The sequence below is a fragment of the Meriones unguiculatus genome, chromosome X (genome assembly GCF_030254825.1).
Source record: "Meriones unguiculatus strain TT.TT164.6M chromosome X, Bangor_MerUng_6.1, whole genome shotgun sequence".
NCBI lineage: Eukaryota > Metazoa > Chordata > Mammalia > Rodentia > Muridae > Meriones > Meriones unguiculatus.
The window spans coordinates 57,609,546-57,681,634 of NC_083369.1; the positions used below are offsets into that span (position 1 = coordinate 57,609,546).

Here is a 72,089-nt window from a genome sequence, read left to right on the forward strand (position 1 = left end):
CTGGTTTAACAGGGACAAAATCTAAATCCTAATATTTGATGGTTAAGAAATTCAAGTTAATAGTCAGTCGTCTCATAGATGATCAGGTCTTCTAACATGTCCAAAAATTTATTTATATTCCTACAGATGCACACATGGCCTCATTGCTATATAAATTAAACAGCTGAGGATGGTCCTAGAGTCATCATACAGGAGTTGGTAAAAATACTAAGAGAGGAAGGAGCCTTCCCAACAGGCTCATCTACAGCGCAAAAAACTGTGCTTCAGACCTTGGCTGCTGCTCTGAGGCTGTTGTCATTCCTACACACACAAAAGAAGTCTGCAGTGCCCCATCCTGCTGGGGTATAGCCAAAAGTCAATTCCACCAGGTGACTGTTTCAAATGCAGCCAAAGGGGACACTGGTCCCACAGCTCCCTCAAGAAGCCACACACTGCCTGCTGGCAGACTGGCCTCAGGAAGTCAAAATGCTCCCATGCAGGCTTGTCCTCTGTGCCCAGCCATGTAGGCTCAACCAGCACAAGAGCCATAGACACTTCTAGCCTTCCAGCTCCTTGGCCTTGTGGGGGACAAATGGCTCCTTGATTCAGCAGCCTCCACCACCCTTGCCCAGGCAATTGCAGGTCTGTTTTGGCCAAATGCTGGTGTCCCAAGGACATATTGCTAACTTCTGTCTTGGGAAACTTCAGATGCCTTCTCAGTTCTCTTCATATACAGGAGACCAGGTCTTAAGTCTGAGTCCTAGAGTTGCTATTGTCAGGTGTAGATACAATATGCCCTGTTGCCAGATTCAAGAAACAGGCCTCAGATGTAACCTTTCACCATCCCTTTAGCTAAAGGACAATAAATGTTCATAACAGTCTCGCCTATGTCTCATGGTAAATAACTAGATACAAAGGCCTAAGAAGAATGTTGTTTGAGGGTCTAAAAAAGTGTTTTAAGGTTGGTAAATAAAAGTTATAAAGGTTGCAAGGTCTAAGGTGATTTAAGGTATCCTAAATAGGTAAAAATGCTTAGTATTCCTTCTGTCGCTGTGATACAGTTATAATGACTATCCAGAGCTTTGACCTTTATTAATAGAGTTCTGATTTCTTAATCTAAATCTAATGCAAAACATTTCACTATACGACCCACTATCATGTTTCCAATCTCAAGATTTTAACTCTCATAATGTATATTCATATTAAAGGTTAAGATCAAGTGAGCTTCCCTTCTACTTCAGGAGAGGCTTCTGCCTTTTCAGAGCTCACCTTAAAAAATGCTTTTGCTGTTAACAAAAATGTATATGTCTACTGCCTTTTTATAATGTATATTTCAGTGCAAATTACAATTGTGATGCTAAAATGTCTAAAAGTTTTATCTCCTTCACAAAACTTAAAACTAATTCTTGTAAGCTGCTAGAAATTGACCTGAATCCACCTCTCTGGTCAATTGGGATCAAGATAAGTTCTTCACCTATTGCCTATCTCAGAAGGTGGGATTCTGCCCCTTTTCCTGGTTTTAGGATTTCCTTTTCTTGGCTACTTGATTGCTACATTCCTACATCCAACACCAGCTGATTGGTGACTCTTCCCTTCTGGTTGGTATCAATTCCTGGCTACCGACTGCTACATTTGTACACCCAACACCAGCCATTTGGTGGATCTTCACTTCTGGTTGCTTCCTACCACTCTCACCAACCTACATCCAAACCCTTCATCTAGGACCTCCTTCTTCCTTGGGTAAGATTTTCCCTCTACTGGCACGGTTTCTCTCCCTTCCCCTCTTGCTTGTCTATGAAAATCCTAGCTAAGTAAACCATGTCTGCTACAGTCAACTGTGCCCTTGGTCTCTGGCCAACACTGATGAGCTGTTGGAACAGATTGTACCAATTTACTTTACTGAGTCAAACCTTGCTCTTGGGACACCTTGACAAGTCACTGACTCCTATCTGCCCATTCGTCCATTCCTCCAGATTCTCCTCTGGGATGTATGTCTTCTGGAGAATTTCAGATTTCTACACCTAGTGCCTGCTTTAAGGGCCTCTAATCTTACACACCTCTGTAACCAAACTTGGCCTCAGTTTCCTTAGAAGACAGCTCAAAGCAAAGCCTTTTTCATTACTACTAGTGATTGGGTAAATGGAAGTTCCCTCAGGTAATGGAGGTTCCCATGCCCAAGTCTCTTTGATCCAAACCTTCCACATCTGTTTGCTCTCCCAAAAGTTTTAACTGTACACCTAAAGAAATTTTCTCTATAACCTACTTAACTTTGTCTTCTGCCTATAAATATATTCCAGTATTGTGCCAGACCCAGGTGTTTCCTATATCCACAACAGTGCCAAAGCAGCTACCACAAAGTGTTCCAGTCTGACCTCACTGACTTTGTCAAGCTGTACTTGCACTTTCCCTCCCAGGCATGGGTGTTCTCGCAGACCCTGGACAGCATCAAAACAGCCTGTTCTTCCTGAACTTGGCCAGCATTTCAGCCTTTTGACCTCCCTACAGTGCCCCCAGTGTCAGAAGGAAGTAGCCAGAAGAGAATCTTAGCCCATTATTCACTTGTTATTAACCAAAAGATGAAATGGTGTGCTTCAGGCCCAGGACAAGTAGCTGCAGATTCTCCCAGCATTCTTCAGTCCCTACCTGCTTCCTTTCGTGGCTCACAACTCTCTAGTGGCAACCCTCTACCTTGATCTTTCCAGAGAAGGGGCTTCCCCTCCTCCTCTTGACCATGTAATCTGGACATTTTGTTGCTATTTTTTTTCTCTCTCTCTCTTAACCCCTTGCGTGGAAATCTAGAGCTGCTTCCAATGAACCTAAATTTATATACTTTAACTTGCCTTACATGAGAAGCAGCCCAAGCTCCTCATTTTTCAATTATAGAAAAAGGGAGGAATGTTAGTATTTAGGCAAGCTTCTTCTGGGTTGCCTAGCAACCTATTATGTCATCATTAGTAGCCTGCCAGGTAGTCACATATGGCAGGCATGGTTAAGTTTCTCCTAAAAAGGTTCAATCCACCATTTTTTTTTCTCTCTCTTGCCCTCTTACCCTCTTGCCCTCTCCCTTTTCTCTGTTGGGGCACCCTCCTCCCTTCTCCCTATTCTCTCCCTCTTTCTCTCTTTCTCTTCATCTCCATCCAATAAACCTCTTTCATATAAAATCTGCTGTGTGCATCATCATTTTATTGGTCCTAACAGTGGGGACATTCTCCAGGCTGAAGTGATTGGAGCGTTTCCTGGAATCCAGATAAGACTGGAACACAGACCTTCACTTGGGCTGTCCTGTCATTTTGGGCTCTAGAACATTCAACAGCTAGTGTTCAGTGTGGGGATTCTTAAGCACCCTCAAATATCCCCAGCCATTATAGGAGATGGCATGATAAGGACTGAGCACATAATTTTGTCAATTTAAAATTGGGGGCTGGAGAGATGGCTCAGAGGTCAAGAGAACTGCTTGCTCTTCCAGAGGTCTTGAGTTCAATTCCCAGCAACCATATGGTGGCTCACAACCGTCTATAATGAAATCTTGTGCCTTTTTCTGGCATGCAGGTGTACATGCAGGCAGAACATTTTATATATAATAAAATAAATCTAAAAAAGGAAAATTAATAAATAAAATGACAATGGAAGGCTCGATTTTTAAAAGAGCCATTAAAGTGTATTAAAACATAAAGAATTTTTTTTAAACATAAAGTTTTTTTCTGTGTCATTTCTATTTGACATGGCCTTTTCTTTAATTTTAAAATAGATTTCTTGTTTTTGAGAATAGTTTTAGATTAACAGAAAAATTGAAAAGGAAGTACAGAGAGTTCCCACATGTAGCATACAATGTTTCTATCATTATTAATACCTTACTATTTTAACCAATTTATTGAAATATCCTTTGTTTTTGGAATATTCTTTTTTGGTTGTATGATCCTTTCTATAATGCTGTGTCACTTTCAGTTGTGTCATGTTAGATTTTTCTTTGCATTTGATGATCTTCATGGTTGTACTGATTTGATGTTTTGTAGACTGTCGCAGTATAGAAAATTTTTGTTTTTGTTTTTTTTTTCCCTTGGTGAGACTGGATTTGTGGGCTTTGAGAAATAGGTTACAGAGGTAAAGTGTTGTTTCAACATAACTTATCAAGCCTACATGCTATTATTATGATTTATGAATCATTTTGAGGTAGGGTTTCAATGTGTATCTCTGGCGGGCCTAGAACTTACTAAGTCTTAGGTCCAAAGGAAACTCTATTTCCCCAAATTCTGTTGGTTAGATAAAAGCCAGCATTCCTCAGGAACTTGTGAAGCTAGTTCCCCTCCACCAAAAGAAGCCATTACCCTTATCTCTGGTAGAAGAGGACAAATGGCCATCTGTTGTGCTTATTAACATACCAAAGCACATGCTGGCCTCCAGGCTCCCTCAATATCAAAAGTACTTGTTTGTTACACATTTCAGAGTCCATGCTGGCATTCTATCTCTTCTCAGCTCTCCTGGATACCTACACTGCCCTAAACTTCTCTAGCTCATGGCTTTCCCTACCCCCAGCTACTCATTCTCTATGTAAGGGTGCTAATTTTGGCTACGCTCTTTTTTTTTTTTTAAATCTGCTTTCCCTTTGTCTCCCTCTTGGGTCTCCTTCTCTCCCCTCTTTCTCCATCCTATAAGTGCTTCTCTCCTTCCCTCTCTATGCTTCCCCCTTTCTCTATCTCTCTACTCTGCCCCTGCTTCTTTCATGGTTAGGTCCAGTCTGTTAGCCATATTCAGTCTATTTACTTTCTCTCCTGCTCTGAACTTTTCCAGACAACTGGCTGTTCTCTCTTTCATATCTACAATAAAAATCTTCACCTTAATCATACCATAAAGTCATCATGTCATCAGTTTATACATAGACCAGACTTGCCTGAAACTCACAGCAATTCACTTTTTTCTTCCTTCCAAGTTCTGGGATTAAAGTTATGTATTACTATGCCTGTCAATTTATGACTGTTGATGTTGATTTGACATGTATTTTTATAAATGTCATTCAGCCTAAAGGAAAGTAACATTAAATTGTTAGTATAAATTTTACAATTCATGTATATGTTGTACAATGATAGTTTAAAATACCAATATAAGGGAAGAATCACCAGTACAATGTAGTTTGTATTTTAGAGTTTATACAGCCATATGTAGTTACTTCTTATCAGAACAGTGGAGATGAGGCAGAAAACCATCTCAGTTGTGTTATTCTTCTTCTTGACACACACACACACTTATACTTTCTACAAACACCCCATGCACATTGTATAAGCATACCTCTTTTGTATATCTCATAAGGAAGAATTGAATTGAAGTGGTTTAAAGTAGGGTATAATTAGGTCTTGGGGTCATTTGTTTTTATTTATTAAAGATTTGAAATTATTTATTAAATTGTGTGTGTATGTTGTGCACACAGGAGTCTGGGATGGCCAGAAGGTGTCATATGCCCCTGAAGCTGGACTTATAGGCAGTTTTATTCTAAGATATAAACTTATAGTCTTAAAATAAAATTCAGATGGTTAGTATAAATTGATGTATTTTTTATGTAGTGCTGGATTCAATTCCCTTAATTTTTTATTAAGAACATTTGTACATGAAGCAAGTATGGTTGTAATCCAATCACTAAGGCAGGAGGATGGAGAATTTTCAGCCAGCCTGGGTTTCATAGTAAGACACTATTTCAAACAAAACCAACTAAACACAAAACAACCAAAAAGAGCTCTTGTATCTTTATTCATTCATAAGATTGGTGCTTCTCTTGCAGAACTTTCATATTTGTATTGAGTCAATATATGTTTCATTATAAATGAAAGATTCTTCTCTCTCTACTTTCAAAAATAATTGTTCACAACTTATATTATTTCAGCCTTAAATGTTTGGTATTCACCAGTGAGGATAGACTTAGAATTTTCTTGGGACTTTTTTTGGGGTGAGGGCAGTGAGACAGAATCTCTGTAGGAGTTGTCCTAGAACTCACTACATTAACCAGGCTGGCCTCAAACTCTCGGAGATCTGTCTGCTTCTGCTTCTGCTTCCTGAGTTCTGGCATTGAAAGTGTGTACCACCATGCCCCAGCTTGGAAGATTTTTATATAATTTTCTTTTAAATATACAAGTAGGGATATGCAGGATCTGGCTTGTACCAGTGAGTGAGAATTAATAGTCACTATCTCTTGCTAAATTCTTACTCAGTCATGACATATTGATAGTTAGAAATTGTCTGTGGTTTGTACCATGGAGATCAGACACTATGACTCAGGGGTTTTATGTTTTTATTTAGACCTGATAGATAACACCACTCTTCAGATTTTCTTTTTGCTTTCTAAAGTAAGCTCAACAGTTTATGTCTTTTATGAATTTTATAATTTTATTAAGCTTTTCTTTTTGTTTTGTTTTGAAGCAGTCTTATATCATCCCGGTTGGCCTCAAACTCACCGTGTAACTAAGGGTGATCTGGAATTACGCTTAACCTTTCTGTTCTACCTCTAGATTGTGGGAATTAAAAGTTTGTGGCACAATTCTCAGCCTATCTTTTCTAGTTTATTGCTATAAAACAATTTATTATATTTCCACACTATCCTTTAAATGCCACATGTTAGAGGATCAATGATTTACCCTCTTCTTTCACTGGTTTTATACATATTTTTTAATTTGTATGCTGATAAGATTCATAGTTGCTAGGTATAAACACTCTAATAATAGGCTATACTTCTAGCCCTATTTATCTATTTGTACAAAATCTCCTTTTTGATAGTATACATTAATTAACAAAAGTTTTCATTATGACATTTCCATATATGCATAAATGTATTTGGGCATATTCACCTGATTATTACTCTTTTTTTAATCCTTATTCTCTCACTCCCTTTGTGCCTTTTTCTCTTCTACATCACTAATATTCCTGCTTTTATTTTCATCTTTTTCTGTTTGGCTGAAAGACAGAATTTCTCGATTTAGCCACGGCTGGCTTCAAATTCCTGATGCCTATTTGTCTCCTGAGTGCTGAGATTAATGTGGCTACACATCTGCATCTATATTCAACAGCATGCTTGCTTTTAAAAATACTACTTATTTTAATAAATACTTTAATAAATATTTTAATAAATACTTTATTAAAATAGCTTGATTAAAATACTATTACTGTAACACATGGTTCATTCATTGACTATACATAGTTAATTTTGTATATCCACAGATATCTGTGATTAGAACCAATATCAATTTTAAGAAAATTACATCAACTCAAGAAGAAATCTCATACCTTGTAGTCATGACTTTCCACCCACCATATTCTCCAACCATAGCCAACCACTAATCTACATTCTATCTTGGTAGGATTGCCTATTGTCTCTATTTCATATAAACAGAACATTTTATGGCCTTTTGTGAATAGCTTCTTTCAGTTACCACAATATTTTCAAGGTACATCCATATTGTACTTCATTTTTATGGCAGGTAATATCCACCATCTGGATACATCACATTTTGTTTGTCCATTCATCAGTTAACATTTGACTTGTTTTCATGTTACAGATGTTATTAATATTAATGTTATAAACTTTCATGTAAAGTGTTTAGGTGAATATAGTTTATTTTGAATACACACAAATATAGAAGTAGAATTACTGGACATTTGATAAGTCAGTATTTAACATTGGAGGGATCACCATTTTGCATTCTCATCAGCAGTATTAATGTTTCCACTTCTCTTAACTGGCATCAACACTCATTATTTAGACTGATCATTGCAAATACATGGGAATACATTTGATTTCTGAGTATTGATATTGTACACTACCAACTCACCGAACATTCTTGGTGGTTTTTAATATTCTTTATGGTTTTCTATATAAAAACATGCCATCGGTAGTGAATGTTTGTGCCCCTGGAAAATTTATATTTTGGAACTTAATACCATTTGTTAAAAGTAAAAGCAATGTTTTAGGGGTTTATTATATTGTGAGAACAGGTTATTATTTATTATTAAATTGTTAATTATTTTAATTCTATTAGTTGAATCAAAAAGGCTTACACATGCTAAGCATATGTACTGGTAGCCCCTAGAGAAGAGCAATATAAAGGCATAATCCTGCTGTAAATGTCTGAAGGATCTTGTTTGTCCCTCATGTAAGGGTATAGCTAGAAGGCATTATGAACCACAGATTGAGTTGCCACCAGATATCATATCTGCCAGCGTATTCACCTTGATCTCTCTAGCTTCAAGAGCTATGAGAAAAGAAGTTGTTTATAAGGTACCCACTATCTAGTATTTTAATATAACAGCCTGAACAAACATGGGTTTTGTTTCGCTATGTTTTTTTTTTTTTTTTAATCAAAATAGGTACTATATATTTGTATATCCTTTCCATGGCTAATTTCAGGGTTGTTCAAAGAGAAACATCCCTCCCTGGGGCACTGGGGCAGGAAAAAAAAAGCATTGCTAATGTGGATGACCAGCCTTTGCTGTAACTGTCACCCTTTTAAGTTTATCATCCTTCCTAGAAATAAGGTAAAATGTTGTGTCCTAGGATGGTCTGCCTCCCTGACAGTTGTGAGATGCTACCACAGTGCCTGACTACTTTGAGGGGAAGCATGTTAGTTTACAACCCTCTTTTTAGCAGCTGACTCGGCTGCGTTCATGGCAGCTTTGCTGCTTTGAAACACTTCACAGATATTTTAAGAAAGCTATACTGTAACTGCAGCTGCTTGCTCAACTCAAGTTCCACAACTCTTTCAGATAGCTAGCACAAGATTTTTGGCCATCATAAATCACAGGAACTCATATAACCTTTTTTCACTTGGCTAAGATGGGGAACATTTCACCTAGCAACTCAGCAGAATGCCTATAATAGTTGTAAACACAGTCTTTGTCTGAAGGACTGTACTATAAGCAGTTTGAACAAACCTTTATTTTTTTCATGAAAGGCTGTGCAAACACACTTGCTGGCATGACCCTGGAACCACTATTTCTGGCCATAGAAGCAGACTGTTGCTCATTTTTTAAGCTAGCTAGGAGACAACCTCCCAAGTTACAGCATTGTACTCAAGAAAAGGCTTCTGTCAGTTGTTTGATCCTTGTTAGTGTACAACACAGTGCAGGTAACATGAAAAGGACAATATGGAAGCAGCAGTAGAGCTGTGATAGCTGGAGAAAGTAGTGTTGGAAGAGTTGGAAGAGGCTGAAGAGCTGAAGAGTTTCATTGAGTGATCAGAAGTGGGGTATTGGCCAACATGAGAAAGCCTCTGAAGAATTGAAGATAAGATGTTGTGGGATTCCAATGCTGGCAGAGTTCTAGGGTGCTATCAAGTCTTAAAAACCAAGGATCCTGAGAGTGGCCATTGTCATGGTAAATTCTACCAGAGTGGACGCAGGACTAGCCACAGGATTATCATCATGGATTGCTGCAGCCATGAATCATCTGAAGGAATGGGCGGGCATGGGAGCGTTAGCAGGCCTTCTGGTGTTGGTCTCCTTGGTTTGCCTGTGGTGTATATGCAAGATTAGAGTCTTACAACAGCGTAATGCAGCCATGATCATTCAGGCCTTTACAGCCATTGAAGCAGGACAGTCTCCCCGAGCATGGTTGCCTACCATAAAAAGCTAAAATGTTACGCTCAGGATGCGAGGCTAACTGCACTCAGGGTCAGCCGCTTTTGACCCAGAGAAGAGCATGTCTGATTGCATGCGGGTTGATGCCCCAGGCCCCGCCTCTGAGAAAAAGGTATCTGACGGGTCTGATGCTCTTTGGGTGGATGACACCTAAATGAACATCGGTACAAAGTCCCAATTTATTTCTACTATCAGAGATCAGACCTCTACTCTTGCCTGATGCGTGTAAAACAAAAAGGGGGAACTGTAGAGAGCTGCGTAATGCTGTGCCTTAAAGATGGAGCTGGTTTCCGCCTTCCACCTTCCCGATGGTGAGTGTTCTCTGTCACGAACAACTCCACATTTGGCTAAGGCTGAGGATCTGGCTTGCTTCCATGTATGTGGACCTATCTGCATTGCCCAGGTGGCATGCTGGGGTTGGCTACCCAGAGGCTATTTAAGCTGTGGGCTGGCTTTCCCCAGGGTCAGATGATTGTTCAAGGTTCCTGAATAAACTGCATTGAAAAAAAAAAAAAAAAAACCTCAGGTTTTCAACATAAAAAAAAAAAAAAAAAAAAAAAAAAAAAAAAAAAAAAAACCAAGGATCCTGAAACCCTAAGTCTAAGAGATGTAACACTAGTCTCTATAGGAGTGAAAGCTCCAAGCACACAAGACTGTCCAGGAGCTGTGTGTCTAGAAGGTTCTGTAGCTAATTTTGTTTGGTAAATGTGTTACTTCAATATGTAACTATTTAGAAAATCTTTTTTTTTGCCTTCTTTTTTCTTTTTTTTAAATTTTATTTTTTTCTTATCAGTTACATTTTATTAACTCTGTATCCCAGCCATATCCCGCTCCCTCATTCCCTCCCAATCCCACCCTCCCTCCCTCATTTCCACCGTGCCCCTTTCCAAGTCCACTGATAGGGGGGACCTCCTCCCCATTCATCTGATCCTGTTTTATCAGGTATCTTCAGGACTGGCTGCAAAGCCCTCCTCTGTGGCCTAACAGGACTGCTCTTCCCTTGGGGGGCGGAGAGGTCAAAGAGCCAGTCATTGAGTTCCTGTTAGAAATAGTCCTTGTTCCCCTCACTATGGGAAACCAATTGGTTACTGAGCTACCACAGGCTACATCTGAGCAGAGGTTCTAGGTTATATACATACATGGTCCTTGGTTGAATGTCAGTCTCAGAAAAGAGAAAATTTACCTGTGCCCAGATAAATTTGGTCCTTGTGGAGCTCCTATCCTTTCCCCATCAGACTAACTCCCCTTCTTTCATATGACTCCCTGTACTTTGCCGAAGGTTTGGTCATGAGTCTTTGTATCTGCTTTGAAAACACTGCTAGTTAGAGTCTTTCAGATGCACTCAGTAGACTCCTGTCATACGTTCAATGCACATCCCATCTGTCTTTCTAAACGAGGATTGATCATCTTACCCCCTGTCCGCTCTCTTGATTATCTTTTTAGGTGTATAGATTTCATTATGTTTATCATATCTTATAGGACTATATAAGTGAGTATATCCCATGTTTGTCTTTCTCCTTCTGGGATATTTCACTCAGAATGATCTTTTCTAGATCCCTATTTAGGAAATCTAACTAAAGATAACATAGCTTTATGGAAAATAGAAAATGTTTACTATCTCTAAATTGTTTTTGTTTTGTTTTGCTTTTTTTTTTTTTTTTGAATGGTTAGCTAGAAGTCCTAGGCAATAAAAAAAAAAAAAAAACTTTATGACTAGGAGAATTGGTTGCTGCCACTCATTACCAGTACTGGAATCCAAGGCCTGCAATGCAGCTACCAAAGTTGCTAGTATTTAAAACCTTCCCATTAAGCCTTCAACCTGAGTACTTAGAACAAAAACCCCTTGCTTCCAAAGCCTGGGGCAATAGGTCATTAGCTCTAAGGGCTTGGAAGAATAAGCTCACTAGGACTGACAATTCAACCTGTGATATTTAAGCTTTTACAGGCCCAGGACTGCCAACATTAGATGAGCTTCTTCTCCCCTACTCACTGTTTCTATCCTGGCAAAGTAAAAGAACTGTAGACAACTAAGTGATAACAGAACTGAGAGTCACTGTAGTGTTTAATAGTGTTAAGGTTGGAATATTTTTTCTTTAGTATTTTTGTTACTAATTTTTTGAATGGCATAATCTCCAACAATCTTTCTTCACTCATATTTGATTCAGAATAAGCCTTTTTTTTTTCTTTAAAGAGAGGTATTATTCTATATTGGCAATATTTATAATATACACATTTCAGTTTTTATTAAATTTGCCATATGTTCCCTGTCATAGGCAGTTTCTGTCATTTGGGTTTTTTTTTTCATGCCTTCCCATTTACTTACAAATTTTATAACTTTTTGGAAGCTGGGTATTTTTTTTTTTTCTGTCAGAGTTTTGCTCTGTAGCCCAGGCTGATCACAAACACTCAATTTTCCTGCCTCAGGTACCAGAGTACTGAGATAAGAAGTATGTGATACCATCCTCAGACAGTAAACAAGACATTTTAATTGTTTCATAGCAACTATATTTCTTCTTCCACATGTGTGTCTTAAATTGCTATTTCTATGTGACTAACTAAATTATTTTAGTCAAATTGCAAAGCCACATATACAACCACCCCAGAAAACAAAGCATTGGCTAAACTCATAGTTACCCTGATATAAGAGCAGTTTTGCCAAGCTCTATTTGTCTCTTTCATTGACCACATTTGAGTATTAAGCTTCATTAATTGCCTGGTAATTGTTCTATTGTTTCCTATAATACTCTGGAGCATAAATTTTTCAGATTTGTGCTGATTCCAGGAGGTATCCACATAACCTTGTCTTTCTCAGTTTGTCTGGTAGAACTATAGTTTAGTTGGTATCTCTAGTGACTGTTGGGATTCTCCTAATTGTTTCTCAACATAAGCAGTGTTTTCAAGAGCTATTGTGACACCAGAAGTATGCGTCACACCAACTGATTGTCCAACACAATCTAGATGGGTGTTGAAATCACACTGTGTCCTGCTTTAAATTAAGGATCATGTGGGCATTGTGTAACAATAGGAACCCTCATAAAAAAGATGGTGGTGATGCACACCTTTAATCCCAGCATTCAGGAAGCAAAACTCTATATACAGCCAGCCTAGTCTATATAGTGAGTTCCAGGACTCCAGAGCTGTGCATAGAGACCCTATCTCAAACAAAGGAACACACATGCACACATAAATAAACAAAAGATCAAACAGGCAGAGAACTCCAGACTAATCAACTGTCATCAACTGGTCTTCCTGTTCACCAGTCCAGACCTGCCATCTGTTCATCTGCCAGGCCCTTCATCTGGGCTCTCCTGGTTCTTCCTCTTTGCTTTTGCAACCAGAGTGAACTCTGAAGCATTGCTGCTAAGCCTGTGACACCCACAATCGTCTGCTTCTCCAGCTTTCTCCCCGCATCTCATTTGTGTTCCTTATCAATACAGACTATACATTTCTAACAGCCTACTTCAGAAAACCCTGAAAACGTCTGGTTCTTTTAACTTCCTGTACTGAGTCTGTAACAAAAACCAGGTGTCACAGTGTTGCTTTTAAACAAGGGAAGACCCTACAATTAAAATTCGTATCTCAGAAAGATGCACCTCAGCCTTCATGTGCCAACTATAGATGAAGTTCTTAAGCTGTTCCTATTTATTCTTTGGTTACTACAAATTGGAACACTCCCCGGATTTCTATTTCAAGATAATTTTTTTGTGAATAACTCAGAACTCATTAGAACGAGAGAGAGAGAGAGAGAGAGACAGACAGACACACACACACACACACAGAGAGAGAGAGAGAGAGAGAGAGAGAGAGAGAGAGAATAATGAGAAAGGACATTTAGGATGGAAGAGTAAAGGAAAGGAAGCCTTGGAGGGACAGAAATAACAAACATGATAGACATTTGATAAAAGCTACATGGAAACCTACTATTTTTTTTATATATTTGACATAGAGATGATTAATTGGAGTCATACTACACAGGGGATAATGCTCCTTTCAGAAGCCACAGGTGCCAAAATAAAAAGTCCAGTGCCAGGTGTGGTATACCTCCCCCCTAGCTGTTGGTCAGGGATATCCTCAAGACTCTCCTACAATATAGGCTATTGTTCTTGCTCTTGGTTGTCATCAGAACTTGATGATAAGACCTACTGCTGCAGACCAAATACATTTAATCAAATTGATACTGACAGAAAACTTCTTCTTTGTTGGTTAGCTTTCATATGATGGAAGCTGCTGTGGAGAGTAGGGTCATCAACAGTCTTTATTTTAATTTTTTCAAATTTATTTATTTTATGTATTTGAATGCTCTATCGTCGTGTATACCTACATGCTAGAAGAGGTCATCAGATTCAATATATATTTGGTTATAAGCCACAATATGGTTGTTGGGAATTGAACTCAGGACCTCTGAAAGAACAGCCAAGTGCTCTTAACCACTCAGCCCGCTCTCCAGCCCGGTCATCAACAGTCTTACTCAGCTGTCAATCTGGTGAGCCATGATCATTAAAGTACGTTATCTACAATTAACTGTTTGTTAAAAAAAAGAATTAAATTCAACAATAACCAAATAAAAGACATTTACATGTTGGGTAGACAATGTGTAGCACAGAAGTGCGGTGTTAAATATACTACATACCTTATAGTGATTTTACATGTAATGGACAAATCTACAACTGTGCAATATTCTCTTTTTTTCTAACATTGTGCATTTGATTTCTATGTATATTATGAACTATACACTATGATATTATTTTATCATATGTAGTTAGTTCTATAAGTCAGAATTCTTGAGATATAACTTGTGTGCCATATAATCCATCCATGTAAATTACATAACTATATAGTCCTGGTATATTCATATAAAGGAGTCCAAGGATTTTTTCCCTAAAATAAGCACCCTTGCTGAACATGGTAGTGCATACCTTTGATCCCAGCACTTTAGAGGCAGAGTAAGGTATAGAATAATTTAATACAGCAAAATGGCTCCTGTATAAAAAAGGCTCGCATCCAAAGACCTTCTAGGTCTATATGATCTGGCTGGAATACAGACAGCCCTTAGTACAACCTTTAATTTAAACCAATGAAGGTAAAATTAGTTTGCAGAAGGAAGCACCCATGTTTGAATTGAGGGACAGACAAAATGACAAATCAGAGAAAGATTTGACAGAATAGAATATGCCTAACTCTCAAGAGAACAGAGAGGAAAGAGAGGCAACTTAAGAGAGAAATGCAGAGGAAGGGGGTGCCAGTTTTACTGGGACAGAGACAGGTTGTACACACAGGTGAAGACGGAACAATCCAGAGAATGAGAAGGAGCCAGGAGATTAGAATAAATTGCTAGAGATGGAGGCCAAGCAGAGCAATTCAGTCAGAAGCCAAGAGAAGCCAGTTTGAATAAGTTAGCTCGGAGAGGAGTTTGAGCCAGAACAGCTGAGTTGAACCAGCCATCCAGAGTTCAGAAAAAAAAAAAAAAAAAAAAAAAGGTGATCTTATTAAGCAGTAAGTCTCAGAGGCTGAAAAAATTCTAGGCCTAGATTAGATTGTATGGAGGCTAGAAGCTTCCAGAACTAGGCCTAGATTAGCAGACAGAGTCAATAAGCCTCAGAAACAATTACTATAAAAAGATACTTTTACAGTAAGGTGGATTTTCATGAGTTCTAGGCAAGGCAGAGCTACATAGTAAAAATCTGTCTCAAATAGCCAAAAATAAAATTAAAATATTTGACATCCTCATAACTATTTTGCAGGATGTTAGAAAGCAGCAAACAGGTAACAGAAGAAGCATTACTCTAACACTCCCTTATTTGCATAAAATCTAGACTTCCAAAGAGAAAGAATAGTAATAATAATAATAATAATAATAAGAAGAAGAAGAAGAAGAAGAACCGCTGCTTTTCTGAGTTCTATCAAATAAATTCACATCATAGTAAAAGAACATAAATTCTGTCAATACACCTGTACAGAATTTCATCATACTCTATTGTCTCTTATTATGATGCCAAAGGTCAGTTACAAGTGATTGTCTAACAAGTGGGCCAAGCAAATTTATCTTATGCCACCAAACCTTCCCTAAACTCATTGAAGTCCCTTGAAAATAATTTACTGATAACCTGACAGTCCCTATTTCTCTTCTCTTATTTCTCTTATAAATAAGGTTTTGAAAATAGCATATACATTTCTAAGTAATTTTGAGCTAGTGTGCAGTCACGTTGTTACAATTTCCTCCTATGCTATTTTTTTCACTATTTTGTACATTAGTAATTCTGTATGTCTCTTCTCCTAGTTAAAATAGCTTTGTCAATATATGTTAATAAACTTGAAAGGACAGAGAGTAATTTTCTTTTATTCCTACAATATACATAGACAGCTAAAACTATTATCTAATTGTAGGACATTTTTATCATCCCTAAATGAAAACCCATCCCCATTACCAATCATCTTCCATTTCTACCCTTAGATCTATGTAATCACTAATATTGTCTATCTCTCTAGATTTGTGGTATCACTATTTATTATGAACTGAATAACATCTGATATTTGTGGTTGTCTGCTTTCACTAAGCATGATGTTTTTAAAGTTTACTTACATAGGAGCATGGATCAACACTTCCCTTTTTGTAAAATGTATTGTCTACTTAGGAGTTGATGGACATCTCCCTATTTTTTTACTATTAAGAATGATATTGCTGTGAACATTTGTATGTATTTTTTATATGTTTATACCTTTTCAATTCTTTTGTGCAAATATATAAGAGTAGAACTATTTGGCCAAATGATAACTCTATTGTTAACATTATGGCAAGCTGTCAATACATTTCCCAAGTGAATACAGCATTTTACATTTCCTCCAGCAAGATGTAAGGGATGTAGTTCTCTCAATCTTTGTCAAAGTTTATTTTCATTCTCTTTGACTTCAGTCATGTTGTGTGTGTGTGTGTGTGAGAGAGAGAGAGAGAAAGAGAGAGATGGTGCTATATTTGTGGTTCTGGTTTTAATTTCCCTAATTGCTAATAGTTTTGAACTTCTTTTTATATGCCTATGTGTTTCAGTAGTTGGGCAAAAGCATTATAAACAAAACAGACAAATCCATACCCATAATAATTATCTATGCCAGTAAGAACAAAGTGCTGACATTTTTATGCTGGAAGAAGGAAGAGGTCCATTATAATGATGGAATTATGATGACTGGATTAAGTAAGTAGTAATTAAGAACAATTCTGGACTTGTTAGCAAGTGTACACATATCAGAGGGCAGGAAATAAACTCAACCAAAATTTAAGGGACTTTCTACCTCAATAAAATATCCGTGAGTCCAGAAAGACATTTTTCCTTCAAATAAGTTTGGATCTTCACAAGATATAGCTTCCGATGGAAGGGATTTGACTCTCAGCACGCTTTTTGATGAACACAGGTATCTTTACATCCTTTGCCCATTGGGAAAAAATCTATCCATATATCCATACATATGAGACATACAGAGATATTATTTGAAAGATAAGTTGTATCTAGTCCTTTGCACCATAAAAAAAAAAACAAACAAAAAACAATACTTAGTAGGTTAAAGGAAAACACTCCAATAAAAACAATTTAGAGGAGAAATTATTTTGGCTCACAGTTTGATAGTTCATTTCATCATGGCTTGAGGTGCCTTGTCACATTGTGTTCACAGTCAGGATACAGAGAAAGATGAAACCTAGTGCTCAGCTCACCTTCTCCATTTTATACAGTATAGTATCCTGGCCTATGGGATGGTGGTACTCATGTTCAGGGTGTCTTTTCTATCCTAAATTTTCTTAATCCAGAGAATCATCCTCAGACTTTCCCAGAGGGTATCTGATCTTAATTCCTCACAGGCATGCTTAGTGGCTTGTGTCCTAGGTTATTCTAGATTCTGGTCAGCTAACAATTGATATTACCCAACACCTCAGCTTATTTGGGTCTTAGAGCAACACATTCCTTACTTGGATGTGTTACTCAATGCTGCTGTTACTACTATGTTACTTAGAGAATTGTTAGTTAGAGAAGTCTGGAAAAGGAGAAGGCTCTTTAACAACCCCAGGTTGCTGGACAGAATGCTTTGCTACTTGGGCCATATGATCCAGTAAACCTGCCATTACTTCAGGTGTCATTGGCAGATAAGGGGGCTATTTAAAGCCTTTGCAGGTTCCATAGGTGAATGACAGAGGAGGTCCTTGTGATCTTGGAACAAGGCCCTGCTGCTATCTGCAGACAACTATTCCCCCTTTGAGAAGCAGCTTTTGGCCTCAGTTCTACTATTTTCCTGCCCCAGTTTCTGAGTGCTGATATTACACGTGTAATCACACTCAGATTTTTTTCACTCTGCTATTTCATTTTCATGAGGTGGAATGTATCTTGTTTTTGTCATATATGTTTTATTTCTCATGGTAAATAAACCTTGCCTGAATTAAGATCATAAATATTTATACCTATGTCAAAGGCATTGGGGAGGGTGTTGTTTGGTTTTTCAAGACAGGGTTTTTCTGTATAGCCCTGGCTGTCCTGGAACTCTCTCTGTAGACAGGCTGGCCTTGAACTCAGAGATCCATCTGCTTCACTCTCCTGAGTACTGGGATTAAAGGTGTGTGCCATTGTCAGGCCTATGTCCAAGTTTTAGCTGTTACATTTGTATTTATCCTCCATGCAGAGTTCTCTTTGGTGGGTGGCGTGACATCACTGGATGAAGTCTTTCATTGACTTTCTGAAGTCTATAGGAGAGGTGTCTCTGTTTCGATAAAACCCGATTCTTCATGTTCCCAACACTATTTGAAACCTTGATTAATGACTGTCTTTTGCTCTGTACTATAAAAGCTCATATAACCATGTCAACATTGGAATATGTCGTTCAGGCAAACTGAATCTGTGTTCTGAGGATATGGTCATTCATATTTGGCTCAGAATAAAATTTCTTGTTTCTTTTGAAGTGAGAACTGTTTGTCCGCCTCTGTGTGTGTTTAAATGAGCCGTTTTAGAACCTAAACATGCCCTGAGATATCACCTTACACCCATCAGAATGGCCAAGATGAAAAACTCAAGCGATAACACATGCTGGAGAGGTTGTGGAGAAAGGGGAACCCTCCTCCACTGCTGGTGGGAATGTAAACTGGTACAACCACTCTGGAAAGCTATCTGGCGCTTTCTAAGACAAATAGGAATAGTGCTTCCTCCAGACCCAGCTATACCACTGCTAGGTATATACCCAAAGTTTGTTCAAGTACACAAAAAGGACACTTGCTCAACCATGTTTATAGCAGCTCTATTTGTAATATTCAGAACCTGGAAACAACCCAGATGTCCATCAACGGTGGAATGGGTACAGAAATTGTGGTATTTTTATACAATGGAATACTACTCAGCAATCAAAAAGGAAGAAATCATGAAATTTGCAGGCATATGGTGGGATCTAGAAAAGATCATTCTGAGTGAAATATCCCAGAAGGAGAAAGACAAACATGGGATATACTCACTTATATAGTCCTATAAGATATGATAAACATAATGAAATCTATACACCTAAAAACGATAATCAATTGAGCGGACATGGGGTGAGATGATCAATCCTCGTTTAGAAAGACAGATGGGATGTGCATTGAACGTATGACAGGAGTCTACTGAGCGCATCTGAAAGACTCTAACTAGCAGTGTTTTCAAAGCAAAGACTCATGACCAAACCTTTGGCAGAGTACAGGGAATCATAAGAAAGAAGGGGAGTTAGTCTGATGGGGAAAGGATAGGAGCTCCACAAGGACCAAATATATCTGGGCACAGGGTCTTTTCTGAGACTGACATTCAACCAAGGACCATGTATGGATATAACCTAGAACCTCCACTCAGATGTAGCCTGTGGTAGCTCGGTAACCAATTGGTTTCCCAAAGTGAGGGGAACAAGGACTATTTCTAACAGGAACTCAATGACTGGCTCTTTGGTCTCCCCACCCCCGAAGGGAGGAGCAGTCCTGTTAGGCCACAGAGGAGGGCTTTGCAGCCAGTCCTGAAGATACCTGATAAAACAGGATCAGCTGAATGGGGAGGAGGTCCCCCCTATCAGTGGATTTGGAAAGGGGCACGGTGGAGATGAGGGAGGGAGGGAGGGAGGGAGGGACTGGGAGGGAATGAGGGATTGGGACACGGCTGGGATACAGAGTTAATAAAATGTAACTGATAAAAAAAAATTAAAAAAATAAAGTAAAAAAAAAAAAGAACCTAAACATGTAATTCCAAGGACAAACTACTTGCACTGTGGAAGTCACCTAAATTAGTATCAAATATCAACATGGGCCTTTTGTGCCCAACTATATATATTGTCTGATTGGGTAGATACTGATGAGTTCTTTCCAGGGCTTGGAGTTCCACTTAATTTGGTTGATATTTTATTGGTTTATTCTGAGTTTGTTTTGTGTCAGAATACTCAGTTAAGACATTCGTTTATTTTTGTTTTCATAGCATTTGTATGTTAGCATTCAGACATTTTTCTCTGGCCATTTTTAAAAATATATTTAAGATTTTGTTTCTTCTGAGTCCCTTCTGCATATTATAATCTTCCTTATTTAGTTTAGAAACGCTATAAGCACCTAATAATAAGGGCATTAAAGAGGCACTTGTGCTCTCTAGCCTAAAAGAATGGGCATCTCACAGGAAATGATAATTATAGCAGTCCAATTTTCAAGTCTTTGGAAAAAAAATGAGGAGCCCTAAACAAAAATAATATTGCTTTGTGTTTCCCAAAATGAGGAACATTAAATATTCTCAGTTTTTCCATTTTAAACTAAAAATCCTAGAGAGAAGAATATGGAACTCATTGTAAGCAGAATTCAAAAGCAGCTAAGAAAAATGGTGAACTGCTAATTTATATAAGCCTACATCTGCATGTAGGCATATAGATTGTTTATACAATACAAAATGCTTGTAAGTGAGTGCTCACACAAATGGAAACCACTAAATCAGTCTGATTTCCTTTAGTTTATAATATAAGAGGCTAGGCTTGGCCACCAGATCATAAACCAACTAAAGAGATGAATAATGGTGAGGGATAAAGAGAGGAGATTTGATCATTGTGACCCTATTAAAAGGAATTGATAGAGAGATCCAGTAACCGAAAGTGTGTCTGCAGGGTCCTAACCTCAGCTTTCAAGTTAGAAAAAAGAAATGGCCCAAGATACAGGAGATTTCCATAATTAAGTAATCTTAGTGAATGTAAAGTCTCCTTGGTTACTGTCTGAGTTTCTGTTTTTGGAGATGATTACTTCATTGTTCTTGAAATGCAAAATGACTGCAGGTTTTGTACAACTGTTAACAGGTTTAGTTAACTGACTGTTTCTAGCTTTGAAGGGTAAAAGAAGTTAGACATTTCCTAAATGATCAACATACATACACCAAGGAGTAAGCAGGTAATACCAAAGAAAGGAAACCAGCACAAGATGAAAGTGGAGGTGCCAGATGTTTACCCTACCTTTGTTTGTCTTTCAGGCTGGAAGGAGAAATTGATGGGTTTTGCTTTTTTGTAGCCAGATTGACTCTAAGTACATATGATAAGATTTAAATCTTAAACAAAAGGTTAATTTAAATTAATTAGTGAGAGAAAACAGACATGTCTCTAAGGACTGTTAAACATATTTTGTCTGTTTCACATATAGTTTTTTTTCTACTAAAATATAGTTACTTTGTTAAGAAAAACCTGTTCTAAACTTTACAAAAATAAGACAAAAATGAGCCATCTAATATACAAAATAATTACACAAAATTATAGATATTAAGCACGTTTTTCAGTTTGATAAAGACTATTAAAGCAAAACACACACACACACACACACACACACACACACACACACACTAAAGGAGATGCTTTTAGACGAGAAAGGGTTTTGCCTGGTAACCTAAGATTTTGTGCTAAAATAGAAGAGAAAACAGGAGCATAAGGATGTAGTGATAGAATCTGCCTCTCACAGAAACTGACAGCCACAGATACTGTCTGTGAGTTCTAAATGCTGCAACATTATCCTGGAAAGTGAGTTCATACCAAAAGGGTGCTACTTTCAGTTCCCCACACCTTCTCTTTCCAGCCTAGAAATTAGGGAGCCTGCCTGCAGGCTTTTGTTGTGAACCTCCCCACTTTGAGAGAGTTAGAAGAACAGATTTCTGTATCTGCGACTTGGGCCCTGAGTCTTCTTAGAGGCTCCTCCTCTGTGCTGTCTGTCTCATGAATATTCAGAAGAGCTCCACTCATTGTAGCTAACTGTCGAAAGAATATAGACACACATAGGGATTTATCAAATGTATCCATTCTAATCAACACACTAAGGCAATATTACTTGACAGTTAAAAAGGAATGAAAGACCGTATATGTCAATAGCACAGACAAACCTTTACATTTTCATGAGTAAAATAAGCTAGTTACAAAAAAAACTCCACATGCCTCATGATTCCATTGACAACAATATTTAAGTCCATAGAGACAGAGGGCAGATTAGTGGTTGTCATTAATTGGAGGTGAGGGTTATCAGGATTGGAGGAAAGGAATGCATAATGAGTGTGAATGGATGGTTTCTTTTTGGGGTGTTGATAATGTCCTAAAATAAACTGTTGGGGGAACAACTTGGTGAATGTGCTACATACTGGTGAATTACATACTTCTTTTTACAGCGCTGGTTAAATCTCCTAAGCAAGTGTTATGTCACTAACTGAGCTATATCTTCACCCTTAACTGTTCAGTTTTAGTAGGTAAGCTTCAAGGAATATGGATAAAACTTATATTTTTAAATGTATACTTAATCATTATTTAAGAATAAAATACTGCCTCTCCAAAGTGGAAGAGTTGTGCTGTTTCAAAGTAAAAACCACAGCTCTCATCTATAAGTTTTAAGAGATACTTTATTTTGGAGTCAGTATGAGTGATCAAGGCCCAAGAATACAGATTTAGGTTACTAGACATTCCATGTTCCAATAAGGAAGCAGTTTTGTGAAGTTTTATAGACTAACAGAACAAAGACAGTCATAGATCAAGGTAAGCATAAAATACATTGGTAGTTACGTCAGAGAGGCTGTTACAGTAGGATGGGAGAGGCTTTTCTATCTTCCCTTATATGCTCTCTGACGACATTCTTAGCATTTGTGTTGTTGAAAGTAGCCTGATAAGTTAATATATTTCAAAATATTTGTGTTATTTTTGTAGAGACAGGGTTTCTCTGTGTAGCCTTGTCAAAATACTTTTTATCTATTAGCCACATACGTTATTTCTGATGGAATGGCTGTTTAGGGGTACTGGTGTCTAAAGCTAGCCCAAAATAAGGTAATTATGCTCTAGGCTTCCAACGTTCCAACCTCTCCACATCACTGCAGCTCTTGTCAGCCAATCATTTTCTGTAGCCACAGCTTCTTTTCAGAAAGTCTCATTTATAGCTATAACCAGTCTTGCCTTTGGAAATGGGGCTTTTTTTCAGGTCTCATTACTGGCCTCAGTGTTTGGAATAATTCAAACTCGGCTCTGACAATAGTATGGTTAGGCTGGCAAGGGAAATCAATATTGCTGATCTTGTTTAGAGACTATTCCCGTTTCCATGGCCACTTTAAGCTTGGGTCTATTGTGTAAAAAGGCTTACAGTGAAGGGTAGAAAAGGGGGGCACATGCTATCTATGGGAAAAACACATTTCTTTCTACCAACTATTGAGTTTCTTCTAATGTGGATTCATTAACTGAATAAACAGACATAGGTTATCTAGATGGGAAGGGAACTTGTATGTACATTTCAATTTAAAGACCATTCAAATGGGTAAAACCTGGCAGAACCTTAGTCAGGGGAGAGAGCCCTGTGCCTGTTTCTTTGCTGCAATTGGTATGCCTTCTGTGAGCTGTTGCCTTAGCGCAGAGGGAATGAACCTTGTCTCTCACATGCTGCCTCTCCAGAACAGCGTTTACTGACAAATAATGCTTTCTCCTCAAGGATGGGGAAGTTGTTTAGCAGAGGGCTCTCTGCTGAAATGTGAACTTTACAATTTTTCTAAGATTGTGGGCATGTCCTTACATGAAAAATAGAGATAATCTTTAAAAATCATAGCACAATGCTGGGTCAGCTATTTTGTGAACTTAGCAAAACAATTAACTAAATTTTATTATAACTTTTAGTAATATTTAACCAAAAAGGTAACAAGGCATTACATGATATTCTATGAAGTAAAACACATTACTGCAGGTTAAATGTCCCTTGTCATAAATGCTTGGGCAGAAAAAAGGGTTTCAGGCTGTGGAAGGGTTTGTTTGCCTTGTATTTGGAACACTTGCCTAGGCCTTACCTGTTGAGCAACCATAATCTGAAACCAAGATACCTAAAAATCCACAGTGGAAGGTTTTATGCATAATCTTTTAGAGGTCAAATGGGAGTCAGACAGGGCCCTCTGGGGAAAATTGGGAATCAGAAGAGCCTTAGCATCACAAGGACACCATTACAGATAGGGCTATTTGCAGGGAGGAAATGTATATAGGGCATAATGGGACAGCAAGGTCAATACGGTAGTATCCAAAGGTTCACAACTCATCTTAGCTGCCTGGAGTTGCTCCTGGGAAATTTGTGGCAACTATTCTCAGCCCTCCGCTCAGTTGGCAAGGTTAAGGGTCCTGTTTCTCCACACCCCCATACTTAGCATAACATCTAATCTATTGGGAAATTCTGTGAGACAGCTATCATCCCCATTTTGTAGATGACAAGATTGACCCTTACAGCAAAGGATGTGTAAAATAAATGCCAAGTTTAGTTCTTTAGCACCAAGTTTCAGAAGTAATATGAATTTTGCGTACTTTACATTCATACAACGGGAGTTTTAAATGTCTTCATTGTGATTCTAAACTTGTTTAATAGTTCACTCGATTATTGAGTCTTTCTGTTTTTTAAAAAAATATTATTATGACAATCATAATCTATACCCTTTAATATAAAAGAGCAATAGGATATTAGAGGACCCAGGAAAAGAGGCCACAGCTTGAACTGATCTGGTTACAACCAAAAAAGAGGGAGGTCAGAAGCCACCAGGGGAATGGCAGGAAGTCTCCAGCCACCTGGTGACTGAGCACATGTAGGACCTATTCACATTTGCCTTGTAGTGATAAATATTGTTAGAGTTTTAATGCATACTTTCATAGTTTCCTTTGTGCTTAGAAGCACTCTGCAAGTATATCTACATTTTATACAAACAGGCTGATACTGTATATGTAGATCTGCAATTGTTTTATTGTTGTTTTACAATGTACATGCACATGGGTGAAAATCTTGTACTAGAAGACAGAGGTTTGGATGGGTCTGAAGACTGCTATTAAGGACAGTTAACACTAAAGCAGAGTTTTGGCTGAAGGTTAAAGCACAAGGCCTGGCAAGTATCTACCAGGGAAAGGGAGGCCAACAGTGTTCTTTCTCATCTGAGATGTCAGAATTGAAGGCCAAAGGCATTAAACGTATGGGATGTCATGTAGGCTCCTTTGGCCCCTGCCTCCCCCCCTGACTCCCCTGACTCCCAGTTGTTGGCCCCTGGGGACTAATGCATCCTGTGCCTCTTTTGGCACCCAGTGAAAACCACCAATTTTCTGCCTCTTCATCAGTTCTTCCTGAGCTCCAGTCACATCTGCATACTCCCTCACCATCTCCTCACAGCTAACACGCCTGTCCTGTAAGTTCTCCTGGGAGTCCTTGGGATAATCATCTGTCTCCCTGTCTGTTTTTCGTTTTGCTTTCCGGGGCACATAATCTTCAGCAGGGCGCTTTTCTGCAGCCCGTGTCTCGCTGGCTGGCTTTGCCTGGGAATCAGGCTTGTCCTCCCCTTGGCGCTTGCCCTCCCCTTCAGACTTTTCCTGCTTTTCTACTTTCCCCTCATCTTGTGGTTTGCCCTGCTCCTCCGGTGTTGTCTTTTCCTCTAGCTTCCCCTCACAGCGTGCTGGCTCTTCTTTCTTGTCTGGCTTTTTTTCATCATCTGTCTTTTCTTCCTCTTCAGGCTTTACTTCATCTTCTGGCTTTCCCTCTTTTTCCAGTTTCCCTTCCATCTCGCCGCGGAGTTCTTCCATGTCAAGATTTCTCTTCTTTTCCTGTTCTGAGGGTAAAGGTGGGGAAACAGGAGGCAAAGAAAAGACATTAGAGACAGATATCAGCAGAACACATGCTTTGCCATCTGTCCCTTTCTAGGAGTCCCCGTGTCAGTCCCAACCCTCCAAGTTTGCCCTTTGCCTGTACCCCTCCTCAACCCTGAGACAGCCATGACATACCAGGTCCTGCCACCTACTAGATCTTCTTTCGGGGTAACAAGCTCTGTCCCTGTTACATGGGATAGGTGGTGGGAGGGAGCAGGCAGTGGGGCTCCAACTCCTGCCCGTGCCCCTGCCGGTGTGGCTACCATTCACTGACCTGCAGAGATTTTGGAGCAGGTCCACCCTCCTTTCTGATGTCACAATGCCTTCGTAACAGAGATCTACAGAGAGGATACAGGGGCAGGGGCTGCTTGGTCAGCGGATGCACAGAGACTGGGTACCTATCCGGCAGCCCATATTCATCACACAACCTTTTCCTCTGCCACCCCCAGCCACTCTCACCACCCCCACCCCCACCCCCACCCCCACCCCCGCCATATACCCCAGCAGCCATTTCTTTCTAGGCCTTGGGCTCCGTTTTACTTTGCGCTTCCCACTTGGAGGCAGCCTGCCCCACCCCCACTCCCCTTTTGGTCTGGGTCAGTTTGTCTTCATAGCTCGGAGTGTGAATGGATCACTTCAGCATACATCTACGTCTCACCATCACACTGCGGGGGGAGGTCACCCCTGCCTGCTATAAAACCGATGGGAAGTGGGGTGAGGGAAGGGAGACTGCCGCGGGGTCCTCTTTCCTCCCTCTTCTAGCCCTGCCTTCTGGGTCCCCTCCTTCCCAATCTCCCAGATCCGTTCCCCACTCCCCTCCTCCTGCTGCTGCTGGTTCCAGCTGCCACCTCCACCACCCCTGCCTGGCTCATTTCAGTACCGACCTAAGGAAACCCGGGTCAGGCCTGCACCTTCTCCGGCTTGCAGAATCCCACTCGCAGCTAGTCTGCTGCTTAGGACAGCTTAGGCAGCTGGTTCTGCGCGGGTGCCAGGACCAAACCGCAGGGCGGGCAAGCAGACGTGGGAGCTGGTGCCCACGTCTGCGCCTGGCCAGTCATGTGAACACCGCGTCACCCAAGCTCGCCCCCTCCCCCCAAGCCTGACCTGTCTTACCCTCCAGCTCCCTGGGGGACTGAGATGAGGACTGTAGGAGGTGTGTGTTGCAAAGCCAGGCGGTGCCTGAGAAGAGTGGGAGGTTGCAGGATATTTTACTTGGTGCATCTTTGATATACATACAGCTCTCATATATGCAGGTCACAGTGGGGCACTCTATCAGAAACGGTATTTGACTTTGTGTGTGCAGCTCCTGAACCACAATAGCATGCTTTCAAATAAAGTCTGGGTGCAGTAGCACACACCTGTAATCCAAACACTGAGAAAGTTGAAACAGGAGTCTAAGGGAAGCCTTGGCTACCCCGTGAGTTCAAGGGCAAGACAGCTACCAGCAAGACTCTAAACCAACCCATCCACCCAGCCTTGCCTGAATATAGTGGCAGGAGGAGGTGCCTGCTCAGAAGTTGAGCTGCTATCTTGAATGTTCCCTAGGGTTCTGTTTAGGCCTCTTCTGGTTTACATGTTCTCAATTTCTTTGTGATTTCATTCATTTGCTTCAAAATACTGATGATTTCCAAATATGAATATCTAGGCTATTTTCCCCCAAATAGCAGACCCGTGTTTTGCTTTCCTTTCAGTAATTATAGGAGAGTGTTCTCCCATAGCCCTTGAAACATACTTAAAACCTTATATTATTATTTCACTAACATGATAGTTGCTTGATGAAATTTCGTGCTGTTCCATTCCATCTATTTTCCAACATATTCTCACAATATACGTTCTCTACTTACTAGTTAGTCAGGTGCCATCTCAGTTATCATATCCATTGCTGTGGTACCACAGTCCTAGTGTTCAAGTAACCATTGACTTACTTAATAGTGATCTCAAAGTATGAAGTTTGTAATGCATGCAATTCACTTATGTTAAATAAAAGCCATTAAGTGCTTATTTGAGAGAAAAGCTAAGAGTTTGTAACTAACTAAAAAAAAATCATATGTAGAGATTTCTAAGAACATTTGGGGATGGATATGTACCTAGTATGTGCAAGATTTTGAGTTCTGTCTTTAACACTGAAAATAAAAAAGAATTTATCTTTTATTCAAGAAATTGTGAGTAAATAAAGTAAAATTTATGACAGTTTTAGTGTTGCATCTCAAACTAACAAACCCAATGGCCACAGAGCATGGCAAGATGCTTAATAAATTATAGGAAATGACATTATATTATAGTGCTTGGAACTATCCAGTTTCAGACACCTGTTGTGGGTCTTGAATCTGATCTTCTATGTATAAGTGGGAGCTAATGTGCTGTGGAGTATTCACCAGAAAAGACTGCTTAGACATGGGTTTAAGGCAAGTCTTTATTAGCCAGCCAGGCTACTACACTGGGTTGGGGGATCCCAGCATAGCCCCAAGCTTTTCTCAGTGTGAGCTTTTAAACACACACACACACAAAAATATGTCCAGGTTATATACTTTAGTTAGCAAGAAATTACTCAGAAGCAGAACTACAGAAGCCAAAAAGCAAGGTTAGTACATTTAGAGACTTTCCCATAACTATATGGACTTTGGTGGACTAGGCCTTTGTTATAGTTTTGGCTGGTGGTGTTGTCTACATACTGAGTTTTGTGGCTTAAATGATACTCCCACCATGGAGTCAGTTTGCTAAGGTCTTAAGGCCTACAAAGGACTGGGGCCCTAATACAAATGTAGTGGACTTTCAGAGAATCAAAGGCAAAGAGAACAAAATTAAAGTAGTCAAAACTAAAAATTACACTTTCAAAGAAACAAGTCTAATTTGTTTTGGCTTCTCAACAGCAAAAAGTAGAAATATAAAGACAATGCAATATTGTTAGTGTCTTGAAAGAAAATTCAAACTTGGACATTGGCAGCCAGCAAAAATAAAAAAATACACTTCAAAACAAAGCTGTCATAGAAATAAAACTAAGAATGGTTTACAAGCAGCAAGTATCAAATAATAGAAAAAAATTCAGGTAACAATTTATGTTAGATGGAAGAGTAGAGATGGCAGAATGGACAGAAAAAAATGTGAGGATAAATATCTGTGGTGGTTTAAAACATTGTTTTTGTCAACTTGACAAATGCTAAGATCATCTGGAAAATGGGTCTCCAGTCATGCCTGTAAGGGTTTCTTTTGTTTGGGTTAACCGAGATGGAAGACCTCCCCACTCACTTCTGTGGATGAGTAAAGAGAAATTATCAGCATGCACACATTCATTCCTTTCTGTCCCTGATTAAGAATAAAATGCGATCAACTCCCTCACGTTCCTGGTGCTATTACTTCCCTGCTGTGATAGACTGCAACCTGGAGCTGTGAGCCAAAGGAAGACCCTTTTCCCTTAACTGGCTTTTGTCAGTTTATTTCATCAAAGCAACAGAAAAAGAAACTAAGACAATTTTATAAAATAGTAACACTATTGTCTTTTTAAATTTATCCTGTTGAGTGGACTAGTAAAAGTATGTAAAATGCCTGCAATTTCTCAGCAGAACATAAAAGTATATATTGATACCAGATTTCAGTAGGTTAGGATTATATGTAATAATTGCTGGATGAAGCTTTCATGTTAATAGATGGTGAAAACAGAAAATAGTAATGTTGAGAAAGCTAGCATGGGACAGAAAGCAGGAACTTGATACAATAGTTAACTTAATCCTAGTAATGTTAATGATTACATTATAGTAAATTATGTACATGAAGCCATTTAAAGACAAAGATTTTTACAGTGGAAAAGGAACCACCTGTGTGCAGTTTATAAAACACAAATTTCAGGTGTGAGGGATAGCTGAATGACAGAGTTTGTTAGCCGAGGCCCTACATTCAATCCACAGCATGAATATTTTCTCTCTTAAAAAAACAAAATGGAGACCTATAAAGATCAGGGGCTAGAGAGATGGCTCAGTAGCTAAGAGCACTGGCTGCACTTCCAAAGAACCCTGGTTCAATTCCCAGCACCCTCATAGCAGATCCCAACCATCCATATGGCTAGTCCCAGGAGATCCAACTTTCTGGCTTCTGATGGTAATGAATACATGTGATACAGGCAAAACATCATACACATAAAATAACGAATAAGAGTAAAGTGATGCATAGTGGTGCACACCTTTAATACCAGCATTCTGGAGGCAGAATCAAGAAGATCTCTGTGAGTTCCAGGCCATCCTGGTCTACTTAGTTCCAGAACAGCCAAGGGCTATAAAGAGAGACCCTCTCTCCAATAAAGAAAGACTAAAAGTGCATGCACAGAAAAACAGTAACAAAGAAACACTGACCAAAACAAAAGCCTTTATCTCAACAACAGCATCCTTGAAAACATTTATTAATATCTCAAGATAACGTTTAAAAATTGCCAGATATACAAGGATACACGTATTTTCACTTTCAGTGTTAACTGTAAAGAAGTAAAAAGAACAGATCAAAGTAGAATGAACAAAACAATATGTAAATTTGGCTTGGGGAGATATATAAAATACTGTAAGCACTGTGCATGCTTTTATATAATTTTTTAATAATTTATTCACTTTATATTCTGATTGTAGCCCCTCCTTCATCTCCTCCCAGTTCCACCCTCCTTCCACCTCCATCCATCTCCCCTATTCCATAGAAATGCAGAGCCCTCCTCCCCTATTATTTGACCCTAGTTCATCAAGTGCACATTCTTTTCAAATAAATGAAGCTCATTTTTGAAAACTGACTAGATTCTTGATAACCAAATAAAATTTGAGCTGGGTGTGGTGGTCCAATCTTGTAATCCCAGCACTTAGGGAGGCAGAAGCATGTGGGAGTTTGAGACCAGGCTGGTCTACAAAGCAAGTCCAGGACAGCTAAGGCTACACAGAGAAACCCTGTCTCCAAAAAACCAAAAACCAAAAAAAAAAAAAAACAACCAAACAAAAAAACCCAAAAATCCAGAAACAAAAACGAACAACACACACACCAAAATAAAGTTCGAAATTTCAAATTAAATAGAGTATTTGCCATTGCACAATTAAACAAAAATCCAATAATAAAATAACTATAAAAGCATTTGAAATTTAAGCAATAAATTTGGAATAAAAAAATAGTTTCTTAAGTTTCTGCTGTTGCCTTTAAAAGCCATGAAAAAAGCAAATTATAAAAGTAAGCATTTAATGGTGCTTACAGTTTCATAGTTGGGAACCATGGTAGCAGAACAAAGACATGGCAATAGTGTTGGTCTTCCTGCTTGGGTGTGAAGGTGCCCAGGAAACCCACAAATATGATGCCTGGGAACTACACAGTTCTGGGATGGGACAGCCAGACAGCTTTGAGAGGAGGTCTCCTCAGCAAAGCTGTTGCAGCACTCAGGGGAAGGTACCTCAGGCTGAGCTGAGGAGCCTAAACCCGGCTCCTTCTTAGTGTCTTCTCTTCTGGGCTTCTTTCAACAAGAGTTACAGTAGTCATCAAATCTCTTCAAAGAAATTTATTGTAGGGATGAATCCAAGAGAAGAAGGAAAAACCCAGGAGTGGTTGCCTCTGCTCCCAGGAGAAGCCAGCAGAGAACTGAGGAGACACAGCCTTTATATAGGAATTCTTGGAAAGGGTGGAGGGAAAAGGTGGGGATGGTGCTTTCTAGAGCAGAGATTTCTAGAGTCAAGATTGGGGAGATTTCAAGTCCTGAGCTTGGGGGAGCTTAGGGATTGGTGGGTTTTCCTGATCAGGGATTGATGGGTTTTTGTTTAGACTTTTCACCTAAAATTAGCATGATCACTAAGGGGCTGGAGATGGCCATTGTAGCAGAGGCTGGAACTGCAAGTCTGATATTTAGAGAGGTATGGGGGAGTGGCCTATTAACTCTCACCTTAAGGGATTTACACAGACTTGAATTCTAAATTAAACAACTTTCCTTAATTAAACTATGAACTTACACTAATGGTTCAGATTTCTAGTTCTGGGCGTTGGCTGGCAGTGCCAGACCACATAAAGCTCTCTGTCAAAGATAGCGCCTCCCGAAGCTTACAGACTAGCTCTGGTTAAACTCACTTCGTTGGCTGTCACTATGGCTGTCAGCAGCAGCCATAACTGAAGCTTCTGGTGCCGCTGCTTTCTCTGTGGCTTCAGCTTCTCAGTTTCTCCAGGCGTCTGAGCTCATGTCCCAGGGATGTGGAGATTTAGCCTCAGCCACTCTGGAGTCCTGAGATGTTGCTGTCTGGAGGCATGGAAAGGCCAGTAGCACAGCCTGAAGGTCCCAGCATCCCTTTCAATAATCACAAGGTTTGACACCTGAGGGGAGCTGAAGAGCTGAAAAGAGATACCCAAGGAAAGATGAAGGGGAGCCCAGAGGCAGCCCCTGTTGGAACTGCTCAGCAGGGGCTGAGTCACTTCCCTGCAAAGCGTACATTCACAAAGTAAACAAAGGGAGTCTATCCAACAAACAGGAACAGCTGAGAGCTCACATCTTGGTCCACAAGCAGGAATGGTCTGAGTCATTTCAAACATCAAAGCATGCTCCCAACAACACACATTCCCCAACACAGCCACTTCCTAATCTGTCCCCTAAAAGTCCACCAACTAGGGATCAATAATTCAAACATGAGCCTATGAGGTCATTCTCATTCAAACCGCATTTAAATGAGAAAATCTTCAAACTGAAAGATAATTAAAATATTTATGTGTCAACCTCTTTTATAAAACAAAAACAAACAAACAAACAAAAAAAAACCAAACTCGTGAGCTGTAGCTGAGCCACACTTATAAGAATATTTGAATATTTACAACATGAGATACACATATTAGAAAAGATAAAACACTGAAAATAAATGATTCAGCCAACTTTAGAACATGGAGACAGAACACTAATCAATTAAAATTTAAAGTAAAGAAACACAAATTTAACAGTAGAAATTAATTAAACAGAAAACACAAAATAAAAATACATCAACAGAACTAGAAGTTGCCTACTTAGGAAATAATAATTAAATCAATCAATACACATACTGTGAAATAATGAGAACATTCAAATAAATTGAGAAATTAAAAATGAGAGTACTGCTTTAAGTCTTACAAATGAAAACAATCTATTAGAAAAAAAATTGTCAGTAATTTCAAAATGAAGATGAATGAAATAAATTCTTACTAAAATGAATCTTCTAAAAATTGAAACACAAATAATTATCAAGTCTTACTTACAGTTCGTTTTCCCTGATACTAAGTATTGAACCTAGACTCTCACACTTTCTAGACAGTCACCTCTGTAGAACTAACACCCTTAGCCATTTGTAATTTTTATTTTCAAATATGATTCTGCAAAATTTCCCAGGCTGGCTTTGAACTTGTGATCCTCCTATCTCAGCCTCCAGAACCTCTATGATTACATCCATGTATCACCATGTTCCAGGTTTAGTTACTCTTTAAATATGAAAGAAATAAAGTCAGTCTAAAAAAAAATCTTCCAAGGTATTTTCCACTAGGACAATTACAAAGCAAGAAGAATTCATCAGGGACGCCCACAAATACCTCAATGGGAAAAAGGTAATATACATCTAAAAGAAAGCCTTCTAAAGACTAATAAAACAGGCATTACTCAGCAAGTCATTTTAATAATACAATATAATCTTTTTTTCATTTAAAAAATTTATGTATATGGCTGTTTTAGTTGCACATATATACGGCCCAAGGATGCCAGAAGAGCACATAGGATCCCCAGGGACTGGAGTTACAGATGGCTGTGAGCTGCCATTTTGGTGCTGAGAATTGAGCCCAGGTCTTCTAGAAGTGTGGTCAGTGCTCTCAAACCAGGAACTATCTTTACAGTTCCATAATCTTAATATTAAAACTTGACAAAGATAATTAGAGAAAAGGAGAAACACAGCCCAATCAACAGATGTGTAAAAACATCCTGAATGAGAAATAACCTGTCCAATAAGAGAATACTATATTCACACACACGTTCCAGTTGAAAGATTAACATAGCATCTCGAAACTCATCATTACAGTTCATGTTAAGATAACAAAGTACTGTTCGGGAAGTGGTCTCCTGTGCCAATGAGTTCAAGGCTCTTCCCCACTTTTGCTTCTAACAGGTTTAGTGTGTCTGGTTTTATGTTGAGGTCTTTGATCCACTTGGACTTCAGTTTTGTGCAGGGTGATAAGTATGGATCTATTTTCATTTTTCTACATGTAGACATCCAGTTGGACCAGCACCATTTGTTGAAGATGCTGTCTTTTTTCCATTGAATGGATTTGGCATCTTTGTCAAACATCAGGTGTCCATAAGTGTGTGGATTTATGTCAGGGTCTTCTATTCGATTCCATTGATCCACCATTCTGTTTCTATGCCAGTACCATGCAGTTTTTATTACTGTTGCTCTATAGTACAGCTTGAGATCAGGGATGGAGATACCTCCAGAAGATCTTTTACTGTAGAGAACTGTTTTAGCAATTCTGGGTTTCTTGTTGTTCCATATGAAGGTGAGAATTTTTCTTTCAAGATCTGTAAAGAATTTGATGGGAATTGCATTGAATCAACTAGGAATAGTGCTTCCTCAAGATCCAGCCGTACCACTCCTAGGCATATATCCAAAAGATTCTCAAGTACACAATAAGGACATTTGCTCAACCATGTTTGTAGCAGCCTTATTTGTAATAGCCAGAAGCTGGAAACAGCCCAGATGCCCCTCAGCTGAAGAATGGATGCACAAATTGTGGTATATCTACACAATGGAATATTACTCAGCAATAAAAAACAAGGAAATCATGAAATTTGCAGGTAAATGGCGGGATCTGGAAAAGATCATCCTGAGTGAGCTGTCCCAGAAGCAAAAAGATGTACACGGTATATACTCACTCATATAGACATACAATATAGGATAAACCTCCTACAATCTGTACACCTAAAGAAACTAATCAAGAGGGAGGACTCTTGCTAAAATGCTCAATTCCTATCCAGAAAGGCAAAGAGGCTGGACATCAGAAGGAGAAAAAAGGGAACAAGTCAGGAGCCTGACACAGAAGACCTCTGAAAAGCTCTACCCACAGACTATCAATGTAGATACTGAGACTTTTGGGCAACCTTTGGGCAGAGTACATGGAATCTTATGGAAGAAGTGGGAAACAGTAAGATCTGGAGAGGACAGGAACTCCACAAGGAGAGCAACAGAACCAAAAAATCTGAGCACAGGGGTCTTTCCTGAGACTGATACTCCAACCAAGGACTATGCATGGAGATAACCTAAGACTCCTGCACAGATGTAGCCCATGGCAGTTCAGTCTCCAAATGGGTTCCATTGTAATAGGAACAGGGACTGTCTCTGACATGAACTGATTGGCCTGCTCTTTAATTAGCTCCCCCTGAGGTAATTACCAGGCCACAGAAGAAGACAATGCAGCCACTCCTGATGAGACCTAATTGACTAAGATCAGAAGGAAGGAAAAGAAGTCCTCCCCTATCAGTGGACTTGGGGAGGGGCATGCATGCAGAGGGTGGAGGAAGGGAGGGATTGAGACAGGAGGAGGGAGGGAACCACAGGGGGGGATACAAAGGGAATAAAATGTAATTAATAAAGGAAAACATGTAAAAATAAATAAATTTTAAAAAGATAATAAGGTACAATTCTTAATCATCAGGAATTATAAACCAAAGCACATAAAATTATTAATGTTAATATGAACCACAACAGAAGCCCTTAAAATTATTGATGTTAATGTGAACCACAACAGATGCACTTGTAGAGAAGGTCTTCTTTGATTAATTAAAATATATTTGCAAAACATGTATTGTTTTGCCCAGGACCAAAAACTTTTCTTTTGAAATTGGGAGTAAGACAAGAGTCAATTTCATTTCTGTAGCACTGATAAGAACATGCTGACAAGAAGCAGCCTAGAAAAGAAAGGATTTATATATAGGCTTACAATTTCAGGTCACAATTATCATTGCAAGGAAGTCAAGGCAGCAGGAAATGGAAGCACCTAGTCACATCCACAGTCAAGAGCAGAGAGAGGATGAATGTATACACGCTTACTACTCAGCTCATTTTCTCTCTCTAGTGTTACCCAACTTGAAATGCAAACCCAGGAAATGGTGTTGTCTGCTTTAGGCTAGGCTTCCCACAGCCAGTAACATAGTCAAGACAGTACTCCATAGACACACACAGACCAACCTGATCTAGACAATTTCTCATTGACAGTCTTTTTCCCAGGGGATTATTGTAGATTGTGTCAACATGACAAAAGTAACCATCACAACTAGGGATATTTGGGTCATTTAAAAAATTTTCCACAGATCTTAGCCACTAACAGAAAAGTGGAAGATGAAGAGGCAAAGGCAAAAAGTAAGAATGGAGGGAACATTCTGAAAGGAAGAACCCAAACTGTCACACATAATGATACTATTTTTTTTTAATTTTAATTTTTCTTTTTAGTTACATTTTGTTAACTCTGTGTCCCAGCTGTATCCTGCTCCCTCATTCCCTCCCCAACCCCACACTCCCTCCCTCATCTCCACCGTGCCCCTTTCCAAGTCCACTGATGGGGGGGACCTCCTCCCCTTTCATTTGACCCTGTTTTATCAGGTATCTTCAGGACTGGCTGCAAAGTCCTCCTCTGTGGCCTAACAGGACTGCATACTATTTTTTACACAATTTAGGAAATCTAAAAGTTATTTATAAATTTTATAACCAATAGTAATTTAAAATGATCTGGACATCACAATATGCAAATTATATTTTATTTCTTTTTTTTTTAAATAAGCAGTTTTATCAATATAAAATTCAAAAATTCATCCTTTTCATTTTGGAGACAAGGTTTTGTTAATTATTAATTATTGTAGTCAAGGCTGGTTTCAAATTTGTTATTGTCCTGCACTTACCCTCACACATATGAAGATAATAGGTATGAGGCATGGTGCCTGGTTTGAATTTGTTTTAAAATATGTAACTCAATAATGTTTAGTATATCCACAAAATTGTGTAGCCATCCCTACTATTTTATTTTAGAAAATACTTTTCTCATACCCTTCAAAAAACAAATGCTGTCCCCTTCCAACATCTTAGTAGTGAAAACCTTATTTATTTCTTTTTAAGACCTTAGACATTACTAGTGCAACATTATTATGAAGCACGAAGGATTATAAATTCAAAATTAGCTGTACATACCACAGCCTGGTTGAAAAATAACAAGAACAACAGTTATCAGTGAATTTAGGCCATAGAGATACCTCAATAAATATGAGAAGTTAAAAATTATAAATATATTTTGTAAATGTAACATCTACACACAAATGAATAATCAATAGTAGAAAAATATCTACTTCTGAAAATATTTTTGTCCTATTATTGAGTCATTCTTTCTATAATCTTCTAATATAATTTAACTTCATTTTAAAGGAGTTTTGTTCTGATATAACTAGTATAGGCTAGTGTGATATCAAAGTAAAAATCCCACCACTATAAACAATTAGTAACTTTTATTTGAAGAATATAATTTCTGAGACAATTTTATAGGTAATTCTTATAAAAATAAGTCAGTAAAATAAAATTGTTCAGTGGCTCTTGATTTTTACAAGTGCACTGTGGAATTTTCATCTTTTATTCCCAAACAAATTCATCTTGATGTATTCCTCGGTCCTTGGGTTTTGAGAAAAAGAATGCATGGATATGTATGTATATTTGTGTATATTGATTAAGTCATGACAGTATTTATTATAAGAAATATTTGAGGTTAATTATTGTGTATTATGTCAGTTATTCAGTTCCAAGTACATATTAGGAAGCAAATGGAGGACTGTGATGTTTGATTTTTCTCAGGTTTCTTTGGTCATAACAGTTACCATGGTGACTCAGTGAATGCTGTGGGATTTGGTGCAGACTGAGAATCAATTTATGAGGATTTTTTTCAAATCACTTCTTATAATGCTAATTGCTAAGCACTGTTTTTAAAATTCCATCATTCCTTCTGCACGTATTAACTGACATTTGACTGCTGGATAGAGCTATATTTATATGAATATGGATCATAGGTTACTATTTTGCTCAAAGAGTTATCATATGTCAGCTGAGATTAAAAGTATTCCTCCCCCCCCAGTTCCTTGAGATATAGTGTTATTTCTTTTAATATTGGAGATATTCTCTTTTGAGAGCAGCATCAATTACTACGACTTTACCTTATTGTACAACTTCCTCTGCTTTGGTTAAATTTATCTTTCCACTTTTGTGTCAATATATATTTTGCATTTAAATTTTTTCTTTATCTTTTTGTTTGTTTGCAAACATGGTTAATTTTCATATTTAGGTGAATTTTCTGAAATTGCTCCTGTTACTTGTTTTTAGTTTCACAATGTTGTATTTGTTTTAAATTTAATATAATTCAGCTGGGTGTGGTACCACATGCTTTATAGTGTCATTGCTCAGAAGGTTGAGGTAGATGGATTGTGAATTCAAGACCAGGCTTGACTACATAGTGAAACCCTGTTTCAAAAAAGGAAGAGAGGGAGGAGACAAAGAAGGTGAAAGAAAGAAAGAGGGAACTTTGATATAATTTCTGTCTTCCTGTATTTTTTAGGACTTATTTTATGGCCTAAGTTATGATTTTCCATAGAGAATGTTATATGCATAGTGAAGAAAAATGTGTGTTTTGCTGATATTGGATGCATCTTGCAGTCATTTGTAGAGTCAGCGACATTGGTATCTGATGAATGTTGTCCATGGAACTTCCATGAAGCAAACCCAAAGTACTGCATTATGAAAGGGCTTTCATCTCTGGGATCCAAAGTCATATAGGAACTGATACCTAGGGTGCATTGATACATTGGTGGCAGCAAGAGGGCCCAGGTATTTGTGAAGGATCTAGGCCTCGTAGAATAGGAGCACAAATGTGAGCAGAGTTAGAGTGGTTCAGGGTTAGAGGTCTCCTCAGTTATGAGGTCATGGATAATGAGGGCTCGGGGCTGAGCCCTCATTATCCATGACCTCATAACTGAGAATGTATATAGAATGTATCAATTTTCTAATGGTTCTTGCATCAGAGGTTCAGGTGGCCATAGTGCTATGATAGATCATGAGTCCAGAGACTAAACACCCATGGAAGTGCTGTAACCCAGGACCTGGCAATCTTATGGCTGGGAGATATTCTAGATTCCTCTTTGGAGCTGGTCTCTGGGGATCATGGTGGTTCTACTGTGTGGCTGATGGTGATGACTCTTGATTTTTTTTTTGTCCTAGCTACTTCCAGGGACCTCAGATTTGCTAATATCGCCAGAGGATAGTATCTGGATTTTGCTCCAATGTGTGGCAGTAGATTTTTTTGTGATCTTTTGAGCATTCATTCTCTGGTTTGTTTTGGTTTCTGAGTGACTGCCTTTGTGTTTTTGTTGTAGTTTGATAATAGAGGATAGTATCTCCCACTGTGCTATCTTGGTGGACTTTTTACTCATAAGACCTTTTAAATAGTTCTTCTTTAAGCAATATATTGTATTGTTCTGTTGTATGGTTTTATCTATAGATCCCTGACTACTTCATGGAACAGGAGGAAGAAATTAAGGAGAATGAATTCACATGTGCATCCAAAGAGTGAAATCTGTCACGTATGCTCATTTGTCACATGCATTCTCTTCCAGAGTTACTAAAACAGACATTCATTTTCTCTACTTGTGATGTAGAAAGTATTAATAGAATCAACAGCTAATATTTTGAATCTTAGGAGGTTCCTGGGCACTAGCTTGCTAAAAATAATGAACATAAACTATCTTCCCATTGTCCTAAGCCTAATTTTCCATCTTTGGCTTACAATTTTACTCATTACATTATTATATTAGTATGCTTTTATTATCTGGAACATCCTGGTAAAAGACAACAATGTTCACAGGTTCTTTATAAAAATAGACTGTAGTCATTTGTGGCCTTGTTTCTGGGAGGGAGACAGAGAAGGGAAGATAGAAGGCCTGTTGTCTAACAGGAAGGTTTTCTCATTGCCATGTGCTTATTATTCCTGGGGCCTTGAGTTGAATGAGCCTCAACTGTGAACTTGTGAACTCTCTGGGGAATCTATGGAGTTGAACACAAAATAATATAGTGTAGTCCCTCATCCTTTCCTTCCTTATGGAGTAACCCTGAGACTAACTTGCTGTGATAAGATTTCAAGGGGCAGCTGTTATAATAATGATTTTAAAAGGCCATTCAACAGATCTGGTATGAAGGAGCTTTATTGTGGGAAAGAAAGAGGAGAGATAGATAGATAGAGAGAGAGAGAGAGAGAGAGAGAGAGAGAGAGAGGGGAGGGTTCCCATGACAGAAAAAAGAGAGAGATAGACAGAAAAAGACAAACATGAGAGAGCGAGAACAACAGAAAGAGGAGTAAAAGAGCCTGGAATGGTGGGCAGGTGTTTTTATCCAGGTACACATCTGTTGCGCACTTTGCCATGGAAGATGATGATGTCACAGGTTGCTAAGCAACTGAGAAGCAGGCTATCTGAATAACAGCAGCTAACTGGGTGGGTAAACTGGATTGTGATAGAAATTCAAGGCTCTTCATCTGAGATAGGCCAAAGAGGAGACTGCTGGGGAAATATTTTTGTTTCACAGTCTTTGCTTTTAGCTGGGGAACTGGAGACTTCCTTTAGTAGAGACTGTTGATAGTAAAATTCAACTGAAGACTGTTCCTGCCCTTCCTCTAGGCATTTGTAATGTCCCTGAAGATGCTCACTTGGAGATGCTATGTAGGTAGAGACATACATAGTTCTAAACCGCTTTTCCCAAATTACCTGGCCTTAGGGATTTTTTTTCCTTCAGACATTGCATTGTCATTAGAAGAGCTGCAAATATTTATCCTTTTTTTTTTTTAAAAAAAACTCCTACAACATAAAATGAAAACATCATTAAAAAATACCTTAAAATTTTGATAGAATAATCATGCCATATATCTCTGGCTGGCCTTAAATTTGTGGCAGTTCACCTGCCTTTGCATGTGCTAGAATTTTATCCATACACCTTAGGTTTTTTTTTTCTTCCTCTCTTTTTTCAAATTAAGTATTGAACCTAGTGTTTCATGCTTGCTAGACAAGTGCTGTCATACTGAACCATACCACCAGTTCTTTAAATACATTTAAAATTCTTTTATTTATGAATGAACATTAAACTTTTCTGTTTCAAGTGAATTTTTGGAATATATATTCAAATATTTTTTACTGAGGTTCACGCAAATATAACTATTTAAGAACAAGAATCAGGTAACATTTATTCACATTTATTTTAATTTTAGTTTTAAAAAACTATTTATTTTATACGTATGAATGTTCTGTCTGTCTGTCTGTCTGTATGTGCCCCATGTGTGTCCATGGTGACTATAGAGTTTGGCAGAGGGTGCAAGACTCTCTGGAACTGGAACTTCAGGTGGTTGTGAACAACCATATGGGTGCTTGGAACTGAACTTGGGTCCTTTACAAGAGCAACAAATGCTCTTACATGTGGAGCCATCTCTCCAGTCCTCCATGTTACCTTTTCCTAATTTCCAAATTTTGAAGGTCAGTCATTCTCATCATTATAAATCCACAGGGCATCAGACTAAGTATGTGTGGTGATCTGAATAAAAATGGTCTCCATAGGCCAATATATTTGAATAGTCCCTCGGATATGGAACTATTTGAAAGGACTGGAAGGGCTAGGAGCTGTGGCCTTGTTGGAGGAATATGTCACTGGCGATGGGCTTTGAAGTTTCTAAAGTCCAGGCCTAGGCTGCTCTCTTTCTGCTTCCAGGAGATTGGTTGTAGCTCTCAGCTATTGCTCCTGTGCCTGCCTACATACTGCTATGTTCCCCAGTATGACTATAATGGACCAAATATCTAAAACTGTAAGTAAACCCCCAATTGCATGCTTTCCTTTATGAGAACTGATTGGGTCATGGTGTCCCCACAGGAAAAGAACAGTGACTAAGAGAGTATAAAAATAGTAATTAATATGGTTAATATTTATTCCTGACTTCCTCAGTGTCCCTTGACTATACTTACTAATTTAATAATTCCTACAGCTGGTACTTTAAAAATATCAGAACTAGAGTTGAGAGAGATGGCTCGGTAGTTAAAAGCACTGGCTGTTTTTCTAAAGGTTCTGAGTTCGATTCCTAACACCCACCTAGCAGCTCACAATCATCTATAATGTGATCCAATGCCTTTTTGTGGTGTGCAGGCACACATGAAGACAAAACACTTAAATACTCAAAATGCACAAACAAATATATCTTAAAAAAGAAAAGAATAAATTTAAAAAGAAAATATTTATTTAAAAACATATGAAAACTAAAACAGAAAGGGCATGGCCAGCAAGTGATGAGGGCCAAAAATGAACACGGGTCACATGGGTCAGAGGTAAATACCTCTAACCAATAGGTGTTACTTAACTGTTTCTCAGAGACAAGACAGTGTTCTTAATCAAGGCACAGAAAAATAAGTGAAACTGGTTTCCTCAGTTGACTGGGCATGGAGGAAAAATACTGAAAGGGAAAAAGAAAACCAATAATCATAGTTTGAAATGCTGGTCCACAGTATTTCATACAGCACTGTTTGAAATCTCTTCTCCCTTCCTGTGTTATCATTCTGAAGTAAATGGCTTTTGTGGTGCAAATATTTGTGCTCAACAACTTTACTAATTGATCTACATGAGTGATATGTGTTTTATATATAGGTGACATGTGTTAGAAGATATATGAAGCAATATAAAACAACCCCCCCAAACACACACACACACACACACACACACACACACACACACACACACACACAAAGTAAGCCCTGCTAATGTCATCTTTTCATATTATTTCACAAGCTTTATTTAGGATGAATTTCTTTTTTCATTTAGGGGCAAAATGTATGATCTCACTGTAGTTTTAAGTACACTCTTGTTTGTAACCATAGGGGTATGAATTGCATCATCAAATGGGATATGTGAAAGCCTTAGCCCCCAGTGCCTCATGAGTGTAGCTTTTCTAGAAAGCGAGTACATGACTGTGCAGTTTAAGATCTTGAGGAGAGATTATGCTGGATTTAGAACCTAACAACTGTTGCCCTCATAACAAAACAGGCAAAATCTGACATACAAAGGGAAGATCAAAGAGAACTGAACTTGCTTGAGATTGCCACAAAACCCGGGAGAGCAGCATCTATAAGAAAAGCTGCAGGAGAGGCAAAGAAGGAGTCTCCTATAGAGGCTTAGTGAGAAGAGAAATTCCAGTTGGCTTATGCTCTGAAGTGCGCGGTGTTTTGATAGGGCTGCCGTAGGCATCTAGGCCTTTCATTACTAATGAATCTCAAAAGTGACTGATTGTGAGCAAACATTAGTCTATGATGTACTTTATCATGGTTGTAAAAGAAATAATAGAAATAATATACATAAAGCCAAATTAGAAAATTAACACAAGTTTCTTACATACCATACTTTTTTAAAGTGTTGAGTCATTCATTGCTCAGAGCGCCTTTCCAGGATAGACAGTGTTGGTAACCCTGATTGTGCACTGTAGATGAAACATTGAGCAGCAGTGAAGATAAGAACAGTGCTCAAGGCTGCAGAGTTAGGGAGTAGGACAGCTTGCATTTACACCCGGAACACCGTGCTCAAGAGCCTAAGGGTTATCAAAGACTTATTGTTAAGGGAGAGAAATGGTCTGTGCAATTGAGCATATGTTAGAATAAAATGATATCCAGTGTGCTAACATTTATATAAACAACTAGCTGTAGCTCGTGATAAAAATAAAATTTGTAACCTTGGAGAGAGAGTATCTGCTGCAGTCAAGGGGCCTGAGCCAAATGGCTGGGATAGGGAGGGAGTGAGAAGCCAAGAATGTTAGCAGAGAATACAGGAAACTCCTGAAACTTTAAATCTAAAGGGTCAGGAGCAGCTCCTCTCAGACTGCAAGCACACACATTCATCCCTCTTCTTTTCTGTTTACTAGGGAAATAACGGATCTTCTCTCATAGACCAGTGTGCATTTTTGTCCCTGCACAGACAGGACATAGGTGAAATTCTCAAGTGTTGCTGTGATGTGTCTGGATAGATCCAAGGAATGGTGGTAGTTGGACGGGTCCAGCATTTTCCTACGTAGATATTAAGTAGCATGTCCAACAGTTGAGGGCCATCCACTAGGCGCACCCAGAACCAGGGAGCTCCCCAGATCACGGTGTAGATGGGCCTGGCTCCCCAAGTGGGGACCTGCTTTGGGTTTGCTTGGAGGCATGACACGCAGCATCTCTTAACACAAGAACAGAAAGCACTTCCCGACTCTACAGTTGTGGATACAAAGGGTGCCAGAGAGATATTGCTTCATTACTGTAGATGTCTGCATTCTCATTGGCCAAGGAACAGAGCAATGATTTTAACAGTTCCTTCCTTAGATCAAAGCTCAGCCAGACCCTGCTGCTGGGTCCCAACAGTTCAAAGTCATTGGCAGATGTCCCCGTTTGTGCCAGGCACACTGGGCATGTTTACTCAGTGCCCTGGGGCTGTCTCTGTGAGAAAAGTGTGGCCTGTCCTTTTTACACAGATGAGCAAGCCCAGGATCCCCTTTCAGATGTCCAGCAGGCTTGGACAGAGTCCATCTCTTAACCCCCTACGGGACCCGGAGCACTCCCAGGTACACTTTCATATCGTTTCAGGTGGGAAGAAGGAAGAAATCTCTGTCTCAGATTTTTCCCATGATAGTCTTAGTACGATTCCTCCCATTAATTCAGCAGTTCTAGAAAACTCTGGAATTTGGAGGCAATCTCTAAGCCAATGTCTCTTTTTCCTCGGTGCCCTGGTCTGGCAAGTTGAAAACTTTCTTTAATTGATAGCCATATATTATTTTATTTTATTTTTGTTTTTTTATTTTGATTTGAGAGTCCAGGCCAGGCTTTTCCAGGCTGACCTCTGCCTGCTAATCCTTTTGTCTCAATCCCCTAAGTGCTGCACTTACAGATGTGTGCCACATTTCATAACTTTTTTTTCTCTTTTCAATGCAAAGGAAAACATTTTATAAAAACTAATAAGTGTGCTGAAGTGAATTGCTTCCTACGATTGCCATTGTTTGGAAACTTCATATATACATTAAAGTAGCTTCATTTTCTCGTTCCTGTTGTCTCCAGATCTACCTGGCATTCCGTGTATGCTGACATTTACACCCAGAGGCCACTGTGTTCATCTTCCATTGTCCTACCCTTATACACTCTTCCTCAGCCTTTTCCCAATCCCTGTCTGCCACCCTTCCTGCAGGACACTATAGACACAGCTGTAGCCAGCACCCTCTTCATCTGCTAAACACCTCCCTAGAGCCCTGTTCCTGCTGCTGTGATAGAAAGCTAGAATTATCTCTTGATTTTCATGTATATGACTTTATGATATTGTTATACACATACGGTTTCTACCCTCAAAATAATTAGAATCATTTTTGTAAGCTTATTTTAAGGACTATCATAGTTTTTTCCTCTTATTGGTGGACCTTCTTTGTAGCTATTTCCTATGGGTGGCATACTTTTGCCACCTGGTGATTGAAACCTGAACTGCAGCTTGAAGGTTGCCCAGCTACGTGGGAGGGAGGGGCTGAGGCACATTCTGATCATAGAGCTTTCTGTAAGTCTGAATGGATAAGGTGGTACATTTCCACTCTATAAGACTACTAAGGCCATAACACGCTGCTGTACTGAAAACTATGCAATGTCTGCTGGGTGGATAGCTAAGAAGGAAATGGAATCCAGACTCACTGTGTTCTTTGTAACCTCCTTTGCCTTTTTTATGATCTTATTTACATATAAATATTTCAAATACCACAATATAGTTTTTGTTTAAATTTTATGTCGAATTGTTTTTTTAGAATGATTGTAAGGTTTATTTTACCTGTAGATTTACGACAAAATTTAATTGCTTTACATTTTAAAAATTAAACTGCAGTTTCAATACCCATGCACATACATAAACAAATGCATTTGAAATCATTAAGTTTTTCAAAATGTCCTTTGAAAACTATGACATGCATACTAGGTATACACTGACAAAATACATTTAGTATATTGTTACCAGTGTTTCCTCTTATAGGTATGGTTTAAAAATGTTTCTCTGTATATTGGTAATAATTTGAACTATTGCTAATCTGACAGGTATATAACCACCTGTCATCACTGTATTGCTTTATTATAGTTAATTTTACTTCCTCCTAGAATTTTTCTTCTTATACCTGTGTAATAAAAATTTTTCACAACTTCATTTTACATATTCTGATATCTTTTATTATAAACTAGGTGTGTTTGTGTGTACATGTGCTTGTGTGTGTGTGTGTGTGTGATTTTCTGAGTATGTTAAAGGAAATAGTTTGGGGCAACTAGACATGTCTGATCATAAGGTTAAATGAAGTTGTACTGTCTGAGTCAAGAAAACTATCTGGGCTGGGGCTGAAGAGATGGTAAGAGCTATTAAAAGCAGTGCCTACTCTTCCAGAGGGCCCAGGGTTCAGTTCCCAGAATGCACATGGCAGCTCACAACTGTCTGTAGCTCCAGTTTCAGGGGAACTGGCACCCTTACATAGACATACATGCAAGCAAAACACCAAAGCATATAAGATAAAAATAAATAAATCTCAAAAAAGAAAACTATCTTGGAAAAATTGATATGATACTACAATCAGACTCATATATGAGTATGCGGTGTGTGTGTGTGTGTGTGTGTGTGTGTGTGTACATGTGTGTGTGTGTGAGTGTGTATGAAAGAGAGAGAGGGAATTAGGGTCAGAGTGTTTGTGATGACAATCATATTTACCTCTGATTCCTTCTGCCTCTTTCATATTGTGATTTCTACTTGGCTAATTTTCCTAAATTCAGGCTCTGAAGTGAAGGAAACAAATGTGGTAATCCTCATTATCAGAGCCTTAGGATTCCTCACTCCACTCTGAAGGCTGACTGTGGTCCTTAGAGAAGTAGTGCCAACTTGACACCCGGGAAGATTTTTTTTTCCAGAGCTGCGGATAGAATCCAGGGCCTTCACTTGCTAGGCAAGTGTTCTACCACTGAGTTAAATCCCCAATGCCAGAAATAAGATTTTAACTTGTTCTCACTGACACGGAATCCCAAAAAATCTAGAGATACACAATGACAGTAATAACACTGTCCTCTTAGACAACAGGCCTTGGATTCATTTGTAGGTCCATTCTTAAGGTACTACCCCAGAATATGTAAAAATGAGCAGGCAGAAAGTATAAGTCAGATTTTCAGTAGAAGCATAACCTAGGAAAGTATGCAGAGGAAAGGAGGAGGTCAGTGATTGGAAAAACACAGGACAGAGTCAGAAGGACCAGGAGATAGCCAGATATTACCGTTTAATAACACATGTGCTTCAGGTCTTTTTTGTATGAAAAAGGATGGTTGTTCTTGTGGCACAGGATACAAGGTTTTAACAACTTAATTTTTTTTAACCTTTTGAGGGTATAATATATCATTTCCCTCTTCCCTTTTATCCTTTCAAAACCTCCTAAATAGCTTTCCTTACTCTCTTTGAAGTTCATGGCTACTTTTTCATTAATTGTCATTATATACATATATGATATATATATATATATATTAGTAAATACATAAACACAACCTGCCCAGTTTGTATACTGTTACTTGTATGTATATGTTTTAGGGCTAACGGCATGATACTTGATAACCAGTTGGTGTGCTTTTCTCTGGGGAAAATTATTTCTTCCATTATCAGAATGTTTTAAATTTTTTTGTTTTTTTTTAATCTTATTTATTTATTACAGTTTTTTCACTTTGTATCCCAGCAGCAGCTTCCTCCCTTGTCTTTTCCCAGTCCGACCCACCCTCCCTCTTCTCCCCTTATGCCCTTTCCCTAGTCCCCTGATAGGGAAGGACCTCCTTCCCTTCCATCTGACCCTAACCTATCAGGTTTCATCAAGACTGGCTGCATTGTCCTCCACTGTGGCCTGGCAAGGCTGCACCTAACAGGGGGAGCCAGAGGGTCCTTCAGAGACCATATTCCAACTCAGCATTTTTTAGTTGTCTGTAATTCTTTGTCTAGGGATAGGGCCTCATGATATTTTCCCTGTCTACTTTGATGTGTAAATTGTTGTTGTTGTCCTTATTCAGCTCATGTTTAGGCTGTTATATTGGTAATACTTTATGGATATAGCTTCTGACCTTACTAGGAGGCGCAATCTCACAACAAATTTCTTGTTCCTATGACTTTTATGACCTTCCTGCTCCCTCTTTTGATATGTTCCTTGAACCTTATGTGTGGGAGTTGTTTTGCAGATGTAGGTATTAGGGTTGGACCCCACAACTCTGTATTTTGATTGTTTATGCTTTTCTTTTCTCTTTGTTCTTTCTTTCTTTCTTTCTTTCTTTCTTTCTTTCTTTCTTTCTTTCTTTCTTTTCTTCTTCCTTTTCTTCCTCTTCGGTTTTCTGAGACAGGAATTTTCTGTGTAGCCTTGGCTGTCCTGGACTCGATTTGTAGACCCAGGCTGACTTCGAACTCACAGTGATCTGCCTGCCTCTGCCTCCCTGAGTGCTAGGATTAAAGGTGTGATCCACCACACCTGACTTGTTTGTGATTTTCTGTAGTGGTCTCTGTCTGTTGCAAAGGGAAGCTTCCTTGATGAGGAGTAAGGACTCCACTTACTTGTGAGTATAAGGACAAATATTTACAATGTACTTGTGGATTATGATGATTGGTAAAGTAGTGGCTGTAAGTTCTCCTCCAAGATTCATGACTTCACTAGCCCTGGGTAGTGGGCTAGGGTCCCACAACCAGGCGTGGTCTTCTCTGAATTAAATTAAATTTTTAATTAGATTAATCTTAATTTAATTAATTTAATTTTTAATATTAATTATAGTTTATTCACTTAATGAGCTGATCTTAAAAACAGTTAGAGAGCCAAAGTATAAGTACCGCTACTGGACGCTTAGGGTTATTGTGCCATGCTGCTCACTGTTGAGGTTCATAGGTATCCCAGCTGAGTAATACTATTGGTTGCTTCCCTCCTTTGAAAGCTTGCATGGTGCCTTCTGACACCATGAAGGCCAGTTCTCAGGGAGGAAGATTTCATATCTGTTCTTTTTTGTACAAAATAACTTAAATACATTTAAAAGCCACACATTTAAGCCAGGTGTTGTGAATCACAACTCTAATCTTGGTACTTGGGAAGATGAGATAGGAGAATTGCCACAAGTTTGGGGCCAGAATGAGAACTTATATCAAACAACAAAACAACAACATCACATCCTCCTACATTTTAAAGGTAATTTTCAGTAAATCCATAGCATTGTGCACCACTGTAATAGCTTTCAGACATTTCTGTCACCTTGAAACCTCCCATTGTGGTTTAGTGTAGTTAGACTCTCATACTTCAGTTGAATCTGGAATCTGGAATATGACAGCTTCTGGTTATGTAGCCCTTGCTGACACTGAATTCACTCTGTATTCAGGGATAACCTTAAATCTTCAGTCCTCTTGCTTTAGCCGGCCTCCTGAAAGCTGGGATTACAAGGGAGTACTGTTCTGTCCAGCCACAGATGTGCTCTGTCTCTCTGAGTTCTCCTTTTTCTCTTCTGGGACATTTTATATAAATGGATCCATGCCATATTTGTTTTGTATCAGGCTTCCTTCCATTTTTTGATGGTTTCAAGTTTCATTCATATTCTAGAATGCAGAAGGGTTTATTTCTTTTTTTAAAAGGCTGAATAATGTTCTATTATTTTGAATATTTCACATCTTATTTACCTATTAATCTCTTGGTGGTCTCTAGGTAATTTCCATTATGAGTAATGTTACTGGACACACTGCATACAAGTGTTTATGAAGACTTAAGTCTTGTTTTGTTTTTTTTGGGGGGGGGCATGTATGTACTTAGAAGTAGAATTGCTGGGCATGCAGTCACTCTGTGTTTATCCATTTAAGGAATTAGTACAAGGCTTTAGTGGTCTTAATAACCATGAGGAACAGATTTCATTAGCTGTCTTTCTTGAAATTAGACCATTCTTCAGAGTGTATGGAAATAATGCCATAGAGTTGAAAAACCCTCTCATCACATAGCTTCTGGGAGTAGATGATGCTAATGTGACATCCCAGGTGATATTAGTCATTTTCACTTGTTGATGGCCATGTTCATCAAGTTTCTCCAGTATACATTAACTGATTCCATCTGACTAGGTGAAAAAAAAAAAAGGAGAAAGAGAAAAAAATCTGGCACATTTTTACTTTTCCTGTAAGTACATGTGGTGGATTGAGTATCCTCATATGTCTAGGGGAAAGGAAAAGCAGGATTACATTTCCATTCAACTGAAGTCACCACTGACTCCACTTCTTTATGGCTGTTGAGTTTCATGTCCCCTTAATTTACTTTTCTCCTTTCCCCATTTTGAGGGATGTGCTTCGTTTGAGCTCAAGGAGAGTGAGATGTGATTCCTATGCACCTTCTCCTGGACTGGACATTGCAGTGATAGATCTCTATTGATACTCTCCAAACCAAAGCAGAAACTTTGCTACACTCTCGTTTAAGAGTAAGTCTCTCCAGTCTCTTGAACTCACCAAGAAATACATGTGTTGAACAGAATTCCAAGATGCCACTGAGTAACAAAAGGCTCACCTGGATGTTTTGTGTTCCCTGCCTTCTGTGCCACCTATGGTTGTAGTCACCTGGAGTTTCCACTCCCCTAAGACATGAGGAAACTTCCCTCACATGGGTGACCACTGGGGCTGGCAGCTACTGGAACTCACCTGGGACTACTGGCCAGAGCGCTTTGGCTTTACTCCACAGAATACTCCAAGTACAAAAATGTCAGATTAAATTTGATCCAGTTAAATTTGCATTTCAGGTCATAGCATAGAGTTACATGAATGTGCAATATAATTTTCCTTATCTGAAATGCAAGTGAAACTCAATGACCTACATGTATTCATAATTGTTAAATCTGCCAAACACAGGAGAAGAAATTTTGAGTTCTTTTTTTTTTTGTCTGTTTGTTTTCTTAACTTTTTTAACTTTGAGTTCTTTAAGCAAAAAGATATGAAATTTCTAAGAAACAGATGTGTGTAAAGCAATGGAGCAAAAGTTGAGAGATCTGACAGGGAAGCAGACAAATCTATTATAATTGAGTCGTCACCATTCCTTGTTCAATAATACAGAGGGCTGGGAGAACTAAGAGCATCAAGGTTCCACATAGGCTAAGTTATATTGACCAAGTAGATATAAAGATATATTCTGGGTCACACACACACACACACACAAACACATAGTTTGTACAATTTAGACTTTGCACATGTGAGTAAACAGGGAGTATTTGTGTTTCTGAGCCTACCTTATTTTCCTTAAGACGATTTCCAGTTGCATCCATTTCCTGAAAATGGTTTCATCTTTATCCTGTATATATGTATGCACATGTGCTCATGCTGGAGTCACAGAGAGTGTGTGTGAATCAGAGGACAACTACAGGGAGATGGTTTTCTCCTTTCATCAATGCAGGTCCTGAGGACTGATCTGACTGCCAGGCTTGGTGTCAAGTGCCTTTACCCACTGAGCTATCACCAGGCCCTTTAACACTTTTTTAAAATAAATCTGTTCATGTTTATGGCCTTCTACACTGATTCTACTTCTTAACTACTGTGAACAGTGCAGCAATAAACATAGACAAGCAAATATCTCTGTGATATAATGACTTAGAGACCACTCTGTATATATCCATGAGTGGTATACCTATGTCATATGGTAGTTCTATTTTCATTTCATTGAAAAACTTCCACATTGACTTCTATAAAACAAATATACCATTTTACATGTCTACCAGCAATATATAAAGACCACAGTGGAGATCTTGAGGTTAAAGTAGAATTCTTTTGAAAGAGTAAGAGAAATATAAATACAGGATACACGCACACATACATACACACACAGAAATGTAAGTACAAATAGTAAGAGAAATGTAAAAACAGAAATACGTTTCCTATGCTGTAGCTGTTATATTTTGTATCAAGATTCCACTTAAAGACTGCAAAAGCAAGATGCTTATATTTGTTACTTTTCTATTGCTGTGATGAAACACCATGATAAAGGCAATTTATAAAAGAGTGTAATTTAGCTTGGAGTTTCAGAGGTTTTGAGTCCATGGTTGGGAAGCAAAGGAACAGCTGAGAGCTAACATCCTGATTTGTAAGCAAGAGGCTAAAAGCAAGCAGTGGGAATGGCATGAGTGTTTTTAAACCTCAAAGCCCACCACCAGTGACATACCTCCTCTAAAGGACCACACCTTCTAATCCTTCCCAAATAGTTCCACCAACTGGAGACCAGTTGTTCAAATATACAAGCCTATGAAGGCAATTCACATTCAAATTACCACAGTGATAAAATGTTAATTATAGTAGAAAGGCATTCTGATAAAAGAAAGAGCAGCTATCATGAGCTTGACACAAAGGCCTGTCTATGGACCAGACACCTGGTCTCTTTCAATGAGCTCCACACAACTGATTAGACTGTGACAAGGTACATTGACTTCGTAGATTGTGTCTATCTATTGCTACATCAAATGGACCCACAGGTACATGCAGAACACCTAACAGATAGCCACAAGGAGATTTTTATAAGTAACACTTCTGGACTGTAGTTTTCCAATTGTTTATATAGATACAGATTAAATAGACATAAAGATAGAGATAGGGATAAGAATAGGAATATGGATAGATTAGATATAAATATGTAGAGAGATATAGATGTATAGCTAGATGCAGATTAGATAGAGATAACGATTAGATATAGATATAGAGAAGCAGAGATAGAGATAGACAGACATAGGTAGGTATAGATGTGTGTGTGTGTGTGTGTCTGCCTTAGCATGTTTATGGAGGTCAGAGGACAACACTGACAGCAGGCTGGAATCAGTTCTTTGCTTAAATCATGTGCATTCCGCAGAATGAACTGGATCAGGCTTGTCAGAAGGTGCTTTACCCCGGGCCACACTGTAAAATAGTACTACTCTCCATTGTGCACACACAGCGCCACACAATGTACTGGTAAGCATGAGGTAACTGGGTAGATGTTGTATAGATGGGATTCCGAAATGCAGCGTATGGTGGAAACTTCCAATTACATGATATCAGCCAGTTAAACCTGTGAACCCATACTGGCTGGAAAGTTTCCTGTCCAATTTTGTTAAAATGTACGTGCTTGATTTTTTAATATGCTTTTTGTCTTTGAGAATGCCATATATGCATGCAATAAAGTATATAACATACCATCTTTTCCCCTTCAATCTCCTCCTGTATTCTCCCCAACATTCCCCTCCCAACTTGATGGCAGAATCAGCTTCTTTCACTCTACTACTACTATTTTTTCCCTCATTTCCTCCTCCTCCTCTTGCTCTACTTTGTTCACAGTAAGCACTACCTCCAACTGGTGTTGCCTATGCATGCACCAGTGTGGAGCAACTTAGAGAAAAAAAAAAATGGAGGTATTGGAGTCTACTCCATACATACCAAATATGTTCTTTTGATGTTCTGTTTTTTTTTTTGTTGTTGTTGTTTGTTTTGTTTTGTTTTTGTTTGGTTTGTTTATGTTTTTTTTTTCTTTTTTTAGACAGGGTTTCTCTGTGTAGCCTTGACTGTCCTGGACTCCCTTTGTAGACCAGGCTGGCCTCAAACTCACAGAGATCTGCCTGCCTCTGCCTCCCTCAGTGCTGGGATTACAGGCATGTGCTGCCACTCCCTGCCTGATGCTCTTTTAGTATATAATATTGCTACTTTATAAACTGATGATACATTACGTCCTGGGGAGTAATTATGTATTCTATCTCAAGATTATTTCTTTACAAGTATTAGATTAATTGGGTTTTGTTAAACCAGGGTATTCTTTGTTATAAATGAAGGCATAAAATTAGAAATATACATGTTTATTCTAAAAATATAGGGACTGACTTTCGTTGTCATAAAAACAAGTAAATCTCATCAGCTGTATCATTTTGATTATTATTAGACTCCTCTCTAATTTTGCTTTAAAAAACTATCATTGCTAAATTAATCATAGTCATTTAAAATTTCTCCCCTCCACAAGCAACTCTTACCTTACTCTCATGCTTGGCTGTTGTTTTCATAATAGGCCAAAGGTCATAATGTGTGTCTCCAAGAAAGGAAGACTGAAGAGTCCTATGGAAATGGATATCAGTACAATGATGAGGAGGTAGAATATGTCAAGAAGAAAACAGTCTCACATTCAGACATTTTAAGATTTACAAAAGCATTAAAGGCAAATTCAAGAGTTCTCTTTGCTCTTCTACTTGGGAAAAACAAGAGGTCAAATGGTTCATTGTGGATCAAGGCTACCATGCAGAAGAACAGTTTTCTAGCCCTCAGCTGTCCCGGAAAGGAGTGAGGCAAAAGCACAAATGTCATAAAGACCCAGTAGGCAGCGACAAACTCTTATGAGCAGGAAAGGGATATGGTCTGCTAACAGCTGCAAGGAAGAGCCTCATAGTCTGAAAGAACCAAGAGGCATTCTCCCAACATGTGGATGAGCAGTGGTTCAGTGATTGCCTGTAGGGCCTGTCTAGATGTGTATAATGTTGTTTGTGGGTTGAAAAGCAGCTGTTTCCTAAATGGCTACATGTGCTGTATATTCATTTCTTAAAAATGAGCACATTCAAAGTGAATAATGCTTGATTTTCTCATCATATAAAGGATTTCAATAGAGTCTGCTAAATGCATTGCCAGTCATTTTTGTAATAGTCAATATGCAATAGAAATATTGACTATATGCAATTCTAAAAAGGGTTAGTAATTTCAAAAGTGTGTTTGTCTTAGAGTTTTTATTATTGTTTTGGGGCCAGGACATCTGTGCAACCTGAGGTGCAACAACTGTGATAAAATAACATAACCCAAAACAAGTTGAGGGGGAAACAATTGATTTCATTTAATATCCAAGTAATAGTTCACCACTGAGATAAGTCAGGGCAAGAACTCTAGCAGGACAGGATCCTAGAGGCAGGAGCTACAGCAGAAGCAATAGAGGATCACTGCTTACTGGCTTGCTTGCCTTAACTTTCTTATAGCACTCAGGACCAACAACCCAGGCATGGCATTGCTCACAGTGATCAGTGCCCTCCCACATCAGTCACTGCTTAAGGCCAATTAGGTGAGACATTTGCTCAATTGAAATTTCCTCTTCCAAAATGACTACCTTGTGTCAAGTTGACATAAATCTAGCCAGCAGGGTCTTTTTTTATTACATTAAATTTTTATTTTTTATATTAATTATAGTTTATTCACTTTGTATCCTAGCTGTAGCCCCCTCCTTCATTCCCTCCCAATCCCACCCTCCCTTCCTCATCTCCTCCCATTCTCCTCTCCAAGTCCACTGATAGGGGAGGTCCTCCTCCCCTTCCACCTGACCCTAGCTTATCAGGTCTCATCATGACTGGCTGCTTTGTCCTCCTCTGTGGCCTGGCAAGGCTGCTCCTGCCTCAGGTGGTGGGTGGTGGTCAAAGAGCCGGCCAATGAGTTTATGTCAGAGACAGTTCCTGTTCCCCTCACCAGGGAACCCACCTGGATAGTGAGCTGCCATGGGCTACATCTGAGCAGGGGTCCTAAGTTACATCCATGAATGGTCCTTGGTTGGAGTATCAGTCTCAGAAAAGACCCCTGTACACAGATATTTTGGTTCCGTTGCTCTCCTTGTGGAGCTCCTGTCCTCTCCAGATCTTACTATCTCCCCCTTCTTTCATAAGATTCACTGTACTCTGCCCAAAGTTTGGCTATGAGTCTCAGTATCTGCCTTGATATCCTGCAGGGTAAAGCCTTTCAGAGGCCCTCTGTGGTAGGCTCCTGTCCTGTTCTCTGTTTTCTCCTTCTTCCAATGTCCACCTGACATGCCTTTCTGAGAGGAGAAAAAAAAAGAGTGAAACCACAATCAGAAAAGGCAGAGGAGAAAAGTGGGCAGACTTAGGAGAAAGATTGCAATTGTGAGAGACTGCTAGAGGAGTCACAAAAATATAATTATTGCCCTGTAGGCATAATGTTATTGTGTAATTCAAATGCTGATTTCTGTACCCACCATACCTGGTTGCAATCATTGTTCTAAGAATCTCCTGTCTCAGTGTTGTGTAAACACTGCTCCCCTTCATTTTTTAATTTTTAATAAGGGAGAGGATCCTCCTTTTCTGAGACAGGATCATTTGGCCTCTTGGTTGGCTGACCCAAGCGGACTAACTCCTAAGTGAGGAGAGAGTGGCCCGGCTCCACCCAGGGGGAGATTTCATTCTTTTGGCAAGGGGGCAGCAGGCTTCCATTAGTGAGCCTTCAAGGACACTGTGACAGAACCACTGCGAAGACATAGGTGTAGGTAGAGAGAGGCTACTACATAAGAGAGGCTCCTTGTTTACAGCTTGATAAGGTAATGGGCGTCATCTGTGTCTGCCAGGGATTCAAGTGAGAAAGCTTTCTGATGGAGAACGTTTAAATGCACCCAAGCCTTCAGGCATGGCTTAATTGGAATTTCTTGAGATGATGGTGTCTACAGACAAGGCAACTGGAAGCTGGGCATGGTATATCATAGTTTAGGGTGCTTATCCAGCTGTTTCTAAAGGCAAATTCACTAAGAGAAGGTAGAGCCGCCCCTGACCCTGGTACGCCTGCCTACCTGCTACACCCCACAACAGTATCTTGAATGTCCTCTCTGTCCCTTCTCCTCACCTTTTAAAAGTTCTAGCCCTGTAGGTTTCCTCACAGATGCCTGATGTCCCATTTGCCAAGTCCCTTGGGGCTGGTATTAGAGATGCCTGCTTATGGATGCCAACACAAGCACCTGTCCTGAGAAGGCAATCCAACATAAGGCCTACTTGAACACATGGGGAATGGTTATCCTTTCATGAGGTACGGTGATTTTTCTTCTAATAACTCCTGCTCCTCTAGCAGTCTCTCACAGAGCTACAATCCTACTCATAAGTCTGCTCACTTTCTGAATTAACCACAAACTCTAACGTTTCCTTTTCTTTTTTTTTTTAAATAATTTATTTAATTTTATTTTATGTGCATTAGTGTGAAGGTGTCAGATCCCTCGAATTGGAGTTACAGACAGTTGTGAGCTGCCATGTGGGTGCTGGGAATTGAACCTAGGTCCTTTGGAAGAGCAAACAGTGCTCTTAACCACTGAGCCATCTCTCCAGCCCCTAACGTTTCCTTTTCTTCTATCCCTTTTCTGATTGTGGTTTTACTAACTTTTTGCTTCCCTAACCCTATGAAGTTCACTCTTTCTCTAGAGCTTGCCTCTTTACAGTGGACATCCATGCTGGCTTAATTTAAAAGGAACAGCTTTTCCTCTTTTTTTTTTCTCCATCTTACTCTTCTGGAGAGTAAGTAAATAAGTAAGCAAGCTGGGATTTACAGCTTACCTCCCCAGAGTTCTTTTTTTCTTCTTTCTTTGTTTTACTCCTAGATTTATTTATTTTTATTTCATGTGTGTGGGAGGTGTATTGCCTGAACATGTGTCTGTTTACCATGTGGGTGCCCACTGGCATCTAGAGGGTTCAGAAATGGCATCAGATCCCCTGCAACTGGAGTTATACATGGTTGTCAGCCTCCTTGTGGGATCTTGGAACCAAACCTGGGTCTTCTGCTAGAAAAAGTCCTCTAAAGCCATTAGTGTTGCTCTATTAAACTCTAATGAAATTGTCCTTGAGAAGCTGGAGAGATGGCTCAGTGGTAAAGAGTACATTTCCTTGCAGCAGACCCTTGTTCAGTTCTCAGTGGCCAGAAGGAAGATCATAAACACCTGTAACTCCAGTTCTGGGGATCTGACACCCACTTCTGTCCTCTTCTAGCACCAGGCATAGATGAGGTATACATAGGTAAGAAGGCAAAATACCCATACACACAAAATAGCATAAAATGTAAAAATTTTATTGTCCTCGAGTTTCCATTGTCTTTTAAAATTTCATTATTATGAAACTAAGAATCTCAGGAGGATTTGCTGATTTTTCTGAAATCAATATGTCTTGAAGAAATAATGAAGATTATGCAAACAGTGTGTTTTTTGGGGGGGTTGTTTCTCTTCATATCCTAACAATGTTTGATCATTTGAAATAAATGGGAAGTCTGGCTATTTGATGTGGTATCAGTAATGGGTCCATTATCCCTTTTCTTCTTATTACTTATGTCTGTTTTTAGACATGGGGTGTGCTTAGTTTCTCTAGCTTGCATGGCCCACAAATTTACACACATTATCAATATTTTCTTGTGTTATCATATGCTTTAAAAACCACAATTTTAAACTTGTTTGATATGCAAGGTTATTTCACACTTCAGGAACTGCCCCCCTGCTGTTTTTGTGACCAGAGTTTGCAAACTGTGCTTTTGCCATGTGTTATCTTTTGATCCATGGGGGTATTTTTCAAACAGTGGCAATGCTACAACACACCTGGCTCAGTCTCATTTTGCTACACTGAGAACAAAATTAATGCAGGTAAATAGGTAGGTCTCCAAGTGCTGGTGTTTGATAGCTCCCAGCTATGACCGTATGCATGTTGTTCAAGAAACAGAGAACCTTAACCCTAAAAATATTACAGATCTTGTGGCCCCAGAATGTGCAGATTGCTCAGCTCTTGGCTCCAAGTTGCATCACAACATCCAAGCAGTCCAACTATGGGGCTACACAGTCTTTAATAGTAGCCACTGTTAGACTCCTCTGTAGGTCCAGGACTCAGTGTTCCTTAACCATTGATACAAGCTTGTGCTGCAGTTCTGGGCCCCAGATTCTAGAATTTTTGGCCTTGAAAAGTAGATAGCCCTCTGAAATCCAAAATCAAGTAGGGCTTTTGTTTTCTCTTTGTCACTTTACAGACTCTCTCCTCCTTCAGTACCATGTCTCCTTGCTCTCTTGACCTCTTTTCTATTCCCATTGCCTTTCTTTCTTTCCTGGCTCCTTTCAGATTTTTCAGCTGTTGCTTCTTTAGCTGTCAGACATCTGGTTGCCTTGTCTCTTTTCCAACTTGCTCTTCTCCAAAGTCACTGCTATGTGCCAGTGTGCCAGTGTGCTCTGTTTCTCTGTCCCTACCTGTCTGTCAGTCTCCCTCCTCAATCTCTCTCTCTCCTTTTCTCAGACACAATCATACATAGCCAAGGTGAGCATTTAAACATGACCTCCTGCTGGGTTCTGCCTCTGAGACCTCACCTAGACTGTTTTAACTGTGTTTTTCAGTTGGTGCCCTTCAAGTGAAGGCCTTTTTGCTTTGAGTGAAATGTGAGAAGGGAGGACTATATCTTCATAGGCATTTCCCAGTGGAGGAACAGTTGTACAACATGGTTGTGGTAGAAGCATGATGTCATTACAGCTACTTTGATGGCATTTCTTATCTTTTCCCTTTTTATTGAAAATACGTTCTTTTCTCATAGAATATACCCCAAATACAGTTTCTCCTCTCTCTACTTCTCCTAGTTCCTCCCTGCCTCCAATGTCATCTTGATCCATTCCTTTTCTGTCTCTCATTAGAAAAGATGAATATTCTAGGAGATAACAACCAAACATAACAAATGAATATATAGTAAGATAAAAGAAAAACCATCACATCGAAGTTGGACAAGGCAAACCAAAAGAAAGAAAAGAGCACAAGAGAAGACACAAGAGTCAGAGACCCACTTGTTCAGTCAGGAGTCGCATAAAAACACCAAACTCTAAGCCATAATATATACTCAGAGGACCTGCTGCAGACTTCTACAGGTGCCATGCTTGCTGCTTCAGTGTCTGTGAGCTCTTATGAGCCTTGTACGGTTGATTTACAGAGCCTTGTTCTCCTGGGGTCCTCCATCATATCTTCCTCTTAGATTGTTTCTACCTCCTCTTCTGGGGGGTTTCCCTGAGCTCTGAGGGGAGGGATTTGAAGAAGACATCTCATTTAGAATACTGTGTTCCAAGCTCGCTCTCTGTCTCTCTGTGTGTGTGTGTCTCTCTCTCTCTGAGTAATGTCTGGCTGTGGGGCTCTGTATTTGTTCCCATCAGCTGTAAGAAGAAACTTCTCTGATGATTATTCTTTGGATAACATGCCTAACTATGAGTACAGCAGAACATCATTAGGAATTATTTTATCACTCCTCCCACACACACACACCCCTTTAAAGTCCAGTAGTATTTGATTTTACCCTAGGTCTCTGGGCTATCTGGTCTCTGGGTTTTGGTCACCAAAGTACTATTAGGTATAGATTCCATTTAGTGGAGTGGGCCTTAAATCGATTTAGACATTGGTTGTTTACTACCACAGTCTTTGTGCCACAGTAGCCCTAGCATATTTTGCAGGCAGGACCACATTGTATATCCAAGGGCTTGTGCCTGGATTACTGTTTACATTTCTCTTTTGGTGGTTTGTAAAATGCTTTCCTAAATCAAAGACACTAGAACTTAGTGGTGAAGGTTCCATGTAGTCACTAACTCAAACAATCCACACTCAATGAGGGGTGTGTGTGTGTGTGTGTGTGTGTGTGTGTGTGTGTGTGTATCCTTAAGCAATGAGGCCTTGCTGTCAGTTTGTAGAAAGCAATCTATTGTTTTGGTAATGCTTTGGGTTTTCCAAGGGACCCATTTGACCAACAACTCAACGGGACATAACCCAGTCCCAGTATGGAAGATTTGTTTATTGACAAGAGATGGCCAGTTGGAACTCCATCTCTCTCATTATTTGGAGACTTCATTTGGATAAGTCTTCATATATTTTAGAAAGTTTCCACTGCACTACATTTCCATAACACCCCTCAAATGGTCGTTAATTCTGTCTCTCCTGAATTATCCTCCTCAACCCCATTACCCCTCTCCCAATGTAACTGATCATCCTCTACTTGCCACCTCCCCAGTTCACCCATAAAATCTATGCTATTTCCCCTCCCAGGAAGCTACTTGCCCCCCATCACTTCCATATCTAAACTCTTTGGGTCAATGGATTATAGCTTGGTTCTTATTAACTAATAATATTATTAACTAGTATCAACATATAAGCAAATACATACCACATTTATCTTTCTGAGTTTAGCTTTCCTTGCTCAGGATGACTTTTCTCTTCCATCCATTTGCCTGCAAATTTCATGATTTATTTAATTTTAACAGCTGAGTAACACTCTGTCATGTAAATGTACCACATTTTCTTTACCCATTCTTCTGTTGAGGGACATCTAGGTTGTTTACAATATCTGGCTATCATAAATAGAGCAGCAGTGACCATGTTTGAGCAAGTGTCTTTGTGGTAAGTTGAACTGTCCTCTGGGTATATGCCCAAGGGATGTATAGCTGGAACTTGAGATGGATCAATTCCCATCTGGAGTACAAGTCCCTCTAAATCTAATCTACTCATACAAACTCACAGAGACTGAAGCAACAAGCACAGGGCCTGTATGGGTCTAGATCAGGTCCTCAGCTTATGTATTACAGAGTTCAGGTTTGTATTGTTATGGGACTCCTGAGTGTGTAAACTCAGTGGGTCTCTGATTCTTATGCCTTCCCTTGGGCTAATATCCAGAATGTATAAAGAACTAAAGAAGTTAAAGACCAACAAACCAAGTAATCCAATTTAAAAAATGGGGTACAGTGCGAAACAGAGAATTCTCAATTGAGGAATATGGAATGGCAGAGAAACAAAGACATGCTCAAAATCCTCAGTCATCAGGGAAATGCAAATCAAAACGATGCTGAGATTTCACTTTACACCCATCAGAATGGCTAAGATCAAAAACTCAAGTGACAACGCATCCTGGAGAGGTTGTACAGAAAGGGGAACCCTCCTCCATTGCTGGTGGGAATGTAAACTTGTACAACCACTTTGGAAATCAATCTGGTGCTTTCTCAGAAAATTAGGAATAGTGCTTCCTCAAGATCCAGCTATACCACTCCTAGGAACATATCCAAAATATGCTCAAGTAAACAACAAGGACATTTTCTCACCCATGTTCATAGCAGCTCTATTCGTGATAGCCAGATCTGGAAATAAACTATGTCTCTCAACAGAGGAATGGATACAAAAATTGTGGTACATTTACACAATGGAATATTACTCAGCAATTAAACCAAGGAAATCATGAAATTTGCAGGCAAACACTGGGAACTAGAATAGAGCACTTTGAGTGAAGTAACCCAGAATCAGAAAGACACACATGGTAAATACTCACATGTAAGTGAATATTAGACATATAATATAGGATAAACATACTAAAATCTATACTCCTAAAGAAGCTAAACAACAAGGAAGACCCTAGGTAAGATGCTCCATCCTCATTCAGAAGGATAAACACATTAGATATCAGAAGCAGGAAAAGACAGGGAACAGGACAGGAGCCTACCACAGAGGGCCTCTGAAAGACTCCCCTGATTGAGGTATCAAAGCAGAGGCTGAGACTCATAGCCAAACTTTGGGCAGAGTGCAGGGAATCTTATGAAAGTAAGGGGAGACCGAAAGACCTGGAGGTGACAGGAGCTCCAAAAGGAGAATAACAGAGCCAAAAGTACTAGGCCCTGGGGTCTTGGCAGAGACTGATACCCCAACCAAGGACTATGCATGGAGAGGACCTAAAACCTTTGCTCAGAGGTAGCCCATACACTTAGTCTCCATATGGGTTTCCTAGTAAGGGAGCAGGATAGCACCTGTTCCCTGGCTCTGGCATGAACTCAGTGACAGGCTCTCTGATGACCTCCCCCCCCTGGCGGGGTGCAGCCTTGCCAGGCCATGGAGAAAGACAATGCAACCAGTTCTGATGAGACCTTATAACACTAGGGTCACATAGAAGTGGAGGAGGTCCCTCTTATCAGTGGACTTAGGCGGGGGGCGGGGTGCATAGAAAGAAAAGAGGAAGGGAGGGTGGGATTGGGAGCAGAGGAGGGACCGGCCACAGCTGGGATACAAAGTTAATAAATAATAACAATTAAAATTTAAAAATTTGAACACAGGGGTCTTTCCAGAGACTCATTCTCCAACCAAGTACTGTGCATGGAGATAACCTAGAACCCCTGCACAGATGTAGCCCATGGCAGTTCAGTGTCCAAGTGGGTTCCATAGTAATGGGAACAGGGACTGCCTCTGACACAAACTGATTGGCCTGCTCTTTGATCACCTCCCCCTGAGGGGGGAGCAGCCTTATCAGGCCACAGAAGATGACAATGCAGCCACTCCTGGTGTGATCTGATAGACTAAGATCAGAAGGAAGGAGAGAGGGAGACCTCCCCTATCAGTGGACTTGGGGAGGGGCATTCATGAAGAAGGGGGAGGGAAGGTAAGGTTAGGAGGGGAGGAAGGAGGGGTTTATGGGGGGATACAAAGTGAATAAAGTGTAATTAATAAAAAATAAATTAAAAAATACATTTTAAGTTAAAAAAATTAAAAAAGGAAAAAAAAAGGCACTAACCTGGGAGCCAGAAATAATACACAAAGGACCTGATGCAGACTCTTGCAAGCTTCAGTCTCAGTGAATTCATATATGCTTAGGTCAGGCTAGTTGCAGATTTGAGGATGTTGCTCAGTGGTAGAATGTGTACTTTGCACTCATGAGGCATCTCCAAGCCGCAACTTTTTAACTGTTAGTTTTCCTTTTGAGACTAAGTTTCTACAATAGGTGTCCCAGTTGTGATGCGGTAACATGTGCATAGGGCAATATTAGATGAAAGAGCTCATCTATGACCATGGCGACAATGTTCATCTATAACTGTGACGACATTTCCATGGAGACTGCCACAGCCTGGTGAGTAGAGCGTGGCCATGCCTCCAAGAATATGTTTTGTTCACAGCTTGAGAGAAGCTCTGCTTTTGTGCTGGTGGCAGTTTCCCCAATGGGTGTGCTTTCTCAGGTGAAAACAAGGGTGAAAGAGTTCTGCTTTGAGAGAAAAGGAGGGAGGGCTGGGCGGAGCCATTCCTAGTTACTGAGCAGAGGGCTCATTGTGGTTGTCATAGAAACCTGGGGTCCATCTGGCGATGGCTTTCAGCTGCCACCTAGGAGCTGTAGTGAAAGGGCCATTCCTGGTGTTTGGACTGAGAGCAGCTTATGGGTTCCGGAGGTGAACACTTGAATCTCCCTGCGGGAGGGTAGTCAGACTCAGGGATCCCACCCACAAGCAGGTCCACTCCCACTTTGGGATTTGTGGCCAGTGTGCCTTCAGAAAGAGAGACTTGGAACCATTTTGCCTCTTCAAAGTGTGCTGTTCTGTACCAGGTGGCACTGGAGCCATTCTCCCGGGTGTTTGTTCTCCTGGGAGTGATCAGGAGGGAGATATGACTGAGTGTAGTGTGCACTCTCTGATCCCGGCTTTCCCCTCTGCGAAATTGATCTGATAGTGCTCACCCCCAGGATTGGCGGACATTAAGTGTTAAAGGCTAAAAGGTAGTCAGTAATTACCCTGTATCTCAGGTGATTATTTAAATGTGCAATTCATAGGATTTCTTTCTGTCTTTCATTTTCTTTCCTCCTCCTCCTCCTCCTCCTCCTCCTCCTCCTCCTCCTCCTCCTCCTCCTCCTCTCTCTCTCTCTCTCTCTCTCTCTCTCTCTCTCTCTCTCTCTCTGTCTCTCTTTCTCTCTCTCTCTAATTTGTGGTTATCTAGCCTGGCTTAGAACTCTAAATGATCCTCCTGCCTCAGCTTCCTGGTGATGAGATTACAGTTGTGGGACATAATGAGTGCTTGAGATTAGTTTGAAATTTTCATTTGCATTATTTTGTGATACTTGCTCTGCCACGTGGCCCTGATCTCTCCTCAGAATCCCCACCTTGCTACTGTCTGCATACCACTGACTGCATACCATGTTAATGTCTCTAATAAATCTCTTCTAAAATGAACAATGCCCCAGGAAACAACATCACACCTGAAACCTTTCACATTTCTCAATTCCTATTTTCTGACTGACTTTTGGAAGCTTTTCTGCATGTTTCATAGAAATTCTTTGTTGGACATAAAATTTTCAAACTTTTCTCCTACTCTTATCTTGCCATTTTGTTTCACTCATGCATTTGGAACAGTGTACATTTTTAAAATTTAAGGATTTCACCTTCTCCACTTCTTCAATTATAGTTTTTACTTGGTGTCTTGTCTGTGAAATCTTTACCTACCACTCATTGACAAGGATTTTCTTCTGTGTGTTCTGTTAGACATTTTATAGCCTTATTTTTATATCTTTACATCTCTAATTTTTTTTTGAATTGTCTTGGTATATGTTACAATGTAGTTCCTAATTTATTGTAAATATTGATATACAGTTGCCTCAGCACTGTTTCCTGAAAGACCATCCTTTCTGCACTGAATTGCCTTTGCATATTTACCAAATGTCAGTTGTCCAAGAAGCAAGGGTATGGTACATGTGCCAACAACCCCAGTGCCTGAGAGGCTGTAGCAGGCATCTAGCCAATTCTTCTTGGCCCATACTGCACACAAACTTGATGCCAGCATGGGATACATGGAAAAATGTTGGCTCAAAATAGGCAGTTGTCTATAAATGGGTGGGTGTAAGTAAGTATGATGGTTAATTTTGGCCTCTATTTTACTTGTCAGCCTCGACTCCAACAGCATTACTAGGCAACCTAGACTTCATTACTCTAGGTTCATAGTGAGGTCTCCTTTCAAGCAACATTGTTCTCTAACTTTATTCTGTTTCTACGTTTTTCTAGAAGTTTTGAATTAGCTCCACAATTTTTAAAGTTAGTATAATTTTTATTGTTATTTCATTGAATATGTAGAAACAATGAACATCTTACCAATGGTGAATTATCTGACCCACGAATATAAGATGTTCTTCATTTATGTAGGTTGTCTATATTTCAACAGTGTTTTAAGATAGTTCCGTATATAGGCACTATAGGTCTATTTACCCAGACTGTTCACAAATATTGCACACTTTGGATTCAGCTATACCTGGCATTATTTTTAGGTATTGAATTTTCTGTGAACTTCCAGGAAACATATGTCAGTGATTCTTATGAATGATTTTTTAAATTAATTTTTTATTTTTTATATTAATTATAGTTTATTCACTTCATATTCCAGCTGTAGCCCCTTCCCTCCCTCCCTCAAAATCCCTCCCTCCCTCATCTCCTCCCATTCCCCTCTCCAAGTCCACTGTTAGGGGAGGTCCTCCTCCCCTTCCATCTTACCCTAGTTTATCAGGTCTTATCAGGACTGGCTGCTTTGTCCTCCTCTGTGGCCTGACAAGGCTGATCCCCCCTCAGGGAGGGTGGTCAAAGAACCTGCCACTGAGTTCATGTCAGAGATAGTCCCTGTTCCCCTTAATGGAGAATCCACTTGAAAACTGAGCTGCCATGAGCTACATCTGAGCAGGGGTTCTAGGTTATATCCATGAATGGTTCTTGGTTGGAGTATCAGTCTCAGAAAAGACCCCTGTGCCCAGATATTTTGGTTCTGTTTGTCTCCCTTTGGAGCTCCTGAACTCTCCAGGTCCCACTATCTCCCCTTTCTTTCATAGGATTCCCTGCACTTTGCCCAAACAAAGTTTGTTTAAGAGTCTTAGCATCTGCTTTGATACACTGCTGGATAGTCTTTCAAAGACCCTCTGTGGTAGGCTCCTGTCCTGTTTCCTGTTTTCTCTTTCTTCCAATGTCCATCCTGTTTGTCTTTCTGAGTGAGGATTGATTATCTTACCCAGGGACGACCTTCTTGCTTAGCTTCTTTAGGTGTACAAATTTTAGTATGTTTATCCTATAGTATAGGTCTAGTATCCACTTATAAGTGAGTATATACCATGTGTGTCTTTCTGCTTCTGGGATGCCTCACATAGGATGATCTTTTCTAGATCCCACCTTTTGCCTGCAAATTTCATGATTCCCTTGTTTTTCACTGCTGAGTAGTATTCCATTGCGTAAATGTACCACAATTTTTGTATCCATTCCTCTATTGAGGGACATCTCGGTTGTTTCCAGGTTCTGGCTATTACAAATAAAGCTGCTGCAAACATGGTTGAACAAATGTCCTTGTTGTATACTTGAACATATTTTGGATATATGCCTAGGAGTGGAATAGCTGGATCTTGAGGAAGCACTATTCCTAATTGTCTGAGAAAGTGCCAGATTGATTTCCAAAGTGGTTGTAGAACTTTACATTCCCACCAGCAATGGAAGAGGGTTCCCCTTTCTCCACATCCTCTCCAGCATGTATTGTCACTTGAGTTTTTGACATTAGCCATTCTATAAGGGGAAATCTCAGGGTTGTTTTGATTTGCAACTCCCTGATGGCTAAGGACATTGAACATTTCTTTAAGTGTTTCTCTGCCATTCCATATTCCTCAACTGAGAATTCTCTGTTTAGCTCTCTACCCCATTTTTAATTGGATTACTTGGTTTTTGGTGTTTAGCTCCTTAAGTTCTTTATATATTCTGGATATTAGACCTCTGTCAGATATAAGGTTGGGTTTTTGACTGCTCAGGTTGACCCGGGTCTGGTTCCAATTGAAAAAGCAAGCAACTGCCCCAACAAATATACACTTAGGTTCTCTGTACCATGGTTAGTGCTCTATCCCAAATGGAAATAAACAGTGGGAAAAGAAGAGTAAATCAGTCAGTACGGATGGGGCCTTGGAAAGAAGATCAAAGACAGGAGGAATACTAAGGGAAATACAAAGAAAGAAATAGAACCAAAGGGCATATGCGTGTCCAAAAAAAAAGTTAAGCTAAGTATTAGGAGAGAAGTATGAGAAAATCTTAAAAGCAAAGATGATACAAAATGTTTTCTAGAAACCTAGAACTGAAAAGATATGAAGAAGGAGAAAGATAGTGGGGAAAAGAAATTCTGTGTCAAGGTAGGCCAAGAAGTTGAGTTTGAAATGGAGATGGACCTTCCATGTCAGCCAAGGTGGAAGACTAGGACACAAAGGTCTAACACACTGCTAGACAGGCTGAGGCAGTAAGAATGGTACATGTGCCACACAGGTGGTATTCAGGAGTGACATACATAAGAGAACCTTCTTACTATCTTTGTCCAATACTCTAGCTTGAAAGCAGCCAGAACCCTCCTGAGAGGCAGGGAAGGAAGTCAGACAACACAAAGATATAAAGATAACCTTGTACATCTTGAGTGCCTTTCTATCCTATTCCATTTTTGTTGTGTCTGTGTAAGTAATAAACTACAGGTCTGGTTATCTTGTCTTATCATGAACTGACATCTTAACAATTCTGAAGACTTAGGAAAACCAGGTAAAATATTCTAATAATTGTTTAAATTAATAATAACATTAATTATAATTGAATAGCTGGAAGGATAGTATTTGTTGAGTGGGCTAAAATATTAAAATTAATTTCCCCAATTTACTTACACCTTTTAGACATGCTTTAAAATTTTAAACTATGGATGTTAGTTGCATTTGTACTGAACAGTATTAGTATGGACTGGCAAGGAAAGAAAAATTGGTACAGATGAAGAACTAACAGGGTTTTATCCCATATTTTTAATTGGATTACTTGGTTTTTGGTGTTTAGCTCCTTAAGTTCTTTATATATTCTGGATATTAGACCTCTGTCAGATATAAGGTTGGTGAAGATCATTTCCCAATCTGTAGGCTGTCGTTTTGTTCTGACAACAGTGTTCTTTGCTTTACAGAAGGCTTTCAGTTTCATAAGGTCCCATTTATTGATTGTTGTTCTCAGAAACTGTGCTGTTGATGTTCTGTTCAGGAAGTTGTCTCCTGTGCCAATGAGTTCTGGGCTCTTCCCCACTTTTTCTTCTAACAGGTTTAGTGTGTCTGGTTTTATGTTGAGGACTTTGATCCACTTGGACTTTAGTTTTATACAGGGTGATAAATATGGATCTATTTGCATTTTTCTGCGTGTAGACATCCAGTTAGACCAACACCATTTGTTGAAGATGCTTCTTTTTTTCCATAGTATGGTTTTGACTTCTTTGTCAAAAATCAAGTATCTGTAGGTTGTGGATTTATTTCTGGGTGTTCTATTTCAGTTCCATTGATCCACCATTCTGTTTTTATGCCAATACATTCAGTTTTTATTACTATTGCTTTGTAGTACAGCTTGAGATCAGGGATGGAGATACCTCCAGGTGATGTGTTATTGTACAGGATCATTTTGGCAATTCTGTTTTTTGTTTGTTTGCTTGTTTGTTTTTCCATATGAAGTTGAGAATTTTTCTTCCAGATTATGCAAAGAGTGTTGTTGATATTTTGATGGCAAGTGCATTGAATCTGTAGATTGCTCTTGGCAGGATGGTCATTTTCGCTACGTTAATTTTAAATAATATGGAACGCTTCACAAATTTGCATGTCACCCTTGCACAGGGGGCATGCTATTCTTCTCTCTATCATTACAATTTTAGTATATGTGCTGCCGAAGTGAGCACGAATGATTTTTTTTTCGTTGAGAACATGGATTACTTCCTGTTAGAAACTTTATTTGATACTTAATTCAGTTTTCCCCTGTTTCCTTATCAGCATTTAGAGGTTCTTGATGTCTGTTGAAACAAATGAAGAAAATGTCTGAGAGACAATTCCACAGGCCATCTTCACAAGATTCACATGAAAAAACATAATTTAGTAAATTTCAACATCCCGTGTATGGTTAGAGATGAGTCTGTTGGAAGATATGGTTTTCCCTTTTAACCTCTCAGTAAACACCTTAATGGATGCCAGGAAGCAAGATAGTGAGAGTGAGAGAGGCTGTATATATATGAATAGGAATTCCAAGAATGAACCTGGTTCTGCAAAGATTGATTGACTGATTAGAACTTCAGGGATGTGGAGAAGATGGAATGTTGCAGGCCCACATCTTAATTACAATTCATTTCTGCTCTCTTTAGCACATAATTAGCCTTTCCTTTACCTCTCTGTGTTGGATTATCCAGCATTTTATCAGTGATAAATTAGGACCTGACATGCTAACAGGTTTTTAAATTTTCACATTATATTATCTTAACAAAGCCATAGTTTTGTACCAAGCAAAATATCAAGGGTGTCATCTCATCTCAGCTAATGCCTGCTCATTGTTTCCACCAGTGTAGTTAGTGTTTTTATTTATAGCTTTTTTTGTTCTGTTACTATAAAAACATCATGAAACTCCTCCCACATTGTACCATGGAATTTGTAGTAGCCTAAATCTGTCTCACTCATTTTTTTCACACTCATACTTGACTCCAGAACAAATCATCTCTTATTCCTTTGGAGGGGAGAGCTGTGGTTTTGCATTGGTGTTTGTAAGTGTGTATCTGTATACGTACTTCAGTGTGTGCCGATATGTCTCTGAAGTTACCAGGAATATTTATTGGGTTGGGACATTAAAAGTTCAATGATGTGCTCATGTCATTCATAGTCAGATCCAAGCACATATGGGGAACATATTTGGTGTGATGCTTTTTTTCTCTCCCTTGTGTCATTTAGCCAACATCATTACCTTGATTCTTAAATGACTCCCTAGGGATTTGGCAAAGTCTAATACTATAGTAATGAAAGTTACTTAAATTATTTATTGCTTTGACATGTTTAAGTGTTGTAATTCAATTACTGCTTTTTCAATAATTATCTGGTGTTGAATGTATCATTTCCTTATTCTCCATAGGTAATTATTCATGTACTGATTTATTCATGTACTGACTTATATCAGTATGGCTCAGAATACCCATTTTTCCCAAACTTTTATCCTATCATACTGCCATTCTATAGTTTGATGCTCAGTTTGTCATAGTATTGGCCAGTGGAATTTATTCCAGATGGCATCAATGTTCATCTGATGCCTCTGGAGAATTTCCTGTGTCTAAACATTGCACACCGAGTCCTTGTATACAAAGGAACTAATGTTGCCCACCTCAAAGGATCATTTAGAGGGCTTGAAGAGACAGAAAACAGAAACTTGTGTTGTGTGCATCTACTATGACAAGCTCCAGTTACCTCTTTCATGTTGTCTATGTGATGGCTCTGGTATGAATGTTATGGCATGAGTATACACAGAGAGGGAGAGTACCTGCAAAGGTAATGGCAAATAAACAAGCTCTCATTTCTACTGTGTGCATGCATTTTCCAGCATTGCTCCATGTATTCAGGGATGTGTACTGAGCTAGGAAGAAGAAATTCATCATTGTATACCTTCCATGGAAGTCATCTGCTCAAGCAAGACACCATGATTCCTTCCCCTGGGTTTTATGTGTTTTCTCATCCTTCTTTCCTCTATTTCATGTAGTTTTTTTTCCCCGTATGCTACCTTCTAGTATGACAGAGAAGGATTTGATCTCTGCATCCCAAAAGCAAGAGATCATAGAGAAGAATCCAGTGTGTTGTGGAGTCTGCCAAACAAACAGAATGGAAAGAACATGGCGACACAATGGGTAAATTAGCTCCCATCCACCATCCTTATTTATTTGTTTGCTTAACAATATCCCTCTACTCTTCACCAGCAGATCTTTGATTCCATGTGCAAAAACACCCTGCTATCTCAAAGGGACTGAAGGACCAAGGCAATTTGGAGCATTTACATCAGATGTCCCAGAACTCCCTGGTAGGTGTCAGATTAGTGGTGAAATATGGTGAATGTTTGCATGTTCAGCTCTTACTGGTGCTATTGTTAATATCATTCTTTCACAATCCCGCTTTCTAATAACAGTCTCCAATACATTTACCCTCTACCTATAGAGGACCACATCATATCATCATCACACCACATCATTCATACTTCTTGTTTCAACCATCACAAAGAATTGAGAGATATTAATAGGAAAAGAAAATTTGTAGTTTGTTTAGACTTGTTCTTTATTCTTTTTATTGTTATTTCTTCCAAATATTTCTCTGTTCTCTCTGTAGATTTGCTTCTGTTTTATCAACTTCCTATAGTCCTTTTTATAAATGTTGGCAAACATTTTTCTTTTGATGATGTACTTTTATTCTCTAAAATCCCACAGAATAACTTATCTAGACATAGATATTCAAGTTTGAGAGCTGTTTTATCTCAGCATTTCAACAAATACTGTATCACTATCTGTGGACTACAATGCTTCATGTAGTAAATTGGTTGTGTATTTTTTGTCCTCTATGAGAAACAGGGTGCTTCTTTCAACCCGGTTTCAAAATTTTTTTCTTTGTTTCTGTTTTCTGTAGTTTGACTATGTCATACCTTTTTATATATTTTTTTGTGTTCGTACTGTACCTGGTTTACTGAAAAAAAAATTAGACATATCTTTTTCTTTCCTTTGTGCTTCCTTCCACAAGTAACTTCTGCTTTTATGTCATACATATTTCATTGTTCTCTCTTTTTTTATCTTCCTGTAAGCCTGTTTCTTTCCACTTATGGTCCATTTTCTAGTTTCTTGACTTCCACCACACACACACACACACACACACACACACACACACACACAGATAGAGAGAGGCACTCAAAACACACACTTAATTCTAGATTCAATATATGAGAGAAGA

At 39.2% G+C, this 72,089-nt stretch overlaps 1 protein-coding gene and 1 non-coding gene across 5 annotated transcripts; both read right to left on the reverse strand.

Moving 5' to 3' along the window:
• Nucleotides 1-24,803: 24,803 nt before the first annotated feature.
• On the reverse strand, nt 24,804-26,846 carry Tceal3 (transcription elongation factor A like 3). Of its 4 annotated transcripts, none has more exons than XM_060374585.1 (3): nt 26,824-26,846; nt 25,985-26,048; nt 24,804-25,673 (listed from the first exon to the last, which is right to left on the reverse strand). In XM_060374585.1, the coding sequence occupies exon 3, from the start codon at nt 25,645-25,647 to the stop codon at nt 25,039-25,041; it is 609 nt and encodes a 202-aa protein (XP_060230568.1). In that variant the 5' UTR covers nt 25,648-25,673; nt 25,985-26,048; nt 26,824-26,846; the 3' UTR covers nt 24,804-25,038. The 4 variants fall into 4 exon arrangements, with proteins under 4 accessions (XP_060230568.1, XP_021485354.1, XP_021485353.1 ...); XM_021629679.2 differs by lacking the exon at nt 26,824-26,846 and adding an exon at nt 26,595-26,762 and having other exon boundaries at nt 24,804-25,668; XM_021629678.2 differs by lacking the exon at nt 26,824-26,846 and adding an exon at nt 26,595-26,761.
• Nucleotides 26,847-68,924: 42,078 nt separating this feature from the next.
• LOC132650315 (U6 spliceosomal RNA) lies at nt 68,925-69,031 on the reverse strand. The gene has a single exon (XR_009588682.1). It is a non-coding gene; the product is annotated as a U6 spliceosomal RNA (small nuclear RNA).
• Nucleotides 69,032-72,089: the final 3,058 nt, after the last annotated feature.

What these genes read in the sequence shown, in the direction of transcription:
- Tceal3 (XM_060374585.1), bottom strand. Translation starts at nt 25,647, where the DNA reads ATGGAAGAACTCCGCGGCGAGATGGAAGGGAAACTGGAAAAAGAGGGA.